The sequence below is a fragment of the Syzygium oleosum genome, unplaced genomic scaffold, assembly GCF_021117445.2.
Source record: "Syzygium oleosum isolate NSW1041296 unplaced genomic scaffold, Sole_v2.1 Sole_v2.17, whole genome shotgun sequence".
Taxonomy (NCBI): domain Eukaryota; kingdom Viridiplantae; phylum Streptophyta; class Magnoliopsida; order Myrtales; family Myrtaceae; genus Syzygium; species Syzygium oleosum.
In genome coordinates, this window is record NW_026607501.1 from 7,802,460 (window position 1) to 7,868,808 (window position 66,349).

Genomic DNA, 66,349 nt, shown 5'->3' on the forward strand with positions numbered 1-66,349 from the left:
TCGGTACGTTAAAAAATCGAAAGAAGCGACATCCATGCAATTTACCAGGGCGCATCCGAGAATCGAAGACTCCCCAAAACTACATTAGAAAAGATCACGGTACAATATCTCAGACATGCTCAGACACTGCAAATAATCCGGATAAATGAATAATCGAGCCCAACATATTCGGCACGACTAGCATCCAACGACACAGATGTTTGTCAGCTCCAAAGTCATCAACAAACAAAGCTATAAAACCAGAATCCACCACAAATCCCACATAGATGACGGCGCAGAAGGTGTCTCATGGCTGCAGTCTCTATCCCTATCCTTAAAGAGCAGCGAAGCTATCGACTATTCAAGTAAAAAACGTCAAGGAAACATGTGAAAAGATCCATTGAAGATAAGCCCATGACCAAATTAAATTGTTCAGAGCAATACATTTGTAAAAATAAGGTAAGGTAAGAAGCCCACCACAAATGTCAAAACCAACCCATATCAACTGAAGACTTCCAAGACGCATCTGGCTATGCTCTCAACCTGGACAACCATTGACATGACAACCCGTCACTTGAGCTGGCACATCAGCCCACCTTGTCCGCAGTAATCAGCAAACGTCAATACCTGAAGGCACGGGGGTATTACCAATCAAGACCAGAGGAGCCATCTACAACAGAACACATCTAGGACTCTACTCTCTCTACTAATTACAGTCAGCATCAGCTCGACCAGTGCCAACTTGCCGGTCTGTATAGTTCTCTCCACCACGCCTGGAACTGCCTTGACCACCCTTCTCCTTAAACTTCATGCCAGCACTTTGAGAACCATCTTTTGATCCTTCGACCTGGTTTGATCTGTTATCGCTGTATGTCCCCACAGGCTGATATCTGAAGTGTGAGTTGGGCCGCTGTCTTTCACGATGTCGGTTATTTTCCGGCCCACTTGAGTTCCAATCTCCATGAGGTCCACTGCCTCTTGCATTTCGACCGCCCTGGTTCTTGTGGAACCCCGAAGGAAATTGGGACTCATGACGCACATCACCAGTTGACCTGACTGGACCCTGTATTGAAGAGTGGCCACGGACTCCAAATGCTAGAGCCTTCGTTTCTATCTTACCCTCTACATGCCCTGCTTCATTCACATTATCTTTTCGGGAATTATATTTTCGATTGTCATTGGTCGACAAAGCTTCTTGATGTTCCATTTCATGCTGTGCTGAAGCGGGTAGACCACCGTGAGGGAGCTCTGCATCAATTCCACCACTGTCAGCCTGAATATTTTGACCTCCAGTCACCCTACTTCCTCGAGAAATATGAGCAGAAGATGAATGGGATTTGGGTTGCCAATGAGAAGTTGAACGTTCGGAGACAACATGGTTTTCCTTGGGAACAACTGGACTTCTTTGGATCACCTCAGGAGCCAAAGATTGGTTCCGACTTTCATCCATTTCCTCGATGCTTTTCTTCTGATCATGATCTACAGTAACCCCTGGGGCTTTCTGTGCCCGGAAAGCATGACGCTTTCCTCTTCCTGCAACTCCTTGATCTCTGGCAGGATGAATTGGGACCTCAGCAGTAGAGTTGGAATTACATGGAAGGTTTGAACCATCACCAGAACCCTGCTCATCAGAACGTTTTGGCTTCTCGTCCATTGATCTTAGTTCATGTTCCTCAGCTTGGTGATGCCCACTCAACTTTTGACCATCTTTACCTATGTCCGCAGTATAAGATTGTCCATCAGCCAATACATGCAAAGTTGATTCCTTTGGCCCACGCTGGCGCCATGATCCATGGGCTCTTCCTGGCTTATTTAACCTACCGTCTCCATTCCTAGATGATGGTTTGGCAGGTTGAGCATTTTCAATGCTTTGCGGACCTGAACCTCCTCCCGCCTCAACACTAACATCTCCGGAATTTATACTGCTTAAAGCAACCGTATGTTGATGAACACTTCCTTGCTGAGCCATTTCTTTGGCAGCAGGCTTTGGGACATACCTCTCAATCTCTGCCCTCTTATTTTTTGGATTATTCTGGACGGGATTGTCGATCTTGACAGTTGAATTAATGCCCTCAACTAGTGCCCTGTCACTAGCTTCATCAGAAACCTCAGCTTTGTTCTGTGATCGAACAGGCGCCCATACAACAGATTCACTACCGTGGAGCTTATTGGCATGTTGATTTTTTGGCATCCTGCGAGAATGCTGTGACTTCCGCTGATAATTTACTCTAGTATGGACTTCTTCACCAGCGGTAGCTGGATACCGCTCTGAAGGATGTTTGGCATCTCCAGAATCAGGTGGTGACATGACCTGCGTAGAATCCAAATTGGACTCAGGAGACTTTAGCTGACTGCTTTCTTCTATAGTGTTGGCCGCAATAATCTCTTTAGATGCAAGTACAGGTAAAGCAGATAAAGAGGATGACTCATCCACCTTATGCTTGTTCCTACTAATCTTGTTGCCTTTTCTTCTTTGCTGAACCATAGACTCAACCATACCATGTGGATTGACAGGAATCCTATCCTCACAGCTTGGAGTGCTCTCATAGGGAACATCAGCAGATTTTGTGACACTATCTGCCCCATCAGCAAGGACTTTGGACGGCTCAAGAGTGCCCTTCTCATTGAAGTTTTTCTCTAATGAAATGTGTGATTTATGTTTGGATCCCACACGCGTCTGCTTAATCATACGACCATCTTCAATAGGGTCAGAAGCACCACCAGTTTTAGTGTCCTGCTTCAAAGGCCGAGACTGGTTGCCGACCAATGCATGTTCCTTACAAGCACCATCAGGTGGTTCTTGCGAAAGATTGGACCGAACAGTGGATCTTCCAATACCATCGCTAACTTCAGAAACTGTGATGGCACTAGAAACAGACTGAGAGCTTAGCACTACAGACCTAGCAGAAGCTTTTGTCATTTCAACAATGGGCTGCAAGTTATGTTGCTTTTTCAAAGTAGCACCGGTTGACACATTTTCACCTTTTCCAATTGAACCATCCACAGCTTGTGCACGTCTGTTCAGTTCTTCCAATTTCATGTCTGCCTTTGCCTTCTGATCTCTAGCTCGTTCCTCCTCCTCAACCTGCCGCTGTTTCACCCGTTGCTTTGCCAACTCTTTCATCTTAGCACGCTGAGAAAACATTCAAATTGTATGTCATAGAAATTCGGGTGGAGTAGAAAGCAAACTTTTCAGAAAAAAAATATGTTACCTCTGCCTCACTCTCACTGGGATCGTAAGCAATGGACACAGTTGCTCCCTCATCCTTTCCTCGGTATAGTGGTGTGCAGATATCATTAGCTTTCCCAGACATACGATGGGGCGCATGAATGTTAGAAATCTCTAGAGATGCATCTGGTACAACGACTAATTGGTCAGGCTCCTTAGATCTCTTCCCCCGCTCGTCGACATCTTGAGTGCTTGATCTTCCTTTACCACGATGATGAGATTTTCCTTGCACTCCATGAAGATACCGCCTGCGAAATTGCAAAATAGCTTATCAACATTCTAAACAACCCAAGCCAAGGGGGTGAAAAATCTGAACTAGCATTAATTGAAGTCCGAGAGAATAGTAGCAAACCTAGAAATGGTTGACTCACTGACATCAGCTTGCTCAAGGCTCTTACCCCCACTAGGAGCATCCATTTCAGACAGGTTAGGTTTGGTCACCTTACCAACATGAATTCTTTCAACATGAAGAGCATCAGAGCCAATTTCTTTTGCAGAATGCCTAGACATGGTGTCCGGTCCTTGAAAGTTATTATCTTCCTCTGACCTATTGGAAACAAATGTATACTCATGGCGATCATCAGAAACCCGAGCTTTAGCATTTAATCCCTCAATTTTCTGGATCAAACTTGAATCCTTGGGGGCAGCGACAGAAGATTTTGGAGCTTCTGGGACAACAGAGTTCTTATATGGTCCTCTCGCTGAATCAGCATCATCAGCCCTTTGCACATTTTCAAGTGCCTTTACCCTGGTCGGACCAGGACCACCCCCTTTATAATCAATCTTCTGAGAAGCCTCCTCAACTGGTCCTGCATTTTCTAGATCTTTCTCTTCATTGTTGCGATCCGATCTCCAGTGGTTTTTCGACAATGCTTTCTTGCCAGGTTCGCCCTTGTCCAGAGATGACTCGTCCTTTGTAACACTTCCCTCCCGTTTATGTCCTTCATCCTTACCATCCCAACTCTCTTGTTGCTTCAAGAGAACTTTGTACTGCCCCCTCGTATTATGAGGATGACCCATATCCACTTCCTCACCATCTGATGCTTTATTAGTGGAACCATAGCCACCAGATCTATGTGGAATTTCAGGAGCATTTTGGCCAGGATACCGGGGAGGGCCAGCAGCCATCCCGGTATATGCTATATCTCGTTCATTTGAATTGTGATAGTTCATTGGAGGACCAAAATAACCATCGTAGGGCATAGGACCAGAGTAAAACCCAGGCCTAAGAGGCATACCTGGGCGAATAAAACCATCGGGCATTTGAGGTCTATACATATCTCCACTAGTTGAGTGGTGTCCCCTAGGTCCAGCACCTGGAGGCTGCAGAGTGGGAAGAGCAGGAGGTGGAATTTGAGGACGGTAGTAAGAAAATGGTTCCACAGGAAAGCCACCAGGTGCAACAGGAGCTCCATAAGGGGGGCCCCCAGGAGGCCCTCTAAACCAAACACCACCTGGAGGATTGTTAACTAGAGGACCATGCCAAGCACTAAACTGCTGAGGGAGGATGCCAGCATTTTGGTGAGGAGGATGATCCCCACGCCACTTGTCCGCACCAGGTCCACCATCTTCACCACAGGGAGCATTGTCTCTTCTCCATGAGTTCTCAACTCTATTCCTGGGATCAGCATTGACAGAGCTATCACCTGCAACACGGGAAAAATAGGCAGATTTGTCCGTCAATTAACTATGAACAACATCTAAGATCTCAGAACATAAGTAACCACTGCATGAAGAAAAGGTACCTTCTTTCACCGATACCACTGTATCGGAAGATAACTCTGAACCTTGAGGAGCATGCTCTGCAAAAAGGTAGTCAGGTCATCAATCAAATGAAATGCCTATAATTCATGACACATAGTATCCACAGGTCCTTAATATAATCAGAAACTCTATGGAATCAAGCAAGAAAACCTTTTTTTTTCAATTAAAGTGATTCATTAGAAGAAGCTGACAACACGGTTGATGTGAAACACAAGTTCTACACATTCTTCATACTAGTAGATAGACAAAAAATGATGGGTACTCATTCGCTTCAGAAAGACAAATAAGTTATCATTAGAACATGCAAGGAATAGCAACAAATAGTGGACAAAAAAAAGACAAAAATGTATTCAATCAAATTAACCACATAATCATCCCACACCGCTGTTATGGCAGCCATGTTGCCAATCTATTTAGGACTCAATAATATATAAAAATATCAGGACAATTCACCTTGTGAGCCCGCACTTCTCCCACAACCATTTTTCTCCGAACCAAGAACTGGGAAGTCCCCAGAACTTAAAGAAAACCTGTCGTTCTTGGAAGATGTCGGTCCCTACACATATAACAGCAAATGAGCTGGATTAGCCTGTGCTTTTGCACACACGTGGAAAGAAAACAGTTTGGGACAAGCAAAAGATTAGATACTAGCTATCAGCTAGCTAAAAGCAAACTTTAAAAGTCAGACTGTTTACGATGATTGGAAAAGGTTGCACAAGCCTCAATCACTACATATATCATCAGATCCTGCCTGAAAACCAATCTACACATTCTCTTAGACATTAGCTTGCGCTGAAAACAATGAGAGGCGAAATATTGGTAACATAACTTCGACAAACAGCCATAGTCTTGCTTAACATTATCATGGAAGGATCAACTATTCATGTCATAGCTATGTAGAAATACTTCTGTCACTGAATCAAAGAGAACTGCCAGTTCAAAACCTCGCTCAACCACCCCCCCCCCCCCCCTCTCTTCTCACAGAAGTGAGAGAGAACAAAAACTAAGGTGACATGGGAAAGGCAGAATATTTGATGGAACAACTAAACATTCTTTTTTCTGAAGTTCTTTCACTTCCCACTTAAAATATAAATATACAATTATTACGTAGATATGAATGCCCTCCTTTTCATTCATCAATAGACTTCTCTCAAAGCACAAATTCTTCACATGATAAAAGGAAATATATCTTTCTGTTTGTATATCTGATTCGTGCAAAAGATTGAGCTTCTCTCCCCATAATTTCGACTCCATGCATAATAGCTCCTATCATTACACATTATGGCAACAAGCTCTTACCAGTCTTTCAATACCCCCAGCCACTGAATTATCAAGCACAGATTCCGCAAAACGAGATAACTGTGAGCTACCAGGCCTTGTTTCTGCACTGCGAGGACGTAAAGATGCTAGTGATGTCTGACTGGATGACAATGCTCCAGAAGCTGAAGATGGCCGAGAATTTGATCCCCATGCATTAGTAGAATCAAGAGCCCTGTCACTTCCCGCAGTCGATGGTCGGGTGCCACTTTCACCCGATGAAGGCCGAGCACTGTGGTGGCTCGGTGAATTAGTACTACTGTCAGCACTGGGGGAGAGCATAGATGAACCCCATGCATTGGGCGTAGAGGCAGAGGACCTGCTGCCCCAACTAAGGGTACCCCTGAAATATACAGTGGCAAAATAGAGAGTGATAGAGAGAGAAATCTTTAAATCAATGCTGAGAACCCTCTGCTGTTTGAAAGTACCAAGGATAAAGCACAATGCACACATATTAAAAACCCCAATGTCAGAAACGTATACTTACTTTGGAACAATTTCCACATTTGGGTCCAAACCATGATTTTCAAGCCTTTAATAAGAAAGAAATGAAAAGGTTCAGCGGCAAAGAAAGTGTCAAGCAGATTTGGATAAAACGCGCGGATGAAATCCCATACCTCTGGCTCGGCAGGTTTATGGGTTTGGGAACGGCGACTTTCCCCAATACAGTCATGCTGCCTCTTCTTGCAGCACCCCACCTGGAGCAATATAACCATTTAGCCAACCTATATACTTCCTTGTGAATTCATAATTCCAAATGATGTTGACCTAGTGATGCAGAAGCATAGGAGAATATTTGTTAATTTATTTTCTCCAATTAATATTCACGTCTACTCTTGCTAAGATTTAATTTTGATTTTAAGGTCTTTGCTTATGTTTTAAGAGTCCTAGTAGTATTAGGTTTACTTCTTTGGGTAGGAGTCCTATGAATAATGGGTCTTATGCCATTTTATTACTCATTAAAGTCGTTTTCAGATTAGAGTACTTTCTTATTGAATAAAGTTTCTTTCACAAAATTGTCCCTTCTTTTCCCTGGCTTTGATGTACAGAAGACAATCTTTTAGATTTGGCGATTCATTGTGAATTGTTCCTATTTGCTTCTTCAATTCTGTTCTTGGTGTTGAACACCTTGTTACGGTTTTCTTCCCTACATCACCTAGGTAGCCACAAAACTAACAAGGGACTTTCCTTCATCAGGTACTAAAACATGACCAAATTGAAGTAAAACCATGGTGAAATCCCTTCGAAGATCAAAAAGAACCAAATATTGGATGATATTCTCAGTGATTATTCATAAGCACCTGACAGTGAAAGAGGAACAAAGCTTAAACTCACGTAAAATCAGATGATAAGCAGGTTATCTCACGGGTCATGTATTCCCAATCGATGATACTATTAATCAACTTCTTGTGCTCTAATACTTACCATAAAACATCTTTCCAGCAATTAAAAATCAAAATCAGTTATGCTAACCAAAAATGCCACATCAACTTTTTCTCTTAATATTTTACTCCAACCTTGCAAGTACAATTAATCTTGGCACCACCATGTCCAGAAAAAGAAAGCAGCCTCAATGAGATAAAATGTCATAAGACATATATACAAATTTTACAGTCAAAGTTTGCTAAAAAAGGGAGAAAAAACACCCGGGAACCCGTACTCCCATGTGGAATGATATCTGTTAGCCTCATTTGATTGACACTCTGGTTTTTTATGATGGAAGATACATGTCATGTACATAAGAAGCTGTGATGGATGTGTTGTCTACAAAGGAAAGAATCCTACACACATCAACAAAGGAAAAGGATGACGATTGGCAGATATTCAGAAGTTTTCCAAGGGCCCTTCAACTTCAAAAACTATAGTCATGAAACTTGGAATTTACTTAATATGCCATTAAATATACCAAAGGCTGACGAGATTCAAGTGGACTGGCAATTTGATAAGCTTAAAATTGCTTATTGAAGTTCTTATCTATCTCAACTAATTATCATAAATTCGAAAGACCTCCAGGAGGTAATGGGGTTGAAAATATCATACTTTCGATCTCCGGCTGTCCCTGATGCCATGCTTTAAAAGTTGCTCCAAGGTCATCCAAACAAATTGGACAAAACCTGAATACAAGCAAAAGAACATTATTCTCATCAGGTCATCAACCTCAACAGACCAAAAACAAAAGACAAGAAAAAGAATGAAGGGGAAAATGGACATTAAAACAACATCCATATGAAAGTATTTCCAAAGAGCAATGCTAGACTTACTAAGATTGGTATAGAAGATCAGTTTACTAGGTAGTACGTCAAACTGTGAGTACTAAACAAGTGGGCACAATCAATATCAACTGACATGTCAGTTAGTAAATTAATTGTGTAAGCTAGTTATAGTAAGTCTAGCATTTCTCATTTCCAGATTGCAAAAACTTTATTTGAAACAATTTTATGCAAATGAATTAGAAAATATGACATCAAGAAGTTCACCAAGATAAGTATATGCAGTCACAGTTTCAAAATGCTAAAACGGGTCCCTCGAATTATTGTTACTGCAATAAATACAATACAGACACCAGCTTTCTGATGTCAAATGACATGGCAACAAATGAGTGCTCAAAAGTTGATGGACACTACAGAATAAAAGTTAATGGACATTTACCAACCTCAAAAAACAACTTTGTGAGTTCATAACTGGGTAAACATGTTCTTCGTAGGATAAACAACTTAAAATCGCCCTAAAGACATTACCGTAATCATAGAGTTGCTACTATTCATCCCAAAATATAAACTAAGGTGGTTTGTCGCAAGATCATTCTATAAATTCGTTAAAGACAATACAATAACTAAGCAGCCATGTCTTGAGAAGACATTCTCAAATTTCATTCTACCGTAAGGAGCATTTCTTGCCCACATATATTAAAGAATTTAACCGGTCCAAAAACCCCGACCGTCTTTATGCACACTAAGCGAGGTTTCAATTCTTTTGTGAAAAAGCTTCAATATTCAACACTACTCACGGGCCAAAAAATAACAGTAGTCAAGATGCAGCCATGAACCACCATCTACTCTGCCACAATCAACCCTCTCAGCTATTTTAGGAAACTACCATAGAACTTCTGGTGGCAAGAACACCCCCACACATAAAGGCTCAATATTTCATAGCGGCGAGCGGCTCCCAAGAAACCTCCAACGTCTCGATCGCCTACACAATCTATCCATAAAAATCCAGAAGTCCCTCTCGCATGTCCGAAACTCCTATTCCGCGAAACCGGCCCGGCCAATCTAGAACGCCCGGTCCAGTACCTCTCGCGCGAGCCTGGAAACTAAATACTCACCACTAATCACAGTAGCTCCGAAACCTAAACCTTATAAAGCAAAAAAAAAAGAGGACCAAAATCATCAGCTGATCGCCATTGGCAGTGGCATCGCCCGCGGCCAACAGCTCGCGAAAACCACGCGCCGCGAGACGACGCCGGAAACGGCCCCCCCACCCCCACGGAGCGAGGGGAAAATCACTTGCCTCGACGGCGCGTCCCCCGATGCGGAATCGCCGAAAACCCTAGACGGCGCGAGGATCGCCGGGTAGCGCCTCCTCGGGCGCGGAAGGAAGAGAGACACCGCCGCGCGCGCGGGGGGGGCGCCGGAGCGATTGAGCGCGGAGATCGCCGGGAGGAGGAGGAGGAGGAGGAGGCGGAGGATTCGGTATTCACAGGTGTAGAGAGAGAGAGAGAGAGAGAGAGAGAGATGTAGAGAGAGAAAGCGACGGCCTCCTCGGATCGGACGTGAACCAGAGGAGAAAAGGCGAGAGAGGAAGGAAAGGAAGGAAGAGAGGTGAAGGAGGAGGAGGAGGAGGAGGAAGGAAGCAAGGTGAAAACGAAGAAAAAAGCCCGAAAATGGTCGATTTTTCCTCTGATCTTTATCACCCTAAAAACACGAGAGCTTTTTTAAGGTTTTCTTCTCTTTTCTTTTTCCCTCCTCCTATATATACATATATTAAATTAGGGTAGATCGGACGGCCCGATCGAGCCGACGGGTTCATCTCTGCCGTTGATCATCGAGAGGCGATGATTAGGACGCGGTTATCTTAATGGGAAAATAATTTATTTTTTCGGATATGGGTTGCCCATTTGATGAGATTCGATGCGTCCTTCCATTTTGCAGCGAGGATTCCTTACGAAGGATGTATGTTCCGAAATTGTCTGAATGGTTATTTGATTTTATGGGTTCGGCTTCCCGTTGTTTCGGGATCTCCCGTTTGGGGTAACCAGGGGTCATTATTGACGGGACAAGGTTTCGCCACGAGAGCATGATCTCGAGAACATCGAATGTGTTCGGGGACGGGTTCGCTTTTAATTATCTAGCAAAAGTGCACATGCGTCGGGTATGCGCCAAAAAAACTCGACATTTAAAAGATTTTAAAAATTTTTATTATTACACATTATTTGAATTATTAACACGACATGTAGAAAATGTGTGTGTGTATATTTAGAAAGAGAATAGTATTTTGTTATTTGAACTTTTTATAGTAACATTGTTTTTAAAATATGAAAGATTTAAATTGAAAATGTAAAAGATCAAATAGAATTATTAATTTATGTATATGTCTACATATATTATAAATTATATATAAAATAACCGATTTAGAAAATTTTAGAAAAGAGAAAGTGGATTGGGATCATTGAAAAGTATGAGCTCCTATTTATTTTAGAGTTAATACCACGAAAAATCTCAAAGTAGTACACATGTGATAAATTTATCCCAAACTAATTTTTTGATCACAAAAAACCTCAACCGGTACACTTGTGACAAATTTACCCTATGTTAATTTTTATTAATTTTTACTGTCAAATTGTTGAATTAAATGACACACGGCAGTTGACGGGTGTACCGGTTTAGGATTTTACCCTCCGTTTGTTACAGGTGTACCATTTTATGATTTTTCATGGTATTAATCCAATTTAATAAAAATTGACAGACGGTAAATTTATCACAAATGTATTAGTTTGGAGTGTACCAGTTTGGGGTTTTTAATAGTCAAAAAATTAATTTGTAATAAATTTATCACATGTATACAAGTTTGGGATTTTTGGTTGTCAAAACATTTAATTTTGAGTAAATTTATAACATCATTTGATTTTTCGTGATATTAAACCTTTACTTTATATATAAATTTCGATGTTCGGATGCATGTTCTCCAACATTATATATTATGGTATATTAAAACACACGACTCTATTCGTTGTGCGTTAATATTAGTAACAATTAAATCATCTATCGTCATCTTTAATATGTAATTTGATGCGAATTTCAATTATCAAATCAATCATTTTTTTTGAGGTTTAATGCATATGGACTTTATTGGGTCACCAATTACTTCGATCTATGTACTTAGTAATGTTTTATGTGCAGATGTCTTTCCAAAGCATCCAATAATAATCAAACATAATGGCATGATTACCACGAGGTAATGTTCACAAGTCGATTATTAAGACTTAAAATCGTGATATTCATTATTCTAATTGTATTTGTGCGTTTGCTTACATTTAAGCAAAAACAAATAGTATTTTTTTTAATATTTCTATCAAAATTTGAAATATTATTTGGAGGGCCAAATCCTATCTCAGGTGAGATTTGGTGGGTAGCCGAAAATTTACATGGCGGCGATTGGTTGAGGTCGTGCGACCTTGGGAGCCCATCGCCTTAGATTGCACGACTTCGACATCACCTTGCATGGTGGCCCTTTCTATGGACCGTGTGACCTTAGCCACTGGTCGAGCTAAGGTCACTTGTCACGTTTTTGTATTTTTTTTCTTATCTAAAGTCCTTTTGTAAGTATTTTGCACCAGATGCTATTTACATTTCGTGAAGACCAGTTCACTCGACATGATACGAGCCATATTTAGTAATTTGTGTGAATTTTACTTTTTTATTTCATTTTAACTTTTGAAAAATTGGATTAATTTTTACTTCGAAAGCGTAAATTTTTTTAATTAATATGATGAGTTGAGTGATTTAAAATTCTATAGGTTAATATCACGAAAAACCCCAAACTGGTACACTTGTGACAAATTTACCCCGAACTATTTTTTTGACCACAAAAAATCCCAAACTGGTATACTTGTGGCAATTTTACCCCAACTAATTTTTTAATGTTATTTTTTATTTTTTGAATTTTTTTTTTCTTTTTTTCCTTAATATTCATCATCTTCAACCTCTGGTCCGCGCGACCGGCCAAAGGCGGAAGCCGTCGAGGTCAGTCACGCTGGCCCCTGGCGAGTGCTCGCCGATGGGGCCAGCCCTCGCCAGATCTGGCGAGGCTCGACCTCGCCCAGCGGCCGGCGGGACCGAGCCCTCGCTAGATCCCCACCGGCTGCTGGCGAGGCTCGACCTCGCTGGCGCTGGGCGAGGCCGACCTCGTCAGCGGCCGGCGGGGCTCGAGCCTCGCCCAGCGCCGACGAGGTCGAGCCTCGCCGGCTTCCGCCTCTGGCCGGTCGCCGGTCCGGCGACCGGCCAGAGGTTGAAGATGAAGAATATTAAGGAAAAAAAGAAAAGAAAAAAAAAAAAAAAATTAATAAAAAAATTAGAAAAAATAAAAAAATATTAAAAAATTATTAGTTAGGGTAAAATTGTCACAAAGATACTGGTTGGGTTTTTGTGGTCAAAAAATAGTTGAGTAAATTTGTCACAAGTGTCTTAATTTGAGATTTTTGTGATAAAAAAATAATTTGGGATAAAATTATCATAACTGTACCAGTTTAGGGTTTTTCGTGGTATTAACCCAAATTCTATTTTGTAATTGATTGAGAAATTGAGATATAAAATCCTTTTCAACGACCGGACCGTTCCGTTTTCTTCCACCGCATTCCCTCCGATCTCTCGCCGGAGAGGAGGAGGAGGAAGGAGGAGGAGGGAACGAAATCACCCGCTTCGGGAGCTCGCGCAGGTAAACCGTCGTCCCGTTCATTCTCCGATCATCTCGTTCGTCGCGTGATCTGAGGTTGCCCGCTAGTTTCTTTGCTGCTAAATCCGGTTCACCTTCTGGGTACGGTCGAATTTGTCTCGCCGTCGATTCAGTACATCTAGACCTGCTGCGGTCGAGTTCATCGATGTTGTCGTGTTGAATTCAGGCTGCCCTTTTCGCATCATGTGTATTTGAGCTCGAATTGCGATTTGTCTGAGCGAAAGGGGTGGTTGTTTAACTTGTTATGATCCGGGGTCGGTTCGCTCCGGTGGGCGGTGGATGGATCCGAAGTCGCCTTCTAAGGCCAAAGCCTCTAATGCCAGATTTGCGCATTATAGGGTGGCACTGAAGATTGGTGTCGTGATTGTTCTTGCTGGGTTGTTGTTATTGAGTGGTTTGCTTTTGGGCTGGAAACGTGTTGAGTCTCGTGATCCCGGACGGTCCTACTTTACGGTTGTTGTGGACTGTGGAAGCACCGGCACTCGGGTGAATGTGTATGAGTGGATGCTGCGAGCTGCTAATGAATGGGAGCTGCCAATTCTGGTGAATTCTTACCCTGATAATTTGATCAAGAACCAGACTTCCAACAGCTCTTGTCAGTATCATTGTCTGCAAACTGAGCCCGGTTTAGATAGATTCATCGGCAATGCTAGCGGAGTGAGGGCTGCTCTGGAACCGTTGATAAACTGGGCAGACCAGTGGGTGCCTGAAGAAAGACATCCGGAGACTCCTATTTTTGTTCTTGCAACTGCTGGACTCAGGAGGTTGGCAGTTAAGAATGCAACGAGGGTCTTGGACGATGTCGAAGCTGTTGTCAAGGAACATGCGTTTGTTTATAAGAGAAGCTGGATAAGGGTACTGCATGGAAAAGAGGAGGCGTACTATGGTTGGGTAGCTCTGAATTACAAAATGGGGAGACTTGGAAATCAATCTAGGTTGCCCACGTTGGGGCTTCTCGACTTGGGAGGTTCCTCGTTGCAGGTAGCAATGGAAGTACATGATACAGTGAACCATGAACAGTTGGTAAGACTGAAGGTCGGTTCTATCGAACGTCGGGTATTATCCTACTCGTTTCCGGCATTTGGTTTGCGAGAGGCATTTGACCGGACCCTTGTCATGCTAACACAAAATGAAACACTAAGACAGAGTGATGGCAACTATATCCTTAGCCACCCTTGTCTGAATCCAAACTATAAGCAGAATTATACCTGCTATAATTGCCGCGCAATGAATACCACTGACGAAATATTTTTGGGCAGTACAAAGCAAAAGGCAGAATTTAGTATTATGAATGTCATTGGAGATCCGAATTGGGAAGAGTGCAGAATACTTGCGAGGGCTGCTGCTGCCAATTCAAGTTACTCGAAGCACTTTTCTGTAGCAGTTGGTAAAAACAGGAAAGAGGACGTCTTATACCACAAAGGTGAGTCGGCAACATCCCACTATCACTTCCATATCAAGTTCTTCTCTTCTAGCCAAACACATCCCAGTTCATCCTTGTTGAGCTTTGATTTCCACATGCTGTATCCTTTACTGAAATAGTTAAGATTTAGTGGTGAAATTCATGCTCCTTCCGTCCTTGCAGGTGGTGACTGGCAAAACATCACAGGGGTTGCCCTGCCTGACATGGCTTTTCATGCTTTATCGGGATTTTTTGCTGTTTACAGTAAGTTAAGATTCAGTGGTAGAGCTAATTTCACGCAGTTGTTGGAGAAAGGTCATCGACTGTGTTCAGAATCATGGATCAATTCAAGCCACATCACTGAACATGGAAACTATGGAGGACAATTTTGCTTTCAAGTACCTTATGTGGCGTCGCTCATTGACGAGGCGCTCCACGTCAGCGACAGAGATATTATAATTGGTCCAGGGGATATATCTTGGCCGTTGGGAGCTTCTTTGGTTGAGGGAAAATTCATACAGTTGCATCCCTTCAAAGCCGAGACGGCACTGTTATCTTTTAGGATTAGAACAGTGGGCTCCATCCCATCCCCTGTTTTCCTCTTTGTTCTGCTTATATGCTTGGGAGCTTTGGTTTACCGTCGTCAGATCAAGCTGCCTATGCCCCAAAAGAAGGGTGCTGCTGGGGTTTCACTGCCATTATGTAATCCTAGACGCCAAAGAAGCCAATTATTTTGACCGTGTTTGCATTGGTCTTTGTAGATACTAGATACTCCATTGAATTTTGTACCTTCAATCTAGCTTACGAATTTATAAAAGATTCATTCCATTGTAGTACAGAATTTACGTCCTTCTATTGCAAGTTCCCTTGTCCTTTATAGTAATGTATCAAATATTTTTGGCATCGGCTGAGTGGAATAGTTGAAAATCAACAGGAGTGCAGACTTTACAGGGCATGGTTTTTCCACTATGTGCCAGATTCGAAATAACCATGAAAAGAGCGAGAGGGGAGCAATGCCTTCATTGCATTGTCATATTTATTACATCTCTCAGCGTAACAACTTGCAAATTGTCTCGCTGCCTTTCCAGTGAGTATTAATAGCCATTTCCACCCAAGAGCTAAAACTCTCATACTTCATCGGTCAACAAGAGCATCACGAACTGCTTTAACTTTTCATCGTCGATCGCACTTCGGCCTGTCTATCATCGATCAGCGGGAAGATTCTACCCTGTTCACGCATTTCTCAGACAGGAACTTGACAAATTCATGAACTCATCAGTTGAATATGGAGGAGACAACAGTCATGTGAAACTGGATGATATAATTCACATGTAAGAGTTTTTACACAAGATCCAAGATATACAAAGAGATGTTGCAGAGACCCTCGATCATATTTACATGTAGGGGTCACACAGAGACCCAGACATTAAGTTCTTGACCTTAGTAGCAGGACCAGGAATCTATACTTGTCTAAACAAGTCAATCCCCATGCATCAATATGTAGCAACTCCACTGAACTCACAACCATTTGATCCAGGCGCATCGACATCGACCCAGACTTCATTAACACGACCAATCACTCGGAAAGGAGAATTATACTGAGCGATCGAATAGGCATAGCTACTCTCGGAAGAGGTCATGTTAGCCCATGGCGACCTGCTCAAGCTGGACGCGAGCTTCTCCGCTTCCTGGACGATGTTATCGTCCTTCGCGAACCCGGAGAACTTTCTGACTGCGACGCAGCGGCTCTCCCACGCCTGCGGCTTCAGGTCGAGCTCGGGAAGAGGGGTCGGGGGGTCAGCCTGGAACTTCGGCGGCAAGTACAACAGGACGGAGTAGGCCGACGAGTGGAGCGGTCCGGCTTCAGGGACTATGCTCGTCACGAACGGAAAGGTCATCGGAATCCTGGAGAAGTTCAGGTTGGCGCCTTGAATGAACTGGAACAACCTATGAATCAGAGAACAGGAACGCCTCAGCTCATCACCCGGATTCCAACTTGCAACCGACAAGCATCAGAGAAAACACAAGTACCATAACATAACCAAGGATTGGGGTGGACAAAACCCAGGTCAACGCAATCAAGTCCCGACAACAATCTACGAGAATTCGCAACTAGACTCGAACAAGAAGATGGTCTCCAAAATCAAGATTCAGGGACAAAACAAGATTAGGCCAACTGGGTCCTCGGTGAAAGATTGAACAAAGCCGCAGGTTCAACAACAATAGCACGAACACAACATGGACGAATCATTCGAGGGGTCGCTACGCAGCGCCGGGGGGAACCCGGACGAATTGATCAAGAAGAGGGAAACCTGTGGAAGCCATTGAGGGTGGCCTTCTGGAAGGAGATGTCGCGGACGGGGGCGGACATCCACGTGGACTCCCGGTAGCGCCTGACCTCGAAGTCCGATTCTCGATGGACCACCGTGTACGGCGGCGACTCCGCCGCGTTGCACAGGAACGAGACGCCGAGCAGGAGGAGGACGACGCACGGCGCCACCGCTGACCTCGGGGAGATCTTCATTTTTTTTTTGCTGAGCTTCCGAAGCTGGAGAAGAAGCTGGTTTGCCGGATGGAAAAGAAAGAGGGCATCGGTCCGATTTTACCGTTCTACCCCCAAATTGTTCTCCTTTCAGAGGTTCTAGTAGAGGGGTAAGCTCGTCCGCTGGTTTCTTTAACTTGTCACTCTCTTTCTTAGGAAAGACTAGAAATTATGATGTCATCTGAGTTCCATTCATATGCAAGAATGTCACCCTGTTCAGATCAAGTTGCTGCATTTGCTGGCTCTTCCTCAACAAAATCTCTTGAATGCAAGATTTGAGCCGCAGAGTGCTGAAAATTTTCTTGTACCCGAGGCCGATATGCCCTATGAAAATCATCGAAGTGCTGAAAATTCGCTTTTTATGGTCCGATACAGGACAGACTTAACAGAACCTTCCATTCTTCATCACAGATAAAGCAACATCTTTCATTACATCCAAGAAGCAACAATTCACATTGCCATGCCTCAACATTATTCCGGATACAAACCCTTTTGACCCGATACAATCAATGGCCTCACTTCAGTCGGAGGCGCTAAGTAGGAAAACAGAGAAAGCAAAAAATTTTGAGAGGTCTGGTCGCATTCTTTATGCGCTTCTCTTCAGGATCTTGTTTGCTTGGTGGCCGACGAGCATGCCGCAGGAAACAATAGTCAGTGTAGAAGTCAGGAACTTGAAAATCTTCGATGGCTTATCAGGCATGAAAGAAAGAGATTGTCCGTCTACAACTGCCGGCCAGAGAGCTAGAAAACATAAAGCAAGACAATTTATTTCACTGCTGCAAGTAAAAGAATGACAGTCCAACCATGACAAAATTGCTCATATTTTACCAGCCCTTTTTTGTACAATATCTATCAAAGTATAACTTTCATACCGGAGGGAGATGCACGATGATCAATGACGCCTCACTCCCTGAAGTTAGCTGGCACTGTTTCTTCCGTGAAATATTCAATACTGACCGTCTCCACAGAGCAAAATCTCACCTTTTGAAAGATAATTATGTTTTCAGTAGGAAAAATAATTATGTGTTCAGTAGGAATAATCATGAAGTTCGCAATGAGTAATGGTCTTAGATGACCAAATCATGCTTATTGCTCGGCCTTTCCTCGGAAGATTTATAAACACAATAAGAAAATGGTCAAACTAACATCACCGTCAAGTTTCCTATCTCATAGCATAGGTATATTACTGTGCAGAGAAACCTAAATTCAGTTGGTAAAGAAAAGAAGTGCATCTAATCGAACATGTTCCGACAAAAGGCATTCCTTTGCTTCATTTGATTCACCATAGTATAATCTGAAAGTATTACTAGCAAAAGCAGCCTGTGCTTAAAAGGAAAAACATAAATAGATTGTACATACCAGAGAAGCATATGATTTCAACAGCGGCTTTGCTAGTTGCCATATCGGCTTGAAGACAAATGGGGCATCCACAAAAAGCACTTGTCCTAACCGCTTGGGATAGTAATAGTAAAACACGTGAAACTGCACAAAACATCAATAAATCAGCTCAATGGGCCAAACAGATTCCTCAAGATGTTATTAACAATTCCTCAAAAAACTGTGCTACCACCTTACATCTTCAAATGGGCAGAAGTATATGACAAATGCTAACTTTTCCCCATCTTCTAAGAGTACTTAAGCGTCACACTACTTGATTCCAACAACAGTTAGAAGCAACCAGAGATATTTCAGATCATATCAAATTGAAGTTTTTGGCAGTATTGAACCACAAAAGCATCACCTCTACTAGAAAGTATTGCCAGAAGCAATAACCATACTGATACAACCAATGGAAAGAGCTCCTGTATTGTACCAGAAGACTATTATGCAAATGATTGCTCATTAAATGTCATACTGTCTTCCTTTCAGGAACATGCATCTGCCGCAAAAGCAACTGATGCATACGCCAAAGTGAGCGAACATGTACCTTTCCAAGCACCCAATAAGTTCTACCTCGAAGAGCTATAGGATATGATGTGGAATTCTGGATTAGCCTCGATTGCAATTTCAACCTAATCATTCTGCCGATCTTAGAGGTGCATTTATTTTTTCCCTCTTTTATGTTGAAACTGCGAAACAGCAGAAATTACCACAAAGGTCAAGAACTTGAGATCTGCATTCTCAGTACCAAATCCTCGAAGGTCAAATATCCCAAGAATTTCTTCTTTTCCATCTGGAAGCTTACTCAGTGCCTTTTCAATCAAAAACACGCACAGTTTCTCATTTTCAACAGGATCCTGAACCTGTGGCACCATGAGAAATGCAACCCTTAGAATTTGCTCCTAAAAGCAAATAAACAAATAAAAAGATCAGCGTCAATCATTGACAAAAGCAGCGGTCCTCCCAAAAAGGGTTACTCTCAATATATTTTAAGGAAGAATAAACCAAATGAGATTATAATGTCTACAATCAATCTCAAATACCCAAGAAAGGAATAGGATGGTCAGAATGTTATGTGAGCAATTGGAGCCATCAACTTAGTTACTAAGATACGATTTCACCGATATTTCTTCCAAATGAGGAACACAATTTGACATAGGTCAAACTCTTTTGTATAGTTATCATATATATTTAAGACACTAGGAATAATAATGAATCAGAAGAAGACAGATACTCTGTATTCGACAGTTTTCACTTATCTAGCAGTGACTAGGAGGCAATTGGGTTACTAAAGAAAGACAACAAAGGTTGGGGACTAAGTTCGTGCCAATTTCATATACTTACAGCAGGAAAGTGCTTCGACGCCACCACTACGAGCACAGGGCGGTCATTGACATCAAAAAAGTCATGCACATACGCCTTTCCAGTTTCTGCAATGCTTTTCACGGATTCTTCGGTCAACTCGGACACTTTGAACTCTTGTCGCCATTTCTACATGAGCATAAGGATAACTTATAGAACATCTATCCATCATGTGATCATTTTTCTTCCGGTAAGCATGACATCCGTTGAAGGTACTGGCCACATGAGAGAATAAGAAACCAAAATGTATCATGTCATCCCTCTTATCAAGCACAAGCATAACATCAATCGAAGGTACGGGTGGCACGTGAGAATGAGAAACCAAAATGCATCACATTGTCCATCTTATAAAGCAGGGTCATCCCAGTGTTCAGGTTTCTACTGCTAAATTTAATTGTCGCCAGAAGGAGTGAACAACGCATTCATAAACTTGGAAAGCACGGGATTCATGAGGATACAATGGCTTTAGTCAGCTTTGCAACCGCATCTTCGACGACAAACTTCCGGTCCTTCAAGAACCAGTAGATCATGTCTTCATCATCTCTTCCGTTCTTACCCACAGGAAGACTGCAGCAATCTTTTTCAAGCCTCTCCTTTACTTCCAAAACCAACTACAGATTCAAAATTGCCATGTCATGAGGACCACACTGAGAGCTACGTTGCCCGAAATGTCAACTCTGATTCAGCAACCAAATTCTTCTACCAAAATAACCCAGAAAACCCAGCATTGTAATCAACAGTGCCAAACCAAGAAAGGCAAGATTTTTGCCTTTACGAGGCAAACCAACCCCGACAATGAAATACCCAGATGAACGAAGGCCCTTCTTTGACCCTTCCTCGTTACCCCAGCTACATTACAGAAAAAGGAGAAGGAGAAGAAAGACAAGACAAGACAAGAAAAGCAGGGAAATGGCAAGAACCTTGCGAGCCTCGCGGGAGCCGATACCAGAGCAACGGACCGGGAATTTTCCGGTCCGAACGGAGGAGGGCCTGCTCGAAACGAGCGGCGACAAGAAAGAAGGACGGCGAAGCGCGTGGCTCGCTCGGAGAGCCATTGCGTTGAGAATTTGCTTTGAGCAGAGGAAAATGAGCGTGGACAATATGGTAAAACATCAACTACTGCGAACTCTTTTCTGTTGGTTCCGAGGTGAAACGGGTCAACGTTGACCGACCGAAACGGTGTGCCGTGTCGGGCTTCGGTAGCGTTTTGGGCCCCCGGGCTTTCCTGTCTGAGCTGCGGATGTCATGTCGTGTCGGTTTGGTTGCCCTATTTATTGGGCCATCAGGGCCCGTTTATCGTACCCGGTCCGATACCCACGGGCCCAAAATCAATGTTGGGCCGGGCTCGATTGGCAAGGAAGCCCTTCCCCCACCCATTTGAGCTAGAGCCAAAGCCGGAGCCAGAGCCGGAGCCGGAGCAGGCGCATAGGAAAATATACGAAATCTTTAAATTGCACGGGCTTGGGTAACGTAACAAGTCGGGTCTGACCTTAAGATTTGGCCTGATTGGGATACGCCCAATGATCATCTATGTTCGCAAATGGGGTTATGTCTTCCCTCCAATTGATACATCCGATCGACCGGTTCTGAACATGTTCATGGATCATGCTCAATTCCGGTCGAGTTCGAATGTCGGTGATGTACACGACTTGCAACCTCTGCCAATCCTCCAATTAAGAATGGAAGAGTGTCGATTACATTCTTTAAGCGTGTCGCGCACGAACTTTTGATAGTGGTCTTCTTCTTCTTTTCTTTTTGGCCCTTTTTATATGAGAAAAAACGATGCCCTCGGGTCGTTGCCGGCATCATCGCATCTATCATTTCATTGAGAATTTTCCCGGATCACAATCTTTGCTCCCCCATGAGGCAAAATCATGGAATTCTGTCGACTTTGGGGCTCCAATTTGGGCACCTTTTTTGACAATCGGGGCACCAAAAGGCACACATCAACTATACTTTCTTTTTGAAAGTCGAAAGATTGGATTAGACCATATGATACGTTTCGTTGACTGGCGTGTCTAATAAGATGCTATCGCAAAGTTATGTAGCCATTGCTTTCTATTCTTAACAAGCAAGGATAAATTCTACTTCGCGCATTGAATTTGGAACTACACATGAAGGGTTTTATTGATATTTCCCGGATGGCTTCAAGGTTAATCGGGAAAATTATCCAAAAAGTCATGAACTTATTATGTTGTGATGAATTTAGTCGTAGACTTTTTAATTTGACCAATTTAGTCCTAAACCTTTTGACGATTTGTCACCGTAGTCCTTTCGATGAACTTTGGCCGGAAATCGCTGATGTGGTGGTCCAGTCAGTGCTGCCCATCCTACGTGGCATGCTAGCGCTGACATGGTCGATGGGACTTGGCATGATCGGCGGAGGAAAATAAGAAAACAAAAAAAAGGAAAAAGGAGAGGAAAGAAAAGAAAATGTGAAAAAAGAAAAAAAATTCAAAAAATATATAAAATAATTACTCAAATCGTCCAAGTTAGCGCCGGCCATGTCATGTCGGACGGCCGGCGCCCACATTAGCGATTTCCGGCCGAAATAAGCCGGCGGAAGGACTTCGTTAGCAAATTGTCGAAAAGTTTATGACCGAAGTGATTGCCGGACAACAGGGTCACGACTCTTTGGACGATTATCCCCAACAAAATTAGTTGCTAAAGCATGTCTAATTACCAATACATTTGCTGGTGGCCGGTGGTTCTGATGTGTTTGCCATCGGCTTTCATGATTAGAGAGAAGACCGATAATTCTGGTGGAACTGCTGAAATTTTGGCAAATTGGAAGCGGATAATCAATGCACGAATCCCACCCTTTTTGCAATCAATCCGCTAAAGCTAGGTATGATTACGATTCTGTCTTCTTTTGCCTTTTCATCTATTTTACATGGAGCGATTTGCTAAATTCAAAGTCCTTTATTGACTCCTCCTCCTCCATTGGAATCATTTCACTGAAGAAACTAAGAGACACGAACATAAAGACAATACTAGCTATTGCATCACGAGTTAAATCAAATCCGACATCAAATCTCGTGTGAGAATGTGGAGGAGCCTTAACTTTTAATGACGGTAAATAAGTTTTCTTAGGGTATATAGATAGTAAATTACGCCTCGACCTAGCAGGGTTCGGCCGCTAATGGCGGCCTGGGAGGGCCGCGACCCCTCGCCCGGCGATGGCGGCAGCGGGCAAGGGCTTACAGCCCTCCCCGCCTGACTTCTCCTCCTCCTCCTCCTCCTTTTTTTTTAATTTAAATTATTTAGCTTATTTTTTAAATTTAATTTAAATAAAAATTAGTACTAAAAATCAAATTTGGGTCAAAACGACGTCGTTTTAATATTATGTTTCATAATTTAGCCACGTCATCGCCACGTTCGAAAGAGAAAATATTAGAATAAGCCACGTCAGCGCCTCGTCAGCGTTTTTGGTTAATAAGTTAGACGATGTTAATTTTAGGACTCGATCGAATCAATCTGACAATTTTTAATATTTGATTGCACTTTTTGCAAGTTTTAGAACTCAACTGTACTTTCACGATAAGTTTTAATATTTCTAGTGAACATATCCCTAAACATTTCCAGAACTTCAAATGATACGTTACAAATAGAGTCTATTAAAATCCCCATCATGGGTAAATCTCCTATATGTTATTTAAATTCCTTTTATAACGTGCGGTATCCACTGCACGCAAAAAGTTTGAAAAGCGAGCGAATCATCTGAGATGGGTCGTAAGTCATCTCGTTCCATCAGAACGATCGACGTGATTCAAACGCGTTCACATACCTCGTGCTCCAATTTTTTACCTTGTATTTTTATTTTGCTCGTAAAGAGAGAATGTTATCCGAAAGTTTTACGTTACGGCGCCCGTAAGTGGGGACGAAAACCTGCTCGAAGTCTTTGAAAGAGTGTTCTTGTCGCCCCTTTTTTTCTTTCTCCCTTCCGAAAGTCACACCACCTTTGAGCAATTTCTCCACACAAGAAAAGAGAGAGTGAGGAAGGAGATGACACTCGACAAAAACCCGTACCCAAAGCATTAATTTCACTATCTCGACACATCGTAATCACATCATACACACATATCAACTTCAGCGCCAGCCAAAAGTCGCTCTTCCACGATGCGTCGCCATCGATCCCTAGTCAAAACTCGTATGGTGGGTTCCCTTCCTTCATACGGGCGCATAGCCGTAGAATTTTCAACCTATGTTGCCGCGTGCTATTCATAGCTAGAGCTGCCATAATGTCTATGTTGGTTTGTGGCGGAGATAATCCATGTGAATGGTGGTGAAATTTTCGTAGAAGAGGATTGCTTCGTGGTATGTTTTTTGTTGTTTTATTTTAGGGTTTAAAATCAAATAGAGCGCCGTATAATCTCTGATTACGATATGAGATTTTACGGGACTCGAGCTTTTTAAAGAACGCGCGGTTTAATATTTTTATATTTTGACAAAATATACGGAAATCTCACCATTCTATTTTTCGCTTAGTTATTATCTTGGTATTAGAGCTACTTGATCTTGAGGAAATTTGTAGTGCACGGGGTGCACATTGCACACGATGCTCCCCACGCCCAGCTAGGTGCATATCTGGGAGCACATCCGAGTGCAATTCTCGTATTTTGTGTCATCTTCTCTTTTAATAACTACTAATAGCCCCTCACAGTGTCAATCCTTAACATTGGCCAATGTCGGAGTGTTTTGTTGTTGCGTAGTCTGAAGAGCCTTGTCAGATGAATAAGTGCCCATCAATTCTGTTTTGTAATAACGTTAGCCACATCGATTGCATTTCTTTACGGTATTAATAACAACGCTAGCCGCACTGACCGCATTTTTGTCCATAGATGAATACCACCACCAGATTCGCCACACTCAGATAAACCATAGGATAATTGTCCAAAAAGTCCTAAACATATTGCACTTTTGCCAATTCAGTCCTAAACCTTTTAATTTTACTAATTGGGTCCTAAACTTTTTCATATTTTGAAAATTGAGTCTATCCAGTTAATTTTGGCTGGAAATCGCTGATGTGGACCCCATTTGTCGTATGTGGTATGGCCGGCGCTGACGTGGATATTTTTAATAATATTTTAATATTTAATTTCTTTTTCTTTCTTTTCCTCCTTTTTTCTTCCTCCGACTGATTGCCGGGCCTGGGCGATGGCCGGTGACCAACCAAAGGCAATCATCGGTGAGGGTTGCCGTTGCCAACCTCAAGCGAGGTCGCCCTCGCTGACCTCATTAGGATCTGGCAAGGGTCGCCCTTGCCGGAGGCCAGCAAAGGCTGCCTCGCCAACATCGGGCAAGGCTCGCCCTCACCTGAGGTCGATGACTCTCGCCAAATCCTAGTGAGGGCGACCTCGGTTGAGGTCAGCGAGGGCAACCCTCGCTAGTTGTTTCCTTTGGTTGGTCGCCGACTATCGCCCTAACCTAGCAATCGGCTAGAGGAAGAAGAAGTATTATTAAAACTGTCCAAGTTATCGACGATTGTATCACATAGGACGGCCGACGTCCATGTCAGTAATTTCCAGCCAAAATTGACCGTATGGATTCACTCAGCAAAACATGAAATGGTTTAGGGCTTAATTGCCAAAATTAAAAAAAGTTTCGAACTTAATTGACAAAAATGCAAATAAGTTTAGGATTTTTTGAATAATTTTCTCGACGAACCACGACAGCCTCCTGCTGTGTAGCTTGCGCAGCAGCCATGACAACACACAATGACCACGTAAGCAGCTATGTCAACGGCGAGCCACTTAGGCGTTTTTCTGATCTTTTATCCAAATTCAAGTTGACATCTTCTATACACACCGTGTTTGAGGGGAGATGTTAAAAATATTTCTCTAAGATATTTCCCATTGTTAGAGATAATACAAATATTTCTCTTAATTCTCCACATCTTTCAGAATTGTGCATATATCTCCTTTCAATTATGCATATCTTTAATTGATATATTACCTTAGATAATTATCTAATAAAACTTAGTTATAGGCTCATGTACTCTTTATTGTTGAATACAAAAATACACATAAATTCCATATTTCTCTTTTCCGCATATTTCTTATCTATCCCGTCATGGATGGAATTAAAACCATGCATGCTTGTATTCACAAAAACCCCAAAACTATACGATGTGCCCATAATTTCTTCTCTCCAGCTTTAATATAATGAAAAATTTAATCTCCTTGTTCCCTAAAGATTAAGATATAACTTGATCATAAGTTCGAGTACGTGTCTTTCACGACACTTTGAATACCCATGGATGGGTTAATCGAATGCACACAAGACACCCCATACTTGTGTCACTATATAGCAGAGTCTCATTTGTCCTCGAACGTTGTCGTTGCAAGAACAGGGGAGGAAGTTTCCCATTCGAATGTACTATGGGAAAGCATGGTTTCGTTGTCAGCTTTTTCTTCAAGTCTAAGGCATGTGGGCAACTTTCATATACTTAAAGCCATAACCCAGCAACTCACTTAGGTTGCTAGGCTCAAATTTTCATGTGTTGGAGTCTCACTACCCGAAGAATATTGTCGGATGAGATAAACAAAGGGTTAAGGCAACAGTCACCTCTCATGCTGTTAAACGAGAAGAACGCAGGTGTATCATAGGATTATCTTGAGAACACTAATCGATATGAATCTAAGACAGTGACACACCAAGTGGGAGAGGTATGACAATGTTTAATGAGATTGCTGGAAGCAATAACATCCAGCTCTCTTCGAAAAGATGCTTTCAAAAGAAGCAAACTGTAATAAAGAAATTCAGCATTTTCATGGGGCCGCGGGGATGGAATCTATTCTCTCTTTGTGAAGGACCAACTTTATATGCAAAGGTGGGCACGGCTCCACTCTCTGCTCTTTGAGATGGGATGGGAGTGACTCCCAGTTGGACAAATAGCATTCATTTTTATATACTTTAAAATAACATTGATTCATTCATACTCAAAGTCTGCTTTTTTGTTCTCTCTGCATGAAAGAGAGAGGGAGAGAGTCTTAGTGGGGTGCTTGTGAAAAGAAGAGAGAACTGCAGAGGATAAAGAGAGCTTTTCCGAAGTGGCAGAAAGCGACCATTATTCATATAAGCACTAGAAATCCTAAAAGGATGGCCAAGGTTATGTGCCCCATAACTTTGTGTCTCCGGGCATGAACAATCTCAAGAAAATTCTTAATGCTGTTTATGATTATTTGATTTGTATGCACTAGTTCCTTTGCAGTGCTATACCTATGCCCGGCTCAAGATAGATTTGGGTAATTTTTAGCAGAGAATATCGATATGAATTTGAAAAATGAGAATACGTGTACCCCCATAAAAGGAGGTTTGTTAGGTAACAGCACGAAAGTATCGAATTTTAATTATGAATGATGTATAGCGTTCTCTTTACTGAATCTATATTGAGATGAGAGAATGGTACTTAGTTATATAAAAAGTGGATACCAAATATGAAAGTTGGCTTTAGACCTATAAATGCACATACATACAAATATCATTGAAACTTTCAAGTGTATGGACTTGCAATTGTCCAATAATTAGGCTCTCGTTAAAGTTATTGCTTTGCACGAGGCAATTGTTATTACATGCATGGAGAACAAAAAGAGGAGCAGGAGTAGGCGAAATCAACTAGGAATTAATGATGTCTCGCCAATTATTTCTCGGTCGAAGTATGGACACCCTCTTTACCACAGGTAAGATTTTCATTGGACAATCAATTGCCAAATTATGACACCGACTTTTCGGCTTGGTGGACCATGGCACATCATTTTAGGTGCTTGTGATGTCTTTAGGAGACATCCGAGGCAGATTATTCTTTAGCCCCAAACGAAATTATGAAATTTCGACAGAGTCTAATTAGGGGGTCCGGTTCTACGATTTCAAAAACTAGGAACTAGCCTTGAAAGGCTCGGTTCTCGGTTCTATATCATTAACCGGTTGGTTGTACTCAGGAACCTAAATTTGAAACCTGCAAGGCCGTTCCAGAGTAGAATTTGGAATCGAATCGGTTTATCTCTAACCCTAAGTAAGTTATTTTACACCTTTTTTCTAAGAACAGACAAATAATGGAATATGCTTGACATATTATCCTCAAGTAGAAAGAATTGTATGTATGTTTGACACCTGCATAACGTATATAATAAAGCGAAACAGAAAAAGGAAAACAAAAATTCCTCGGCATGTTCGTAAATTGACTTTGGAATTGGCTAGTTCGACTCTAGATTGTTTCCATGGTTAGCTCGGTTGGTTCCCTATTCCAAAAATTGGGAACTGACCCTGATAGGGTAGGTTCTAAGTTCTAGGTCTGGAACCTATTCACTTTGAAACCGATCAACCCTATTTCACTAGGGTAACGTGAAAAGAATTATATACATTCTAAGTATATAGCACAACTTATTATAGCCTGAAATAACAAAGCTTAGACCACATGATTATGACATGCTGGCACTCTACATATAATTTACCATCAATTAATATTCTAAGGATGCGTTTGGTAACCATTTTGTTTCCAGAAACAATTTCTGTTCAGAAATGATTTTTTTTTATTATGTTCCCGCAAACAGTTTCTAAACATTTGAAGGCGTTTAGTAACAGCCCAAAATTTCCATTCCTGGAATAGAAAAAGAAGAGAAATGCATTTGGTAACTATACAAAATTTATTTTTATTAATAATATTTTAATATTTATTTATTTATTTTTTCTTCTTCTCCTTCTTGGTCGTGGCCGGCGAGGGCGTCGGGTCCCTCGCTAGCGAGGACGAGGGCTGGACCCTCGCGGCCTGGGTGAGGGCCGCCCTCACTAGATCTGGCGAGGGCAGCGGCGAGGGTCCAACCCTCACCCAGGCCACGAGGGGCGAGGGTGGCCCTCGCCGACCTTTTCCAGCCCTCACCGGGGAGGGCAAGGGCCGTCCTCGCCGGATCTAGCGAGGGTTGCACCCTTGCCGCCGCCCTCGCCAAATCCCTCGCCTAGGCCACGAGCCTCGAGGGTGGCCTCGCCGGCTTGGGCAAGGGTTGGAAAAGGCCGGCGAGGGCGATCCTCTCCTAGGCCGCGAGGGCGGCCCTCGCCCAGGCCACGAGAGTCCAGCCCTCGCCCTCGCCGACCGCAACCAGGAAGGAAAGAAGAAAAAGAAAAAAAAAATTTCTCTTCTATTTCTGGTTCTTGTTCCCGGAATCAAGAAGCAATTTTTGTTTCTTGATTTTGTTCCAAAACTGATTCTGAGAACAAATTTGGACCCGGGAACAAAAAATTTACTAAATGAATTTTTGTTCTTTTTTTGTTTCCGGGAACAAAAGAGTAGAATCAATCACTGTTTGGCAAGTTACCAAACACACTCTAATATTTAGAAACTCATATGTGTCGAAGATTTTAGGTTCGAAGAATGTCCTTTTTCTTGTTATTTTAATCTATCATCACTTATTCTCTGCATCATCGAGACAATAGGTAGATTTTTGGTCAACTAGGGCGTATCTTGCATCTTTTAGTAGATCTCATGGGGAGGTGGGGAGTTCGAATCCCCACCTTCGCAGGGGGATAGGGGTGGGCCGCGTAATTTAAGATGTGGGTTTCGACATCCACGCCCTACACAAGGTGGGACGCAAGTCTGAGTGTGTATCGTGAGTGAGAGATAGAGTAGGACCGACCAAAAAAAAAAAAAAACTAAGGATTATAGGACATAGTTGCCCATCTGATGTGTGCCACTTTATACTAGCGTGTACAGGATGAGTCTTTTAGGGCATGCTGTGGTGGAAGAAGGTATGGCCTGGGCTTGGCCCTTGACCACCTAATAAAAGGACAAGAGATAGTGACTTTCACTTTCAGGCCTCCCAACGCAAACTTTCTTTTAAGGCATTAAAAAAGCCAGAGGCACGTGATGCGCAATTACCCCACAACCCCCCTTTTGATTAAACAAAATAGAAATAGAGTTGGGAGAAATTGGGGGCCTGGTAGCTAGTATTTGAAAGAGATCATGTGCGTGGAAGTATCATTCGATACACAACCTACCAAGTAATTTTTATTGTCACTATCAATGTATTCACTTTCAAGCAAAAAGAAGGGGGGAAAAGCAGACACAAATGAAGACAATGAATAGGCAGCTTCATTTCATACAATCTCTTGTTATTATGACATTGAACATATCTAAAAGGAAAAGAAGAGAAAGGGAAATGAAATAATAATATGAAGAACCTTCCAATTCTTCTTCCACAATGTGAAAGCAGAGGCCGACAAGTAAGAACCGAATTGGCCACCTGCCGGTTTCAACTCCAACTTGACTCCAACTTGGAGGCCAATCCCAAGTTTCTTTAATTGTAAACAGTTGTTAACAATAAAGTTGCTGCATTCGGTGGCTATTCTATTTAGTCTTCGAGCTGAAGCATTGTAGATTTTACGAAATACCCCTTTAATCTCATGGATTAAAAAAAATAGCAGGTTGCAACTCGAGCAAATGACTCTTGGGGGCAAAACTATCTGGGCTCATTTAGTCTGGGAAACATAGTATGTCCCGATCATTTCTTGAACCACTAAATCGATTTCGCAGGTCGTGTCCGAGTAATTAAGAAGATGAAAGATAAGATAAAGGTATTTATGTCATTTGGAATAATTTCTCAAGAAGAAAACTTTTCTTCTTTTGACCCCAACGCTTACGTGGGGTAAGACTCCTAAAAGTACAGTTTAGCCCATCCTGGTCTATTTTAATACGCTCGTGCTTGAAGTTTCTCATGTGTCGGAGACCACAAAAACCAAGTGAAGCAAAAGCAGAGAGCCCAAGAATCTCTCTGTCTCAGGGGAGAGTTTTGAGTAGTTTATACGTTGGAAATGATGAGGCAGAGGCAGTGTAACTGCTAAAAAAAACTCGCCACCACTTGGTTTTTTCTTTGTTTGCTGCTTTCGACTGGGGGGGCTTCTGTTTTGTAGGGATCTGAAGATAGATTCACTTCCGTTTACAAAACACACAACAAACCAACCCTGCCCTTCTTACCAAAACACAACAGGACAACCTCAATGCATACAAACACAAAACACCCCATCACAACAAACAACATCAAGAAGACAACATTCCTCAGAGATGGCCTCTTCCTCTTCCTCTTCTTCTTCTGCTGCTGCTGCAATTTCCACATTTGTTGTTTTCCTCACTGTTGCCTCTATACTTGGCACTTCCCTCTCAGCACACACCCCAACGGGTTCAGTCCATGACCACCGGGTCAACCAAACGTTTCAGCCGGGCAAACATTCACAGAGGCTGAAGAGAGGCGGCACCAATGCTTATCTCAGAAAGATCAACAAACCAGCAGTCAAGACTATTCAGGCACTCCCAGTTCTCTCTGTTTTTGGCTTTGGACTGTTTCTCATACATTATTGTGGAAGCGTTTAGTGATCTAGGTTTGTTCTTTTTTTTCCTTTTTTTGACAGAGTCCTGATGGTGATTTGATAGACTGCGTTCTCACCCATCTTCAACCAGCTTTTGACCACCCTGAGCTCAAAAGGCAGAAGCCATTGGTAACTATTTCTAATGCTTTCCTCAGACGGGAAAAATTTGAAGAGTCTCCGCAAAAAAAAAGACCGACCTTTCAGATTCAGCTTCGGGGTTACTATCCAATTTGTGTTACTGATTTGTGAGCTTAAAATTTCGAATGCCCAGGATCCACCAGAGAGGCCTAGAGGAAATGAATCAGCAGAAGCAGCGGCAAATACCTTTCAGCTATGGACACACAGTGGTGACTCATGCCCAGAAGGAACCATTCCGATCAGAAGAACCACAGAAAAGGACATTTCGAGAGCCAGTTCCATCCAAAGATTTGGAAGAAAAATGAGAAGGAATGTGAGGAGAGACTCAACAGGCAGTGGCCATGAGGTTGGTATTTGGAATACTTGAGCATACGTGCAGTTAGAATTTGAGTCGCTCCAAGCTGAACATGCAAGACAGCCAGGAGTAAATAGTTTATACTGTTCTCTCGACCTTATTATTGAGTTCAGCAATAAAAGGGAATATCTGCTAGAGTAGCAAACAAATGATCATCTTCTTGGTTACAGCATGCAGTTCTTTTTGTGAATGGTCAACAATATTTTGGGGCGAAGGCAAGCATAAATGTGTGGTCGCCTAGCGTCACGGACATGTACGAGTTCAGTTTATCGCAAGTCTGGGTCATCTCTGGTTCTTTTGGCAACGACCTTAATACCATTGAAGCCGGATGGCAGGTAAGTCCGAGGGTTATCTTGTCACAGTTCATTTCGTGGTAGATGTTAGCATCGAGTTCTCAGCAATTGCATCACAACTCGGCTTCATAATATGTTGTAACTTGATAAAGCTGAGTGTGCAACATAACTTAAGCACGAAAAAAAGAACAAAAGGCAGCACTGCAAAATTTCCATTAACAAACCTTACAATCCGGCTTTTGGTTACCTTAACAATTAGACAGTTTCTTTTGCATTTTGGTTGCTGAGTTTGTGGCATCTCTCTATTCAGGTCAGTCCAGAATTATATGGAGACAACTATCCAAGGTTTTTCACTTATTGGACAGTAAGTAATATGCAGTTATTTCATACTTGGAAGCTTTCGATGTTAACTCTACCATATAGAGGAGAAACCAATGAGATGTATGAAAATTCGACTCATACAAATTGCAGACTGATGCATACCAGGCAACTGGATGCTACAACTTGCTCTGCTCGGGCTTTGTCCAGACTAACAACAAAATTGCTATTGGTGCTGCAATTTCCCCGAGATCATCCTACACTGGAAGACAATTTGATATTGGTGTAATGGTCTGGAAGGTGAGTTTTAGTTGATATTATGTGGTTTTTAAAACTCATTCATTAGTATTAAAACAAAGTGGCCTTCATGAGTCATTCTCACTTGAGCTTTCCTTCAGTTCATAGCATTACTTACAAACTAAAAACGTTGCCCCTCCGAAGAAAAGCCTTCAGAATTAAGCATTGAACCTCCATATAATAATGCAGAAGATTACTGTAGTCAAATGTGCACAAGGATCCATTAATTGGCAACGCTATTTGTTAAATAAGCTGTTGACTACAACAATCTCATTGACATCGAAGTTCCAGCTGCTGTTCAACTGTTCTTACTAATATATTCTGAGATTCTCTTTGATTTTCTTCGAGATGCGTTTCTTGTTTTGCTTAGTTTTTTTCTTGTTTTTCTTTGAATTTATAAAAGTAATCCATCCAAATTGACTCTGCTCTGCCTGGTTTTGGGGCTTCGTAGAGCAAAACCAATCTAGTCATCTTTCCATTCCCCCGCAAGTGGCTATTTTCTTATGCAAGTTTGCAACAAGTCTATCCAAACGACCAAAAGTTTAAACTTATTATGCTTGCCACTATTGACTTATCTAGGGTAGCACATCAAACAACAGGCGATGTCGGTAACATTGAATACTGTTTGGATGATTATTTACAATCATTCGCCTTTCCAATACTAGGATCCAAAGCATGGACACTGGTGGCTGGAATTTGGTTCAGGGCTATTAGTTGGGTATTGGCCGGTATTTTTGTTCAGTCACTTGAGGAGCCACGCCGACATGGTGCAGTTTGGAGGAGAAATCGTTAATACCAGATCGAGGGGGTTTCACACATCCACACAGATGGGTAGTGGCCATTTTGCAGAAGAAGGATTCGGGAAAGCATCCTACTTCCGAAACTTACAAGTCGTGGACTGGGATAATAATTTACTTCCTCTTTCGAATCTCCATCTTTTGGCAGATCATCCAAACTGCTATGATATCAAACAAGGGCGAAACAATGTCTGGGGGACTTACTTTTACTATGGAGGTCCTGGAAGGAATGTAAGATGTCCATGAACAGTGAACAGAATGAACTAGGTTAGAGTGTCATTTATTCTTCTTTTTCCACCCAATTTTTCAGGGAGTTAGCTCATCATCATCCCAGTTTTTACATGTTTTTTGGGTCAATTTTCCGTTTTTGATATTTCATTATTACTTTTAACTGGTCACCGATCAATTGTCCCACTTTGGGACTATGTATATGGGAAATGATTGAGGTGTTAATAATACTGGTTTGTGGCTTGTGTCATGGTTCTTAAAACTTTTGTCTTTCCACATCATATGGTTGGCAATTTCAATGGAAACAAGTGACAGAAAGAGATTAGACAGATGGGTCTAGACAGTAAAATATCATAAGCAACTAAACTATGCAGTGACCCACAGTACAGACCCTGTCTTGGTATTGACAATTGAGAAAACCTGTACTCCTGCATTATCTATCTGTTTGTTTATTGGAAATCCCCATTAAGTTAGTGTTTTTATTTGAAATCAACAACAGTCTCTCTCTCTCTCTCTCTCTCTCTCTCTCGCTCTCTCCCTCTCTCTCTGAGGCTTTGCATGTGGGAAGCAGCTACAAACAAATTTTTAAATATATCGGCCAGGCATAGGCGTAATAGCCACAGCTCAAAAATAGGGCAGTGGTGTATCTCAGTGCCATTTTCTTATAATTATATTCCAAAGCTGGTACGCTCGCTTCTAATTATGTTCTGCAAAGCTAATAAGAACATATAACAGAGTCAATCTGAGCCAAGCTTGGGTGTTTCCAACATGTATTCATGTGGAGATGAATAAAGTATAACATATGCTAAAGGACATATTTTGGAGGTCTATTTTCAGGTCCTTGAAAGTCTCCTCTCTTTGCTTGATGTCATAGTAATACTGTATTCATCCAGGTCAATCGGTGAATATCTTAACAGGAATGGAAAAAATAAGTACATAAGTCACTGGTCTTAGTCTATGAGTGAGGCGAGGCGAGGCGAGGCTCAAGATAAGAAACGAATTGAAACTAGAAGCTTGAGGAAGTTATTGAAGAACCCGTGTACTCATAGACAGAATTTTTCACCAGGGAATTCGAAGTGGGCAAGTTGCGGGTGGTGACCGGAATGGAAAAGCCATAGAAAGATTCTTCTGCATAAAAAGCAACTAAACCTACCTTTTTAGTGGGACTACTCAAATAAAAGCAAGAGGAAAGAGTCATCTGCATCTCATGCTTGTCGTCATGGCTGCTTTTGTTTTAGAAAAGAAGCCGGCCTGACATTTCCATGGTTTCCATTAGGTGGTGTCCCATCCGGATGCTTAGTGTTCACATAATTTATTAGGGGTAACTTTCCTATCTCGCACGCGCGCACCTGTGTGGTGTCCGCGGTTGCTCCATTCCTTCGAAATTCACATGCTGAGGGGCCTATACATCTGCACACATCTAGGCATTCAGGTGTATCGACGGCATTAACAAGTAGATGCCAACACTTCTTTTCTACCAAAACAAGAGACTCTTGATGGCTAAAGTATTTCAGATTCCCGGGAGGTACTTCATTCGTTACATTACAAGAATTTTTAGGAGAAAGTAACCTCAAAGGTTCAAAGTGGGGGATGAATCTTCGCAAGGGAACATAACCTCATACTAATTCCCCCAAATGAATGCTGTTTTTGCTGCCTATCCTATTCAGGTTTTCAACAGCATCGTCTATAAAACTCACTAGATCACCCGGAGTGCAAACCAGCGACCAATTTTGGAGAAAGTCAAAGTCCCCTAGAACATCAACGCGGGCTTTGGCTGTGCAACAACTCCGAGGTTGTGGTTCAAGCATCATTCTGTATGTGTTGCCAACTTTAATGCTCAATTCAGAGAACTTGGGATTGCTCAAAGTTTCCACCGTATCCAGGATATCTCGATGTTTTTCGAAGCCCTCTGCATCTTTCATTTTCATTGCAATCTTTTTTATGGAAGCAAGGTTCAAAGCTAATTGCTGCACTGTTAAGGATGAGTGCTGGATGGTATCATCATCGCCTCTCAGAAGATAGTACAGTTGGCCCAAGTATGCGAAGGCAAAACGTGTTATGAAAATAAGGAAGTCGTAGAAGTTCATGCCTGTGAAAGAATAGCTTCATATCAGTGCACAACACAGAATAACCACAACCAGAGTTCAATATTGTCAATTTAGCATACTTCATATGGATTGAGGCACAAATTCAACCTCACAATAGAGACTACCTTGAAGATGAAAATCAGAGCTGACTCCGTGAAGTCTACAGCAAAATCCAACAGAAGCATAATAGACAGTAACTTGAACTAAAGAAGAAAAGAGAAAGAATGATACCTGTATTTGCAGCAAGATTGCGCTGACAAAGACCTTCAAAGTCATCACATATATCCCGAATGTCCTCTATGTACTCCTTTGCATCATTGTAGTCCCTTGAGAGCAAATCCCACTGTGAGAATGACAAGTAAAATGCATCATTAGCTTCACCACATCTCTCATTTCTATCTTGAATGCCACTATTTGGCTGAATTGGCGATACTTACTATCCAGAATAAGTTATGTGCATTGAACCAGTTATGGTTTATGGATATTGTATCCTCCTGAAGTATTAGGAATACATATTAGACAAAACGTGAAGCATCAAGTGTACATTCATGCAATCTAAAGGCATGTGACAACCTTTAAGAGAACTTCAGTGAAAATTAACATTCTATCAGCAAAAAAACTTTCATCCTATCGGCCACTAGTTGGAATGCATATAGTCATTAGTTGAAATTAAATATCGAAGAAGTGGGAACTAAAGCCCTAGCATTAACAGAAACACATGAGAGAGAGAGAGAGAGAGAGAGAGAGAGAGAGAGAGAGAGAGAGAGATACTAAATTTTGAACTTGATGGTACCATCCACTCGGAACAAAGATAATCTCATTCTCCTCTTGGATGCACTCCGTCCAGACTGTCTGCAGTTATTATTACAATTTCGCATATAAAATTAAGCACAAATAATGAGAAAATCAATCAACTGGTATATCTCTAGACATTTGCTACCTCCTTAAAACCAGGAAAGGTCATTTCGCTCACATCGCTGAAGATATCATACACAGAGTTTTTCATATTCCTACAAGTGGAATGAAAAGGGATGGTGAGCCAAATAAAACCATAATTCATGAAGGTAGCAAAGAGAATACACAGTACCTAACCGTACATGTCTTGTATCTGAATGAGTACATTACAACAAAGAAACAGAAAACAGAGAGAGAAAGGAGTGGAATGGTAGACAATGGCCAAAAGGTCACAACAGTTAATTGATTACAATCCCATTTCTCAATCTGTAACAAAAAGCTTTCGGGAAGTCAAGCTAATTACTAGCTAAAAGGGTAAAATCCTGCTATAAACCTGTCGAACACAAGGTGACGCTGCAAGGGAGACAGGAAAAGCCACTGTTTCTTCCCACATACGTTCGCAGACCAGCTATATGACCTGAACACATCAGCATGAAGAGGAGTCCAAGATCCTGAGAACAAAGCCAAAGAAAAGTCTGACTGATCTGTGAATAATCAACTTCCTTCACCTCCCCCCTTCTTTCTTCTTTGATAATGAGGTAAATTCATGCAAAAAGGTACTTGTAACATCCATGCTCGAACCTTTTGCTCCCATGTAAACAAAACGGTAATCAGAGCAACCTATATCATCAGTCTCTTGGTACATTTCAGGATCCGTATGCATACGATAACAATCAAGGTACAGGTTGAGCCAATCATCATGAAAGAATACCGGTGTTGTGTATGCTACATAGTCGGGATAGTCCTGAGATTTACATTAATGATCAATGAAAATGTCAGAGAGGAAAAAAATGGTCCAAAATTCTTTCTGCAAGTGAACAATACTTTGAGATCTCTATTGAAGGAACGACAAAAAAGAAGCAAAGCCCTAAATTATGTCATATACAAGAACCCGAAGTGCAATATGCAACGAATAATCCACTATGCAAAATGAACAAAAACAACACCCCAGAGTTCATGTATGGTAATGCCTCAAGAGCTTAAGGAGGAGGGTCACTTCCTTTTAAATAGAACTCTTTGTTCCCTTCATGAATAGATACCGTGCCAAGATCTAGTATATCATTCAAAACTTAACTTTTTATAATTCTTAATAAGTTTTATTCCATTACATCATACCTTCACTCAAATCTTCAAATTTTAGTAGGGTACAATTCATGCAAAGATACACCTATTATTCCTAAATCATCATTTCGGTGACAAACCAAACAGGTAATGGAGGAGCCCGAACCAGCCTTTTGGTGCCCCTAATAAGAATATACTTTCATCCAACAGCTGTTAATGAGTTGAATCTGGCAGGTAATACTTACTTTCACAAAATGCCAATCCTTCAAATAAAGCAGAGGCGGTCTATCACTGGTCGAAATGTCGCTTTCCTCCGGCTTGCATCCCATAAGCCAATGCTCAGCAAACTCCGAGACCGACATCTCTACTCTCTTCTGGTCTGTAAATTCTCTCGTGCCACAATCAGCTACCTTTCATGAAACAACGGCTCAATTAAATAAAAACAAAATGGCAGGGGTGAACCTCCAAGCATGAGTCTCATCTCCAAAATACCAAATTGTCATGACACCACCCTTTCGAAATGATCAAGAATAGACATTTAGTTAGCACGCAATCGATATCATGACATGGGTTTGTCTCCCTCACCACCTTAAACCACCGAACATCGTTGCAATTGCAGATGGGTCTTTCGCATACCGCGGACCCAACAAACGGGTCAATGACTCGAGAACAAACAGCCCAGATCAAAAATGCGAGGAATTCGTCGAAGCCGATACCTGAACTCTGGATTTGCCGAAATGGGTAGCAAAGAATGGGAGGTTGGGGCGTCCATCGCGGGTGACCCAGTCCTTGCAAGCTCTCCAATCGTCCATGAGACCCGTGAGCACCACCGGTTGATTCTTGCGCAGGTACCTCTCCACGAACTCCTGATAAGTCAGCTCTTTGCCGTTCAACCTCTCTATGTGCCCCGCGATTCGAAGACCCATCTCGGAATTAACGCGGGAACTCGAAGCGAACTGCCATGGTGTTGTCTTGTTTCTTCTTCTTGGCGCTCCGATGGAGGAGGAGGAGCTCAAGATGTAGCAGAAGCTGAAGGGGCGGGAGCAAAGCGGTCGTCAAAGCGTGAGAACTTGCGGGATTTTATGTTTCTCTCCTATTCATGTTAATTCATTTTCACTTTTTTTTTTATCAAAATGCATTAGCTTATTTTTTCATATTCTTGTTTTCTAGTTTATTAGGAAAAATTTCAAATAATGCCATGAATTGAATTTTGTTTTAAATAAGGACTCGAAATGATTATGTCTGTTCCAAAGAAGGATTTGACTTTCTAGATGATAAGGATATTTTCGTCCTTTTAACTTTTTTTGAATTTTTTCCCTTTTCATTTTTCCTTTCTTTTCTTATTTCCTTTTTTCTTTCTTTTTTTTTCCTTTTTCTGATTTTTTCCTTCTTTGCCGATTGCCAACCGGCAAAACAACCGGCAAAACTTGAAAAGGGCTGGGTGAGGGTCGCCCTTGCTTGATCTAGCGAGGGCCACCCTCACCGACAATAGGCGAGGGATGCTCCTAGGCGAGCCCCTCGTTTGTGGCTTTCGAGAGCGACCTTGCCTAGGGTGAGGGTCGCCTTGCCAGCTGCCGACAAGGAGGCCCTCGCCTAGCCCTTTCCGGGCTTTGTCAGCAGTCGGTGATCAAAGAAGAAGAAAGAGAAAACCATAAAAAGGAACAAAAAAAAGAAAGAGGAAAAAAGAAAAGAAAATTTAAATTTAAATATTTTCGGACGAAAATACCTTTCACTAGTTGGAATGTTTCGCCGGTCAGCGACAGGAGGTCAGACCTTTATTTGAAATCGCCATGACCATTTCAGATCCTTATTTAATACAAAGTTCACTTTATATCTTTGTTCGAAAAAAACGAAAGTATTTTAGGTTTTTATTTGAAATTTTCAAACTTTATTACTATTTATGTTTACTTTTTTTTTTGGCAAAAAAATTCCATATTCCCCGTTTTGAACGATACGTCTTTTTCCTCTGTTCATCCGATAAAGATCAGTAAATTTCCAAGTGTCCACCTTTTACTCAGACCCGACCACGGAGGCTACGTGCCCGTGTGGAATTTGCAGAGCTACGAAGGTGGACACCAACCATTGGTCGGACCTTCGCACGCTCGGCAACGATGGGCTCCCTCACCGCAGCTCGTCCTCATCTGCAACAAGTCGAAGTCGAACGCCTCCCACAGAGAGTAGAGAGCAGCTGTTCGGCAGCAGAGGCATGGCGGATCCTACACCAAGCCTTCCCTCTTCTTCTTCTCTTGATGCGTATTCATCTCTCTTCACCTCTCTCCGTTTTTTTATTTTTATTTTTTAACTCGTTACTCTTGAATCATTGCATGCTCTCTAGTTCTTGTTGGTGTTCTGATAGTCTTTTTTTCCTCTTTATTCTTTGTCCGTTCTTGACGCAAAATTAGTGTCTTCTCTTGATGGGTATGATGTATCTGGGGTGGGGTTGTATATCTTGATCTTGGGTTTGGTCGGGGCATGTGCTTATCATATAAATAAGTGGATTTTTTTTTGTCAGTTCTCAGTATAGGCTCAAGAGTGTTTTAAGGGGGCTCATCTTGCCGTGCTTGCTTTTGTGCTTTCTGTTCTGTTCCACTGATCATGAAATATGGAGATAGTAATTTTAGTACAGTGAGAACTTTCCCACTGTGTAGTAGAAGCATGGTCATGGATTGAAGCCCTCAGGAAGGCTCTTTATCTTGGAATCACCTGGTTTGGTGGGACAAAGGTGGGATTGGTCAGTGCTCCAAGAGGTTCAAACATCTAACATCATATAAAAAATTTGACAAAAAGAGTCATAAAAAGATGGAGGAGCGGCCCCAAGACATGCTCATGGTCTGCCTACCAATGAGCTCCTTTGCATCCTAAATTCTCAAAAGTTGATTTAACAGGGGTTGGGCGAACTTTAATGTAGGCAAAACAAAAACTCGAAAATGATTACATGTTTGATTGAGCTTTTGCATTGGTTTGCATGTGAGTGTCTTCTACTTGTTGCCGTTGCCTTCCTCAGTGAATGTGTTATTATCTGATGACATTGTGTCTGCTAGTCATTTCTACTTAGTTTCTTTTTGACTTACTATGTTGACCTTGATGCTGGAGAAGTGGTAAGAAAGACTACTCCACCGCAATTCTGGAGCGTAAGAAGTCTCCTAATCGTCTGATTGTGGACGAAGCGATCAATGACGACAATTCTGTGGTTTCCATGCACCCTTCCACAATGGAGAAGCTTCAGTTGTTCAGAGGAGATACAGTTTTGCTTAAGGTGGGTTTTTTTCCTTCTCTCTAGCTGCTTGGAGATGATTAAATAATCTCTTACTCTCGCTTTCTTTGTAAAAGGGCAAGAAGCGAAGAGACACCGTTTGTGTCGTGCTTGCTGAAGAACAATGCGAAGAACCGAAAATTAGGATCAACAAAGTTGTTCGAGCTAACCTCAGAGTACGCCTTGGAGACGTCATATCTGTCCATCAATGTCCTGATTTAAAGTATGGAAGGAGGGTTCATATTCTTCCGATTGATGATACCATTGAGGGAGTGACTGGCAACTTGTTTGATGCATATTTGAAGCGTAGGTCTCAAATTCTCTCTCTCTAAGTCACTATTCTCTCACCTCTGCAGTTTTTACTCACTGCAATTTTGGGTCAGATAAGATATGTAGCTTGTCTTTTATTGTTTTGCAGCTTATTTCTTGGAATCATACCGCCCTGTGAGGAAAGGTGATCTTTTCCTTGTTAGAGGTGGCATGAGAAGTGTTGAATTTAAAGTAATAGAGACGGACCCGGGTGAATACTGCATTGTCGCACCAGATACTGAGATCTTCTGTGAAGGAGATCCCATCAAACGTGAGGAAGAGGAGAGACTGACTGAAGTGGGCTACGACGATGTTGGTGGAGTGAGGAAACAAATGGCTCAGATACGTGAGCTTGTAGAACTTCCTCTTAGGCATCCACAGCTGTTCAAGTCCATTGGTGTGAAACCCCCCAAGGGCATCTTGCTTTATGGGCCGCCAGGATCTGGAAAAACATTGATCGCGAGAGCTGTAGCTAATGAAACTGGTGCATTCTTCTTTTTAATCAACGGACCTGAAATTATGTCGAAATTAGCTGGCGAGAGTGAAAGCAATTTGAGGAAGGCTTTTGAGGAAGCCGAAAAGAATGCTCCAGCAATCATTTTTATTGATGAGCTAGACTCTATTGCGCCAAAGAGGGAAAAAACACATGGTGAAGTGGAGAGGCGGATTGTTTCTCAACTTCTGACCCTGATGGATGGTCTTAAAAGCAGGGCACATGTGATTGTCATTGGAGCTACCAATCGACCCAACAGCATTGACCCTGCTTTGAGAAGATTCGGAAGATTTGATCGGGAAATTGATATTGGTGTACCGGATGAGGTTGGGAGGTTGGAAATTCTGAGAATCCATACGAAGAATATGAAGCTCGCAGATGATGTGAGATTCTTTCATTGCCTTTGATGAATAAGTAACAGAATTTTTTTTTCCTTTCATGAGAGTGACAGTCCCTGATGTCTACTATTGTTGTGTCCCAGGTTGATCTAGAAAGAGTGGCAAAAGATACCCATGGTTATGTTGGTGCCGATCTTGCTGCTCTTTGCACTGAAGCTGCTCTTCAATGTATCCGTGAGAAAATGGATGTGATTGATCTGGAGGATGAAACCATTGATGCTGAAGTTCTGAATTCAATGGCCGTGACAAATGAACACTTCAAAACTGCTCTGGGAGCTTCCAATCCTTCGGCGTTACGGGAGACGGTGAGTTCATTTTATAACCATTTTAGGTTTTAGGGTCATGTTTGTTCTGTTTGCGGCACATCACGGTGAAGGGGATAAAGTTCTTTGCCTGTCTACTTGTTCGGCACTTTGGATTAGTTTTGTAATGAACTGGAGGGCAGAATTAAGTAAACATGCCTGGATATTTTGTTGGTAGGTTGTGGAAGTTCCAAATGTCTCCTGGGATGATATTGGTGGGCTGGATAATGTCAAAAGAGAACTTCAAGAGGTTTGTAGATGGTCAATAATTATTCTAATCTATTCCTTTATTTTTTTCTGATATTGAACTTTGATTTGGTGACAGACTGTCCAATACCCAGTGGAGCATCCTGAGAAATTTGAGAAATTTGGCATGTCCCCTTCGAAGGGTGTTCTCTTTTATGGTCCTCCTGGTTGTGGGAAAACTCTTCTAGCAAAAGCAATTGCTAATGAATGCCAGGCAAATTTCATAAGTGTTAAAGGTCCCGAGCTGCTGACAATGTGGTTTGGAGAAAGTGAAGCAAATGTGAGAGAGATTTTTGACAAGGCGAGGCAATCTGCTCCTTGTGTTCTTTTCTTTGATGAACTTGATTCCATTGCAACTCAGGTACATCCTTTGTCCCCCCCTCGATTTCTAGAACCATATATGATACGCTTGTGCTTTTGGTCTCTTTAAATACATGACAAAGTGGGTCTCTAATTGCAGATTGCCATGTTTTCACTTTTGACATAACAGAAAACTTTCTTCTCTTGTTCGTTGCATTAGTGGAGATGCTTACATTTGTTTATGTTGCTGAATGCTTTCAGCGTGGAAGTTCTGTGGGTGATGCTGGTGGTGCTGCAGATAGGGTTCTGAATCAGCTTCTAACAGAAATGGATGGAATGACGGCGAAAAAAACTGTTTTCATAATAGGGGCAACAAATAGGCCAGATATCATTGACCCAGCATTGCTCAGGCCTGGACGATTGGACCAACTAATATATATTCCTCTGCCTGATGAGGCTTCTCGTCTCCAGATTTTCAAAGCATGCCTGAGGAAGTCCCCTGTCTCTAGAGATGTCGACTTGGCAGCTCTTGCACGTTATACTCACGGTTTCAGTGGTGCTGATATCACTGAAATATGTCAGCGTGCTTGCAAGTATGCTATCAGAGAAAATATCGAGAAGGTAATGGGAGTTGTTCCCTTTAACTCAAATTTGAAGCTTTCATCACTATGCAATCAGAAAACTAATTGAAATTTCATTCTCTGACTTCTCTGACTTAAATGTGGAAGCTTTTACAGGCTTCCAATATGGGCCTGTATGTACATGAACGTCTTAGTAACTGATGCATTCAATGGTGGATGTGTTATGTGTAGCAATTATGGCAGGTGGCATCACCATTTTTTATACTGTTTGCCATACAGCGATAGAAAATTGAACTTAGAGGTCTTGGTGCCAGAAGTTGATAATTGAATGCACGTATGTTTTGGTGTGTGGGGTGTTGCTCCCATTATGCTTCTTAATGTTTTTTAGAATCCATTAGTGGAGGTTGTTTTTTGTGAATTCTGAACCAACAAAATAATGGTTCATAGATGTTCTTAACTATACTCCATGGGGTTGGAGTTAGGCTCAGTGACTTCTTTCCCTTTACTTCTGAACTTGCTTGATTTGTGTGCTTGCAGGATATTGAAAGAGAGAAACGGAAGAGAGAGAACCCGGAAGCAATGGAGGAGGATGTTGCTGATGACATCTCTGAAATTAAGGCAGCGCACTTCGAGGAGTCGATGAAATACGCGCGTCGAAGTGTCAGTGATGCGGACATACGGAAATACCAACTCTTCGCTCAGACTCTGCAGCAATCCCGTGGTTTTGGATCTGAGTTCCGGTTCCCTGACCGTCCCGAGAATGCCGCTGCAGGAGGAGCTTCCGACCCATTTGCTTCTGCCCATGCTGCTGGAGATGATGATGATCTGTACAGCTGAGCTTTAGACAAATTTAAAACTTGCAGGTTTTTTCTTCTTCCTGGTAGAAATTCACGAGATGTCGTAGCTTATCTGATACATGTTCAGAAATGATCAAATTCAAACCGTTATGATTTGAATATTCAGTATACTGGTTTTAGTAAGCGCAAGTCTTCCTATTTAGGATCGTTTGAAGAGGATAATCTGACCACATTGATTTACTGATTTAACAGGTATGTGGGGAGAGCTGCTTCCTCTGCGCTATGTTAGTTTGAACCCCGTTTCATAATAAACCAGCAGCACAGAAATGCGATGCTGTCTTCCTGGCATCTATAACAGTGAGTAATACCTACTTTTTCACCTTCTTTCAGAACTGGAGTTGCTAATCTGTGTCGAGGATTGCAACTCTTGGTGAGTTTTATATTTTTCTCGAATGTAAATAGTAAGTGCATGGGAAGTCTTTCCTTCCCTTAACCATGTGGCCTGTGACCCACACTTGGCAAAGGCGTGAATTTTCTTTCTCTCCGTATAATAAATAAAGTGGCCCTTTTGTCAAAAGCAATGCAGCGAGAAACAGGGCTTTATGGTACATACAACTCTTTCTGCTAAGATCCTTTGAAGCATTCACGTGGGATACAATGTAAATATAAGTTGCAATCCATGCATGTGTTAAGAGAACCAAACATGAGACCCCTCCATGTTCTCGAGTGGGATTGAGTAATTTCCCCACAGATTCTTCAATTCTTTAGGACCAACACTATAAGATTGTGGATCTCCCTGGTAGGGGTCCATCCAGTCTCTAGAGTAAGCCTGTACTTTGTTTTTAACTCACACATGCACGTCACGTGAGAGCCGAGAAAGAGCCAGAGAGGCATCTTGGGCTTTTTTAGGCTGATTGTCCTTGGCGTTTAACTTCTTGCGGTATCCAGAAGATGCTGCAACACTTCCATGAGCAAGTTCTCAGTTTAAAACCTTTCACACTCTTCATCCATGTTTTAACTTGAAAGATAAAAACCAAAGTCATAGTCACTAGATTATTAAGTGTCCAAAGGAGCACATATTCAGTTGAAAGATGAAGCTAGCAGTGTCATCATTATACCACTTTAAAGAGTTATGATGGCTTGTTATTGTTAATGAGTTTGATCTAGAATGGTCTCTCCTTTGAAGCATATTGCATTCTAATCTCCATCACCTCCCTTTGCACATGGTGGGGGCCTGAACTTTTGCATGAAATGAAGGGGAGCTAGCTTCATGTTGTTTTATTCATTGGTGAGACGTGGGTTTTCCTTGTTTTTTTCGTTTCTGCACAACCCAATCACAATCCCCTCAAATTCCCCACCACCACACAACCTTCCATACCCTCTATCCATCATCAAATCACCAATTATTAAAAAGAGAAAAGAAGATAAGGAAAATCAGATGCGAAGCCAATAGTGCATGCACAATTCCGCCAGCACCACCATCCTCATAGCCGCTTTCACAAGATATGATAGAAAATGACTTGACGGTTGGGGCAATATTTTGTTGCCTCTATCTCTCTCAAACGCCCCACCACTCATCTTGGGGAAAGACAAAAGAAAGTGAGGGCCAATATTTGCCAAGGAAAGTAATGTCAGCGTCTTTCTGTGTCAACACTTTTGCTCATCTACTTATATTGAAAAGAACACTTTTGCTCATCTTGGTGTCGAATCAGCTAAAATATCAGACGCTGTTACTCCTAACTGATCTTTACAATGACCTCTCATCTACTTCTAGCTAGTTATGAAAGCTTAAGAATTGGATTTATTTCAACTAAACTAGACTAAAATTGTCATTGGTTTCCTGAGCCATAATGGGCTGAAGAGGATGAATAAGCCAGTGAGCTGTGTGAAGACCCCTGGAGGATCAGTAGTTGAGCTGGAGTCACCGACGACGACGAGTAGGATGGGACCTCCGTGCTTTTCGCGACTTGGCAACTGTTTGGCTTGTGGGCCTCGACCCCCGTGGTCGGATCTTGTCGGATCTCTCTCAATAATGCCACGACATCTTTCATTGTGGGTCGATCCTCGAAGCGATTGCTCGTGCATAGCAGCGCGATCCCGAGTGCTTGGAGCATTTCCTGTACCTGCGTGTCCGGATGGCCTTGGAGCTTCGGATCCAGGATCTCCACCGGGTCCTTCTTGCTCTTCAAATAGTCCCGGACCCATTGGATGACGTGTTGGCCATCGGGGAATGACGGGTCCACCGGCCTCTTCCCGGATATGATCTCTAGCAGGACCACTCCGAAGCTGTACACATCGCTTTTCTCGGTAATCTTCAGCATGCAAGCATACTCTGCAGATACAATAATTGAGGATTTCATTACTCTTCGGAATGGTAATTGGATGTCATCGATTGCAGCTGAAAAAGACAGTGTACATGCTTTTACTTTTACGCCTGAACGTGCACAATCCAGAAGGAGCCAAACGGGTGACATCTTTGGCCTAATACATGCAAATTTGCAATGTCACATCGTGCTTACAAGTGAACAGATACCGTGCATGCAAAAGGCATATATGGTCACGCCAACGTATGATTTCCATGTAATACTGCCAATTATGCGTTTAAAGGTCACTTCTCACGATACAAAAGCAAACGATAAAGCAGCAACACTCGATGATCTGAGTGACCAATCCTTGTTCTTGAGACCCCATTTACCGTTTTGTCATTTATGACCCAAAAGCGATTATAGATTAGATGTTCATGCTAAAGGGTTTCTAATCCTCTCCTTAACCCTTCTCGTTCTGGACAAAAAAGTCGAACTGAAATTGTCAAACTATCACGAACTTAATGAAATGACATGGAAAATGATTAGGGAATGAACATGTACCGGGTGCAATGTAGCCGTAGGAGCCAGCGAACTGCGGGCTTGTTGAGAGAGAGGCATTGCCGTTCTCGACCAGCTTGGCAAGCCCGAAGTCGGCCAGGCACGCCTCGTATCGATCCCCTAACAGTATGTTATGAGCCTTCACGTCACGGTGCAAGATTGGTGGGACGCAGTCTTGGTGCAAGTAGGCCAATCCCTCGGCCACTCCTAATGCTATCTTGAACCTCGTCTCCCACCCGACTGATCCCGCGGAATTGCCCTCGTGTAATAGAGCACCTAATGTGCCATTAGGCATGTAGTCGTAGAATAGCAATTTTGCTCTCTTGTTCGCGCCCCATCCTAATAATCGGACAATGTTCCGGTGCCGGATTCGCGCCAACGTGGCGATCTCGGCCGAGAAGGCAGCCACGGAGAACTTCTCCAACACTTGGAACTTCTTCACCGCGACAGTCAGCCCGGACGGGATGGTCACCCGGTAGACCACGCCGGACCGGCCACGGCCGATCACGTTGGCAGCCGTCAAGCACCTCGCCACGTCAGCGACCGACAGGTCGAGCTTCTGGTAGAGCGTCACTTCCCAAGGTGGGCCCATCTCCACGTCACGGTCCCCTTCGCCGGGCCCACCACGGAAGCCCATTGGGCCCCTCCTCTTCGATCCGAGGATGATGTAGAGCGCCGCCAGGAGCAAGGCGCAAGCCGCGCAGAGCAGGACCACCATCGCCACGCGCGCGCCGGAGACGAGCCTGGAGCCGCCGCGCTCGCCGGCGCCGCAGCCGACGTTACCGGAGAAGCAGAGGGAGGGGTTCCCGGAGAGGACGCTCAGGGGGAGCCTCGCGAAGAAGGGGGTGTCCGGCACGCGCCCGGAGAAGTTGTTGTGGGAGATGTTGAGGACCACGAGGTTCTGCATGTCGGCGATGAACCGGAGGTCCCCGGAGAGCTGGTTGTGGGAGACGTCCAGCACGCCGAGCCGGTCGAGGTCGGCGAACTCCGCCGGGACGTCGCCGGAGAGCTGGTTGCAGCTCAGGTTCAGCGCGATCTCCAGCGCCGGGATGCCGCCGAGGCTCGCCGGGATGTCCCCGGTGAGCTGGTTGCTGCTGAGGTCGAGCAGCTGGAGCTTCGCGCACGAACCGAGTTGGGTCGGGATCGGGCCGGAGACCCGGTTCTTCGCGAGGACGAGCTTGGTGAGCGAGCTCAGCGAGCCGAGGTTCGGGCTCAGCGGGCCCTCGATCAAGTTGTCGGAGAAGTCGACGAGCTGCAACGAAGCCAGCCGGTTCAGGCTGCTCGGCAAGTTCCCGGATATTGAATTCGAGTGCAAATCCAAGAACGTCAGGTTCCGGCAGCCGGAAATCTCGTCGGGGATCGGACCGGTGATCCGGTTCGACCCGAGGTCCAGGAAATTGATGCTGCTCAGGTTCCCTACCTGGCGGGGGACCGGCCCGGTGAGCCGGTTGCCGTTCGCCCTGAACCGGACCAGCGACCCGCATTGCCCGATCTCCGGCGGGATCTCGCCGGAGATGTTGTTGGACAAGAGCAAGAGCTTGTTGAGCTTCTTCAGTTGGAATATTCCCCTGGGGATGGGACCGGTCAGGCCATTCTGGGACAAATCCAGGGCCTCCAGGTTTTGACAGTTGGAAATGGACGGTGGGATCATGCCCTGGAGCTTGTTCTGCCACAGGAACAGCAGCGTCAGGTTCGTTAGATTGCCCAGCTCGGAAGGGATGGTGCCCGTGATTTGATTGTTGTCGAGCTCGATGTAAGTCATCTCGCGGCAGTTCCCGAGCTGCCTCGGGATCTGGCCGGAGATCTGGTTGACGCTGAGCTGCAGCTCCTCGAGGCCGGTCAGGTTCCCGACGCTCGCCGGGATGCTCCCCGTCAACGAATTCATCGATATGTCGATCAGGACGAGGCTCTCGCAGTTGCCAATCTCGGGCGGGATGATGCCCACCAGTTCGTTCTGCCACAACAGCAGGCTCTGCAGGTTCTGCAGGTTTCCCAGCTGGCTCGGGATAAATCCCGACAGCGAATTCTCATACAAGTAGATGTTTTGAAGATTGGTGCACTGGCCAAGCTCGGGCGGGATCGGCCCCGATAGGAGCGCGGTGTATATGGCAAGGGTCTCGAGCTTCTTGAGCTCACCGAGGCTCGAGGGGAGGAACCCGGAGATGCTGGTTTCGGCCAGGCCTATCATGACCAGGTTCGTGCAATTGCCGATTTCTTGGGGCAATGGCCCTCCGAGGTTCTTGTTCCCGCCGGCCCTCACAACTTCGAGGTTGCTAAGCTTCCCTATCCCGGATGGTATTTCGCCACTGAGTTGATTGTCGTATAGCATCAGCGACATCAAGCTTGTGAGGTTCCCTATCAGGGCAGGTATCGAGCCTTCGAGCCGGTTCGAGTTCAAGTAGAGTTGCTCGAGCTGGGGCAAGCCGCAGAGCTCGCTCGGGATCTCCCCCGTCAGGGCATTGTCGCTCAAGTCCAAGTACGTCAACTCGGGGAGCGAGCCAATCTCTTTTGGGATCGACCCAGTGAGGTTTGTCCCCGACAGGACGAGCTTCTGCAAAGAATGCAGCGAGCTCAGATTGAAGGGGACGTACCCGAGCAAATCGATGTATCTCAGGCTCAGCTCAACCACCTCACTGTTGGAGTTGCAAGTGACTCCGAACCACCAGCACGGAGTTTCATCGGCCGGGTTCCAATCGCTCAATGCCTCAAGCGATCCGTTTAGGCTCGTCTTCCATGAGAGAAGGGCTTGGCCTTGCGGGTTGACGGCAGAGGCCGAGCAAAGGAAAGGCATGACAAGAAGCAGAAAAGAGAAGAAGCATAGGGAGGTGGGGAGAGTCCATGGATTTACAGGCATTAGAACAAGCAACAATTAAAACTATAATGCTACGAACTCCGAGGTGAGGGGAACAGAAAGGAGGGTTGTTTGTGCTTGAGCAGCCTAGGGAGCGGCAATGGTTGGAGAACTCAAATCATGTCTTGGTGGGCTAAGTGTCCTTTTTTTCTCTCTTTTTTCTTTATGAATGTATAACCACATGCATATGTAAGAAGCAAATTAAATGTTCCCAGAATCTCCGGATCCAAGAAACAGCTAGGCCATGATGTTTGTGCAGAGAGGAGTGGAATTTTAAGATTGGTTGCTTCTTCTTTTTGCATTAGTTTACTGAGGTGGGGAGGTGGGAAAGGAGAAAGAGAGAACACTTGCTGACTTTTTTAATTTGAATTGGGGAGGAGGAGGAGGAGAAAAGAGTAGAGAAGAGAGATGGGCTAACTGGCAAAAGTAAGAGTCTCTGTCTGTAATTTTGTTCTAAACTATTCATTAAGTTTATCTTACAGTGGCCTTGTGGCACAGAATCAATTTGGCATTGCCTCTTTTCTCACTCAGTTCGGAGACCCCTTTTCACATCCGAAAACTGCGGGAATGGTTCTTCTCATTGAGTGAAATGGAAGATAAAGCCTTGTGTTTCAGTTTTTCGATTGCCTTGCTTACCTTTTGATATGCCTCAGGTTGATGTTTCATTTTCACTCGAAAAGTTGCCATTTCGATGACATAGTAAAACGTCACTACGTCTCTGTCTCTCCACCAGTTCATGTCCAAAACCCGGAGAGCTTGGCTTGAGGCCAAAAGGTTTTTGTCTTAGGGAACTAAAACGTGATTCAGAGCAGCATTAGAGGTCAGATTTAGATCTGAAATCAATGGATAGAAATATGCAGACAGGGACTGAGTCTGCAGCTAGAAAACTGTTTCTGCTAAATTTCTTTTTCTCCATGATGGGATCTATGACACGCTCAATACTTCCATTAGTACCATTTCCTAATTCTGTAATTACATGAATTAGGAAAACAATTATAAATGTGAGTTGTCAGAAGAAAAACGAAAAACAAAAGGGGGTGTGAAAACTCCCTCCTCTAGCATTATCAGAGTTCTATATGACAGAGAATTACGCAGCAAAGTTTTCCACACAATAAAAAATCAAATGGAGATCCCATCATGTGACTCCATTGTCCACCCACCACAAAATCCATAACCTCTTTTCTAATTTAAAAGCTAAGCAAGGAAGGAGAAAAGAAAGGTGCGGTCACGTGATGTCGTGTGACGAGCAGCCATGTTCTACAGACACTGCCTTCCTCGTGACTTAATCTGTGGAGTGCTTATGTTATTGTAGGAACCTTTTGCATTGTTATACAAGTGTCCACTGGGGAATCTTGGCACGAGGTGGGGAGGTCGCACATGATGAGCTGAGAAAGAGGGAGAGATGATGAGTTTTCTGAGTTGTTTATCTGATTCTTCATTATTTTCTTTATCTTGGGTTTTATAAATTTGATATTGAAAGATGGCAAAGAGGAAGAGACAACAACCACCCATCAAAAGTAGAGAAGCCCCCCTAACCTACACCACCACCAGCTTCCATTCGCCATAATCTCTGTATTGATGTCGACATTAAGCTTTGCCCTTATCATGAGCTCGTGCACATTCTTGAATGATTGCAGTGTTGCATCTAACGTCTTCTGTAATACCAGTTGGTCTTCAATCCACCTGTTTGAAAGCGATTCCAATCGAATGTATGTGTGTCACCACGCACATAGGAATATCTTCTGTAATACCAGTTGGCCTTCATGTCCATCCCATGATGTTTATCAGCCACACACTATCCTTGGACAAGACGGCATGCATGGCATTATCCACAGTGATGTGGAATCTGTTCTATAGTATTCGAGAAGTTACAGGCCATGTAGGTATAATTGGATTGGACTTTAATCGCCTTTTTAAGATCGAAAGGGGTGTCACTTGTTAGGTGTTTTGCTTCTCCATCTTTGCTTAGTCCGCATAAAAAAAGGTGATGTCAAACTATAATTAGAGGTTCTTGTGGTTACAAACTTTAAAGTTCGAATTTCGGTTCTAGTGTATTTTAATCACAAAAGATAAAAAGGATGCGTCAAGTTAAGCTTTTCCAATGAACAATAGACCTCTAAAGTCTCTTGACAAAAAGTTAGGGTGCTTGGTAAAAAATTTTTTTGAATCACTTTAAAAAAATGTTAGCATCCACAGCATTTTCAGAATGCAACTTTCAGGGGTAATGGACTTTTTTCTCTTCCAAAATTACCCTAACAAATATTTTCATTTTTCAGTCATGCCCACCTAAGAAACTATTCATTTTCTTCGATGTTGCAAATCTAGGTCGCCAATAAAGCTTCGCCGAGGGTTGCGCGAGGCTAGCACACTGTCGCCAATGGTCACCGAGGGTGGCTGAGGTTCGCTGAGCCTCGTCGACTGTCTTAGGTCTATTAGGCGAGATCTAAAGGGGTCGTAGCTCATGCAAGATCTAACGAGTAGAGGGGTTGACAAGGCTAATTGAGGGTTGCCGGTAGACCTGTTAAACGGGTGGGTCGGGTCGGGTTTGGGTCGGGTCATAAATGGTCCGACCCAAATTGACCAATTAACCCGTTTATGACCAATTTATTCATAGTGTAAATATTTCGATTCATACCCGACCCGACCCATATTGCTAAAACACTTTTATATTTAACCTAATATAGGAATACTTGTTTCTTATGATTTTTTTTTTTAAATTATACTGCTAAAACATTTTATGCAATACAAAGCTAGTGAAAATTTTTTATAATTTTTTTTTAAATTGAGGTTCTGTTTGTTTTATAAAAAATGCGACATTTCTAGAAAATATTTTCCATAAAGTCATTATCTAAGAAAAGAAAAAAAAATTAATATTTTTTTTATTTTTTAAATCGAATTTTAATTATTTTTTTATTTTTTTTTTTTCCTTTATTTTTGGCCGATAGAAGGTCGCCGGCCAGCGAGGACGAGCTCGCCGGAGGCCGGCGAAGCTCGTTCTCGCCGGCCTCCGGCGAGGTTGTCCCGCCCTGGTGGCCGGTGGCCGTGGCGACCACCGCGAAATAAAAAAAAAAAGAAAAAGAAAGAAGAAAAATAAAAGAAAAAGAGAAAAATAAAAATAATTAAATTTCGATTTTTTAAAATATTTTTGTAAAGAGAGAGAGAGTGTGGAAATCTAGGTCGCCAATAAAGATTCGCCGAGGGTTGCGCAAGGCTAGCACACTGTCGCCAATGGTCACCGAGGGTGGCTAAAATTTAAAGCCCATTTAAGGTCTGGATTCTTTAAAATTAAAGTGACCATATATGACCATTTATTTTTAAAGGTCATATATGGGTTTAAGACCCATTTTGACACCTGAGGGTTGCCGGTTGCGAGGCTTGCCAAAGCTCTAGATCTATTTGTCACATCACGGGATTGCAGATTTTTTCATTGAGTATCGCTTGGATTTATTCTGCTCGCCAAGGTGGTGCGACCTCGCCTGGGCTTACGGTGATCGTCACTCAGATCTATTCTGATCAGATTTGTTTGTCGTGAGGTTCGCCGAGGTTAGCGTTACATGAGGTTGCGGGACCTTGTAGGCCTCACCTGAGCTCGCGGCCGCACACCCTCTCCTGAAACTTCTAGCTACTGTTGCTTCTTTGTTGCCGAAGCTTCCGGTTCCAACTCTTGTCGCTTCAATCTCTATGATCTTCTTTTTTTTCACTTCAAAGCTGCTTTACAATAAGATGTCAAAACTCAATTATCCAAATGCTCTTTGTTTCCACTAAATACATATTACGTGAAACATCTTTGGAAAAATGACTTTGCATTTTCCCAAAATCTAATCAAACGCATCATGAGCACTATTAACTTGGGCTTATACCCCTCCTTTTACCCGAATAAATATGAATTTTTATTATAGGCAAAACGTCCAACTTTCAAGTGAATTTTACATAACTTCGATGGAATGATAGAAATTAATCCTTAAGTCTTTCATAGATTAAATTAAACACAATGATTCTTCGTTCCATGCTGGCAAAACAAAACTATATACCAAAATAAGAATTGCTCCATGAAGTCTAAACTTCAAGACCACCATGCCTGAGATGATGTGGAAGAACAAACATTATATATGCACAAGGTGAATTATACCTATAGCGATATTAAAATAAGATGGTCTTGATGCATTTGACAGACGTATTAAATGCAGCATTTAAGCTTTTAAATTTATTCATTGTGGAATTATTACGTTTGATTTGCCAAAGAAAAAGTCATTATGGACCTAACACAGAACCTGTACTTTTGACTTACTTTCAATTAGTCAAATTTAGCAGCTCTAGCTTAATTTGATTGCTCAAAAGCGAAAGCTTTTGGACCCTCTTGTGAATAATTGAAAGTATATTGAAGCCGAATTAAAGCCACGTTGAAAGTTTTATTAAATGCACTAATTAATTAAAATCATACGAATCGCGGGTCTTCTTTTTCGGTTTTTTTTTTGTTTTTCAACTAACGAGGTATAGAGGTCTTATATATATTCCAATAAAATATTTTTTCTATGTCACATACATAGAGTGATTGACACGTGCTATTAACTTTTCGGAAAAAAATAATTAAATCATACCGAATATGAATTTAGATTTCATGCATATATCACGGATCGGAAGATAATGTTTGGAAAAAGTTGGGATAATATATATAGTGCATTTCGGCTGCTTTAGAGAAATCATTGATAACAATAATCGGAAATAGTGTTAGGGAAAAGTTGATGTAGCCAATGATCGGTCAATTGCTGTATGATTTTGACCAAAGAAAAGTTTATAATGTGGGCCCTAACCGCACGACTGGATGGTATATACTAAATAATCCAAATCGATTCAAATCGAGGGTCCGTTTATCTAACAAAAAATATATGATTTAAAAAATATTTTTTTAAAATAATCTTTTATATTGCTTAAAATAATTAGTCGATGAAAATATTTTTATTGTTACCAAACATTTTCATGGACGATAAAAATATTTTTCATTCATTTATTTTTTAAGTAATACAACAATTAATTTTTCGCGAAAGATCACTTTTAAGGCAAACCCTTTCTGCAGGCAATTCTTTCCTTGATGTTCCTCCAACCCCTTCTTTTGTTTATCTCTAGGCATTATTATCTTCTTTAATTATAACGTGGATGATGATCTAATCTTCCCGTCTTTTTAGGTTAATGGCCTCTATAACTTTTCTTCTTTCGGCTCCAAAAGAGGGGTGCCCACCAGTGTGTATATATATAATTGAGGGGAAAACGACAGAATATGCCATAGTTAATTTGTCACTTTATTATAAAAATAAGGAAAGAAACCACAAACACTCTAAATTATGCCAAATGCAACACATCTATCCTAAAAAAAATTTTGTGATATTAAAAATTTCAAACTATACCCACTATGACACATTTACCATCCGTCAATGTTCTCTTAGATGATTTTTCAGTCAAAACATCGTCATTTTTATTTCACTTAAGTCAAATGGGCACTATATCAACACTGTTTACTTTATGGCGTCTATGTAGGCAGATTTTTAATGGTTCTCATTGATAGAGCTTTGATGGAGGGTAAATATGTCGCACGTGTAATTTTTGGGGCAAATATGTTACAAAGGACATAGTTTAAGGTTTTTAGTAACTTTTGCCTTAAAAATAATTCACTTTTTCTCATTTTTTGCATGGACCGCAGCTATTGAAAGCTAAAGCATGCAAATCAAAATGAAGCAAATGGAGGAGTAACTCTCTTCCCCTAATCAAGGAATTTTTTTCAATAGGTCTTACATATTTATTTTCTCTAGTTTGCCATGTCATCGTGCACGACCATTGATCAAAACCGATGTTCAACTCTAAATGATTCATTTTTCGCAAAACAAACGTACCCGAAGTCGATCTATGAATTGTGATGCACAGATCACTGCAAGGCAAATCCTTTGTGCAAGCAATTCTTTCCTTCATGCTCCTCCAACCCCTTCTTTTGTTTTTTGACTTCTTTCGTTTATAATGTGGATGATGATCTAATTTTCCCGTCCTTTGAGGTTAATGGCCTCATTAGCTTTTCTTCTTTGGACACCAAAAGAGGGGTTCCCACAGGTGTGTATATATAATTAAGGTGAAAAGACAGATTATCCTATAGTTCACTTGTTACTTTACTATAAAAATAGTCTTCACTATTCTCATTTTTGCATGGACCACACCTATTGAAAGCTGAAGCCATGCAAATCGAAATGAAGCAAATGGAGAAGTAACTCTCTTCCTTTGATCAAGGAAATATTTTAATAGGTCTTACATATATTTTTCTTGAATTTGCCATGTCATCGTTCACGGCCATTGATCATAACCGATGTTCAACTCTAGATCTGAGCTTACACACTTAAGGCTCGCCATATGCAACCCCGACATCTAACTCATCAGACCGACTTCGATTATCACATTTATATTATGTTTGGTCATCTTAGTGAGAATTCTTGTATCATGATAAATATAATACCGTCGTCGCATGGTGCCGAAAATTAGCAATTTCACGACATGTAGGCTTGGTTAATAATGAACAAGCAGAATTAGCAACAACAAAAAAAGACTAATGAAAGACTAAATTACCCAAAAAAAGAATAATGAAAATACCAAAAGTCCCTTTTTTTTCTTTAAAAACAAAAAATAAAGAACTAAAGAGAAAAGTCGCGGTTGACTTTCGAGCAGGCAAGCTTGGGGGTGGACCTCGGTATTCCAAGCGAATATAACAATATTAATGGTCACAAATATAATCCAAAAAAATACAGGTTATCGCATGCATGTGGAAAGAGCATCTAACGTTAACTTGCAGCAGCTGTTCAACTTGAGTTTGAAGATATGGTAGGAATCAAACCTCGGTCTGCAGCTAATTAAATCTCTTATTGTCTTGAGAATCTTGTCTAATGAGGGGATGATCTAAGCTGTTAATCCGGTGGTGATTGGGTTTTGAATCTGTCTTAAAGTAAGCACATGTAGAGCACCTTGGAATTTGCGAAACCCTCGTTCGTTGAACATGCAAGAAGAGTTGTTAATCGAGGATCGATCTTATCTTTCATGGTTTCCTAGATTATCTCCCACAATGATTGTCCGGGGGGGCTTGTGTCTTCTTGAACTTTCCAACCCCTCTTGTTCTCTACGCCTTTCTACACCAGTTTAAGTTTCACGAGAAGGAACCATCTCTAGAACTTTTCTTCTTTTATTAGTTAATGAAGTGGGGAGAGGCGAGTAGTCCGGGTGAAACCTTTTAATGTTGCTACAAATGTCTCGCACTCTGTTACAGGATGTTCGGTTTGAGCCATAGTTATTCCGTGCCACTGGCGCCCGAAGAATTGAGGTTGGCGAACCCATTATCCACGGTCTCACCAAGATGCTACCAATCAAGATGTCTCTCGACACGAGATATGACGTAGTTATAAACGCAGCATGGGTCCTTCAAACATTCACTCATGTCGTGAATCAAATTCGGGACTTCATGGAAGACATGAGATCCCTTTATGACTAGGCTAGCCATCAATAGAACACATTGTCATATACGGTAGTATAATTAAATGAGTACCCGTAAGACTTGTTAGAAACTTAGATATATCTTATTAGGAATAATAGATTCAATTTTCAAGACACCGATTATGCATAACACGAGGGCAGTCAGTGCATTGGAAACCGTTAGATTTCCTTAATTAGTTGCTTAACAAGTATCTCTAGGGTATTCATTGACATAATCCTAATTAAATACCTTATGTTTCAATCATTGGTTTGCTTTTGTTGCTCTCCTCCGGTGGAAACTTAGAATTAATAAATTTTTCCCACTAGTGGAGTTATAAAGATGAATGCACAAGTATACCTCATGTTTTTGTTGTTAAATAACTGCATTCATTCCATAGGATAAGAAGAGATATAATAAAAGATGAATACAATTTCTTATATTTAATATATTATTTGGTAACATAGTTGTAAAGAGAAAAATCCAAATATGACACGACATGATACTGTCAAATCTCATTATAACACGAAAAAATGCGTATTAACCGACACTTTTTCATCATCATTAGATTACTTAACATGTGGAATCAAAGTTACGATGTTTTATGCTAACTCCAATTAAAACAAATGATGAATATAATTTAAGTAGACCTATCAAAATAGATCATAAATCCATTTCTTAAGTCATATTTGATGGTTTGGTTGTTATATGGGTTAATCATATTCGGTAAATTGATCATAAATGGGTTTAATATGGATGTTAAATAAGTTCATAACTTACTTAGATCCAACCCACCTCTATGGCTCTCTCGCCCGCACTTGATCTTGAGCTCGCTCACTTTGTGCTTTCACCTTAGTTTAGGTATGAGTTTTTCTAGATTTGGTTATTACAAAAGTATTTTAGCAATATTGGTTGAGTTGGGTATGAGCCACTAAATTTATATTGCATGAAAATGAGTTAATTTGGGTCGGACCATTTTTTACCCGACCCGACCCGCCCATTTGACAGGTCCGGATCGGAGCGATATTTCGTGTGGAGCGATGTTAGAGTAGAGAACTTTCTATCTCACTTTTTCCTCTGAACTCGCGGGTGACTCGTGTACTGAGGCGAAGTAGCTGGGCTTACTCAGCTTCACGCAGTCGGCCCGAGTTTTAACTGGCCGAGTCCATCTACAGGAGCCGGACCGATCCACTAGGTATATATATACATATTTATAATGTTCAAAATAACAAAAAGTGAAATGAACTCTATGTGAATAAGAAAATGTACCTAAATTTTTTTTTATTGAAATATATTTTAATAGTCATAAATCTCCATATGTAATATCATAAATTTGTAATCCATTGTTAAATGAGTCTATGTTTATCAATTATAGTAGTTATTATCAATACATATATTCGGAATTGGCTACAACTCAACTTTCCCCAGTATGAATTCCTTGTTCAACCAGCTAACGGCTCCACACACTCGGCATGCCACGAAACAAGAAAACCTCCGCGGAGGTGGATTTTTGGGATCCTCCGATGCTTAAGTCAATACGAGCCTTACAGAATGTACTTGACAAAGTAACGGCCACCGTCTGCAAAAATCTCTTACTTCAAATAGGTTCATTTTGAGTTATCTACACTTACTTTGATATCTCGGGCTCTCCGAAAATTGGGGTACCGCGGGGTAATCTTTCTCGAACGCGGGTGTGAACTACTGGCTTGCTGCTGCTCAAGTTTTACCCCCTATTTGCTAAAGAATCGAAGGCGTGTTTGTTCTAGTCCGAACCTTTGCTTTCACCTCCTTCTGGATTTTCCATCTCGTTCTTCTTCGATTGCAAGGCCTTCAGGTTTTGAAGCGGCCTTCCTAACCTCATGTCATTTCAAATCGACCGAGCACGGATCTTTTACCCGTGTCTGGCTTAGATTTCTTTAAATTCGAAAGACACGTGCATCTTAGATGTCTCCAACTCTTTAAATTCGAAAGTTCAATATCTTTTTTGGTAAAGATAAGAGCCCAAAGTAAAATCGTTATTAAAAAAGGGTTCAGAGTAAACCTTGTCTCAGATAAGTTATGGAGTGACAACTTTTAGTCTCAAGTAAGGTGCGGCCGGCATTTTTCAAGCTATGACAGAGAGCATTTTCGTCTGGGGCATTTCATCCAGAGCAGTTTTTTTTCTTGTCTCTCTTCCTTTCCTTTCTTTTCTTTCTTCTGTTCATCTTCATCTACTTCTTTCTTTTCTCTCACTTCCGGTGCCCGATCTTGCTCGACGTTTGCTCCTCCATCCAGCGTTGGCTTGACATTGCCGATGACTGTTCTCTCTCTTCTCACTCACGGCCATGGCCACCTTATCTCTGAGCTCTCAACCCTGGAAACGGTCGCCAGATCTTCAAGTTGGTGACCATGGCCAGTCTAGGTTTGATCACTCGCGACAACGGCTGCTCTCTCTCTCTCTCTTTTCTCCTCTATTATAGAAAGCGAGTTAAGTGTTTAATGGTGAAACTAAAATGCAAAATGCAATTTAGATATCCTCAAATTTTCGGATGCTTCTGGCCTTCAATCAGTAATACTGAAGTTCAGATCATGTTAATTGAGTTCATAAGGGACTCCAAATTAAGTTCTAGCCAAAATAAAAAGCGACTCCAAATTAAAAAATTATACAAATTAAATCAATATCTCCCGCTTGGACCAAAAAAAAAAATCAATATCTCCTGTGTGCATCACGTGAATCCAAGGTTTTCTCATATAAGTCCTACGAACATTTCCTGCCATGACTTCACGTATAAACATCGGAGATTACCATAAGAGAGAGAGAGCAATCATAGCCACGAGCTCGAAGCTAAAATGGACATGGCCGCTGGCTCGGTCAAGAGCTCAAAGCTTAAGCAACCATTGTCATAGTTGAGAGCTCAAAGATATGGCGGTCATGGCCGTGAGTAAAAAGAGAGGGAATGACTATTAGCATCGTCGAGCCAATGCTAGATTGAGGAGCAGTCATAGGTTACGCCGGTACAGAGGCTCACTGGCAACTTCATGACGCCGAGAAAGTCTAACAACGCAACGAAATTAGGGTTGAAGAAGAGGGGATTTGGTTGATTTGGCCAAATTAGGGTTTTAAATTGAGGCAAACCATTTGAAACCACGTCGGTTGGGGCACAAATGTTGAGTCAAGTCGTCGGTGAGCCATGTTGGATTGAAAAACTGATGAAATATTGCCATGTTGGATTTCAACGTCCTAAATCGGAGTTGTCACTTAAATGATCACGTTTCTTCAAAAAAAGTTTTGGCATCAAAGTGAGTGCCGTACAAAAGTTATAACACCTATAGTGTCCTTTTTCTTGTCAACATTTATCAATTTAATCTTAACGCATTGCACTGTGGCGATTAAGATCACAGAAAAATCATCCTTCGCACCTTCCGTATCTCGCAAGGTTAATGACCCACCTGAGATTCCATACCATCCAAAATTCCAAACTAATTAATACATAACTTTATATCCCAAATATTATTATCGAACATAGAAATTTCTGGATGTTACAGCGTCGGTCTCGGTCCAACACCGGAACCGGACCGGATTGAACCGGCCGGTTCAAGGTGGTTCCCAAGGGACCGGTCCGGTTCCCAATTCCACACCTAATTAGTAAATTATTTTTTTATTTTAACATTGGGAAACTCCCGCTTGTAGGGAGTAGAAGAAACAAAAAAAAAATTAATTAATTCCGCTTCGGTCCGGTTTCTAGTTCCTCAAACCGAGAACATACCTTACCTGGTCCAGTTCCAAGTTCTAGGACGGAAATCGACCCACCCTGGAACCGATCACCCCTACACATAATAGTCTCCTCGTTGGGCCCGCCATGGAAGCCCATTAGGCCCCTCCTCTTCGGTCCTAGGATGATGTAGAGCGCTGCGAGGAGTAAAGCGCCCGCTGCGCAAAGCAGGACCACCATCGCCACGTGCACCCCGGAGACGTGCCTGGAGCCACCGCGCCCGCCGGAGTCACAACCGTCATTTCCCGAGAAGCAGAGAGAGGGGTTCCCTGAGAGGACGCTCAAGGGGAGCTTCGCGAAGAAGGGCGTGTCCGGCATGCGCCCGGAGAAGTTGTTATGGGAGATGTTGAGAGTCACGAGGTTTTGCATGTCGGCGATGAACCGGAGGTCCCCGGAGAGCTGGTTGTAGGAGATGTCCAACACGTTAAGCCGGTCGAGGTCGGCGAATTCCGCCGGGACATCGCCAGAGAGCTGGTTGCAGCTCAGGTTCAATGCGATCTCCAGCGCCGGGATCCTGCCGAGGCTCGCCGGGATATTCCCTGTGAGCTGGTTGCTGCTGAGGTCGAGCAACTGGAGCTTCGCGCACGAAACAAGTTGGGTCGGGATTGGACCGGAGACCTGGTTCTTCGCAAGGACAAGCTTGGAGAGCGAGGTCAGCGACCCGAGATTCGGACTGAGTGGACCTTCGATCAAGTTGTCAGAGAAGTCGATGAATTGCAACGAAGCCAGCCGATTCAAGCTGCTTGGCAAATTCCCTGAAATTGAATTCGAGTGCAAATCCAAGAACGTCAGGTTCCGGCAGCCGGAAATCTCGTCGGGGATTGAACCGGTGATCCGGTTCAACCCGAGGTCGAAGAAATTCAAGCTGCTCAAGTTCCCTATCTGAGAGGGGACCGACCCGGTCAGCTGGTTGTTGCTCGCTCTGAACCGGGTTAGCAACCCGCATTGCCCGATCTCTGGCGGGATTTCGCCGGAGATGTTGTTGGACAAGAGCAAGAGCTTGTTGAGCTTCTTCAATTGGAATATTCCCTTGGGGATGGGACCGGTCAGGCCATTCTGGGACAAATCCAGGGCCTCCAGGTTTTGACAGTTGGAAATGGACGGTGGGATCATGCCCTGGAGCTTGTTCTGCCACAGGAACAGCAGCGTCAGGTTCGTTAGATTGCCCAGCTCGGAAGGGATCGTGCCTGTGATTTGATTGTTGTCGAGCTCGATGTGGGTCATCTCGCGACAGTTGCCGAGCTGCCTTGGGATCTGGCCCGAGATCTCGTTGACGCTGAGCTGCAGCAACTCGAGGTTGGTCAGGTTCCCAACGCTCGCGGGGATGCTTCCGGTGAGCGAATTCATCGATATGTCGATCAAGACCAGGCTCTCACAATTGCCAATCTCGGGCGGGATGACGCCCACCAATTCGTTCTGCCACAGCAGCAGGCTCTGCAGGTTCTGCAGGTTCCCCAGCTGACTCGGGATCAATCCCGACAGCGAAGTCTTGTACAAGTAGATGTTTTGCAGATTGGTGCACCGGGCAAGCTCAGGTGGGATTGGGCCCGATAGGAGCGAGGCGTATATGGCAAGGGTCTCGAGCTTCTTGAGCTCGCCGAGGCTCGAGGGGAGGAACCCGGAGATGCTGGTCACAGCCAGGCCTAACATGACCAGGTTGGTGCAATTGCCGATTTCTTGGGGCAATGGCCCTCTGAGGTTCTTGTTCCCGCCGGCCCTCACAACTTCGAGGTTGCTAAGCTTCCCTATCCCGGTCGGTATTTTGCCACTGAGTTGATTGTCGTATAGCATCAGCGACATCAAGCTTGTGAGGTTCCCTATCAGGGCAGGTATCGAGCCTTCGAACCGGTTCGAGTTCAAGTAGAGTTGCTCGAGCTTGGGCAAGCCGCAGAGCTCGCTCGGGATCTCCCCCATCAGGGCATTGCCACTCAAGTCCAAGTACGTCAACTCGGGGAGCGAGCCAATCTCTTTCGGGATCGATCCAGTGAGGTTTGTCCCCGACAGGACGAGCTTCTGCAAAGAATGCAGCGAGCTCAGATTGTTGGGGACGTACCCGAGCAAATCGACATATCTCAGGCTCAACTCAACGACCTCATCATTGGAGTTGCAAGTGACTCCGAACCACCGGCATGGAATTTCGTCGGCCCAGTTCCAATCGCTCAATGCCTCAAGCGATCCGTTTAGGCTAGTCTTCCATGAGAGAAGGGCTTGGCCTTGGGAGTTGACGGCAGAGGCCAAGCGAAGGAAAGGCATGACAAGAAGCAGAAAAGAGAAGAAGCATAGGGAGGTGAAGAGAGTCCATGGATTTACAGGCATTAGAACAAGCAGCAATTAAAACTGCAACGCTACGAACTCCGAGGCGAGGGGAACAGAAAGGAGGGTTGTTTGCGCTTGATCAGCCTAGGGGGAGGCAATGGTTGGAGAAATCAAATCATGTCTTGGTGGGCTTAAATGTCGTTTCTTTGTCTCTCCTCTTTATGAATTTATAACCACATGCACATGCAAGAAGCAATTTAAATGTTCCCAGAATCTCCGGATCGAAGAAACAGCTAGGCATGATGTTTGTGCAGAGACAGAAGTGGAATTTCAAGATTGGTGTTTAGTTTCTTCTTCATGCATTTATTTACTGAGGTGGGATAGGAGAAAGAGAGAGCACTTGCATTTGACTACAGACACTGCCTTCCGCTGTGAAGTGCTTATGTCACTGTAGGAACCTTTTGTATCGTCATGCGAGTGTGTTCATTGGGGAATCTTGGCACGAGATGTTGCCAATTCTCACGTTGGAGTCCGAAGTTGAACATTGACCACAAAAGACAGAAAAAGAAAAGTCCATTGTTGACTTTGTTGCCAATTGTGTCAGCGAGAAAGAAGATTCTGAAATCCACTTTCCTAAAAAAATGTCGAAGTCATGGTCAAGATTTGGAAAGTCCAACATGGACTTGAACCGTGAGCAATATATATATACACGCGCGCGGGGTTGTGGGAGTTTTGCGCGCCGTGGTTGATGTGCAAAGGCGACTTTCTCATGGGTTTTGAAGTTTCGTTGATTACATCCTCTTGAAAATTTGTTAGTGCTTAATATTCGATTATATTTTGTGGTAAAATTTATTAATTCCTATGTGAGATTGAGAGATTATTTCATGAAAAATTATGTGGTTAAATGTTGTGTAAGTTATTTGATGTAATTGGGGTTGGGAAACACTCTAGTGTTTAAACACTTTGTGCTTAGTCTGGTCTTTTTTGCCTGATACTAAGGTTGGAAATATTTTAGGGAGGAAAATTTGAGTATGGAAATATTCGAACTCATGATTTCCTACTCTGCTACCAAGTGAGATTTTGGTGGGACTACCGCCAATTGTTCTAAAAGTTTAAGCTATTAAATGAACATGTGGTTTAATATTTAATATTCTATCACTCCCCCTCACTCTTAGTCCAATTTTTTGGCTTGGAAGTAAGCGTGGAAATATTTTATTGAAAAGGTAAATAGGGGTCTGGACTCTGGAAATATTCGAATTTAGGACTTCCGACTCTGATATTATATGAGATTTTGGTAGAATCACTGCTAATTATTCTAAATGAATGTGTGATGTATTATTTAATATTCTATCATATGTACTGACATTGATATTAAGCCTTGCCCTTATCATGAGCTCGTGCTCATTCTTGAATAATTGCACGGTGCTGTATCAAACGTCTCGTGCAATACCAGTAGGTTCTTGAATAGGACTGTTTTTGAAAGAGATTCCAGTCAAATGTACGTGCGTTCACCGCACGCGCAAGGGAAAGTCCCACGTTTCATGTCCTTCTCACGATGTTAACATTGGCACAATATCCCTGGACAAGACGACATGCATAGCATTGTCCACAGGGACGTGGGATCTGTCCTATAGCATTCGAAAGGTATAGGCTATGTAGATATAAATTATATCATATAATTGGACTAGACTTTAATCGCTTTTTTGAGATCCAAAGGGGTGTCACTTATTAGGTGTTTTGCTTCTCCATCTTTGCTTAGTCCGCATAAAAAAAATGTGATGTCATGTTGTGGATACTAACTTTAAAATTCGAATTGGTACTAGTGTATTTTAATTATAAAAGGTGAGAAGGGCAGTTTGATGCATTTGGTTTAGTTTTTCAGAGGAACATGAGCCTCTGAAGTTCGTTGGGAAAAGGTAGGGCGCTTAGTAAACATTTTCACCTATTATTCGGATTCACTTCTTGAATATATTCATTTGTGTTCAGATTTACTTTCAGAGTCTGAATATGTTCATTTGTGTGACCGGACTCACTTCTTGAATATATTCATTTGATTGTTCAGATTCACGTTCAGACTCACTTTTTGAATATATACATTTGTTTGTTCATATTCACTTCCTGAATATATTGATTAGTTTGACTCACTTCCTAAATATATTCATTCATTGTTTAGATTCACTTTCAGACTCACTTCTTGAATATATCCATTTTATTGTTCAGACTCACTTCATGAATATATCCATTTGTTTTCTTTTGTTTATTTAGATTCTCTTCCTAAATTTACACTCTTACCAAGCATAGTCAATTGTCGATTTTCACTTTGCCGATTCTTTGAGTATGTTTATCATTGTTTGCATGAGTAATGAAGGGAGGTCAATATGCCATTAACTGCATAGACAAGATAAAACTGTAAGGTTCGGTATGGGACAAGTCAAAGAGGATTTTACCTCAAATAATACTAAAGCGGGACCCCCTTTGGAAGGTGTGTGGTTTGGAGACAAACCAGGCGAAAGCTGGTGGGCTTGTAACGATTCGGTGCGATGAGGATGGGGAGTGATTGTCTAAAGAGGGCCCGAACAAGGAGCGGTTCCTAGCAGGCTTCTAAGATGACTAAAGGGGCAGGAATAAATCGAATTGCACAC

At 42.5% G+C, this 66,349-nt stretch overlaps 9 protein-coding genes across 14 annotated transcripts; 3 read left to right on the top strand and 6 right to left on the bottom strand.

The window, feature by feature from the left end:
• Positions 1 to 365: 365 nt before the first annotated feature.
• Positions 366 to 9,963, bottom strand: LOC115678987 (protein MODIFIER OF SNC1 1). 2 transcript variants are annotated; one of them, XM_030602498.2, is made up of 9 exons: positions 8,330 to 9,962; positions 6,907 to 6,987; positions 6,777 to 6,821; positions 6,272 to 6,632; positions 5,426 to 5,528; positions 4,954 to 5,010; positions 3,561 to 4,854; positions 3,192 to 3,456; positions 366 to 3,112 (listed from the first exon to the last, which is right to left on the bottom strand). In XM_030602498.2, exons 1-9 carry the CDS (start codon positions 8,356 to 8,358, stop codon positions 686 to 688), a joined length of 4,662 nt encoding a protein of 1,553 aa, XP_030458358.2. In that variant the 5' UTR covers positions 8,359 to 9,962; the 3' UTR covers positions 366 to 685. The 2 variants fall into 2 exon arrangements, with proteins under 2 accessions (XP_030458358.2, XP_056175401.1); XM_056319426.1 differs by lacking the exon at positions 6,777 to 6,821 and having other exon boundaries at positions 8,330 to 9,963.
• Positions 9,964 to 13,092: 3,129 nt separating this feature from the next.
• Positions 13,093 to 15,590, top strand: LOC115678989 (probable apyrase 7). Of its 2 annotated transcripts, XM_056319106.1 has the most exons (3): positions 13,112 to 13,222; positions 13,407 to 14,663; positions 14,826 to 15,590. In XM_056319106.1, exons 2-3 carry the CDS (start codon positions 13,520 to 13,522, stop codon positions 15,377 to 15,379), a joined length of 1,698 nt encoding a protein of 565 aa, XP_056175081.1. In that variant the 5' UTR covers positions 13,112 to 13,222; positions 13,407 to 13,519; the 3' UTR covers positions 15,380 to 15,590. The 2 variants fall into 2 exon arrangements, with proteins under 2 accessions (XP_030458360.2, XP_056175081.1); XM_030602500.2 differs by having other exon boundaries at positions 13,093 to 14,663.
• Positions 15,591 to 15,946: 356 nt separating this feature from the next.
• Positions 15,947 to 17,465, bottom strand: LOC115678994 (uncharacterized). The gene is made up of 2 exons (XM_030602512.2): positions 16,955 to 17,465; positions 15,947 to 16,589 (listed from the first exon to the last, which is right to left on the bottom strand). Exons 1-2 carry the CDS (start codon positions 17,164 to 17,166, stop codon positions 16,136 to 16,138), a joined length of 666 nt encoding a protein of 221 aa, XP_030458372.2. The 5' UTR covers positions 17,167 to 17,465; the 3' UTR covers positions 15,947 to 16,135.
• A 143-nt stretch (positions 17,466 to 17,608) lies between these two features.
• On the bottom strand, positions 17,609 to 21,022 carry LOC115678993 (phosphatidylinositol transfer protein CSR1). Its single transcript, XM_030602510.2, has 7 exons — positions 20,847 to 21,022; positions 20,385 to 20,537; positions 19,909 to 20,055; positions 19,275 to 19,427; positions 18,544 to 18,666; positions 18,057 to 18,165; positions 17,609 to 17,925 (listed from the first exon to the last, which is right to left on the bottom strand). Exons 1-6 carry the CDS (start codon positions 20,979 to 20,981, stop codon positions 18,088 to 18,090), a joined length of 789 nt encoding a protein of 262 aa, XP_030458370.1. The 5' UTR covers positions 20,982 to 21,022; the 3' UTR covers positions 17,609 to 17,925; positions 18,057 to 18,087.
• A 9,595-nt stretch (positions 21,023 to 30,617) lies between these two features.
• Positions 30,618 to 33,969, top strand: LOC115678991 (uncharacterized). The gene is made up of 7 exons (XM_030602503.2): positions 30,618 to 31,219; positions 31,324 to 31,410; positions 31,553 to 31,765; positions 31,945 to 32,109; positions 32,378 to 32,431; positions 32,539 to 32,685; positions 33,348 to 33,969. The coding sequence occupies exons 1-7, from the start codon at positions 30,980 to 30,982 to the stop codon at positions 33,723 to 33,725; spliced, it is 1,284 nt and encodes a 427-aa protein (XP_030458363.1). The 5' UTR covers positions 30,618 to 30,979; the 3' UTR covers positions 33,726 to 33,969.
• Positions 33,970 to 35,200: 1,231 nt separating this feature from the next.
• On the bottom strand, positions 35,201 to 38,876 carry LOC115678990 (arginine-specific demethylase JMJ20). 2 transcript variants are annotated; one of them, XM_030602501.2, is made up of 9 exons: positions 38,527 to 38,876; positions 38,056 to 38,220; positions 37,331 to 37,493; positions 37,083 to 37,200; positions 36,735 to 36,804; positions 36,566 to 36,646; positions 36,232 to 36,288; positions 36,026 to 36,137; positions 35,201 to 35,796 (listed from the first exon to the last, which is right to left on the bottom strand). In XM_030602501.2, the coding sequence occupies exons 1-9, from the start codon at positions 38,734 to 38,736 to the stop codon at positions 35,324 to 35,326; spliced, it is 1,449 nt and encodes a 482-aa protein (XP_030458361.2). In that variant the 5' UTR covers positions 38,737 to 38,876; the 3' UTR covers positions 35,201 to 35,323. The 2 variants fall into 2 exon arrangements, with proteins under 2 accessions (XP_030458361.2, XP_056175427.1); XM_056319452.1 differs by lacking the exon at positions 36,232 to 36,288.
• A 974-nt stretch (positions 38,877 to 39,850) lies between these two features.
• Positions 39,851 to 45,066, top strand: LOC115678820 (cell division cycle protein 48 homolog). Of its 3 annotated transcripts, none has more exons than XM_056319079.1 (10): positions 39,851 to 40,063; positions 40,866 to 41,066; positions 41,141 to 41,369; positions 41,482 to 42,248; positions 42,347 to 42,568; positions 42,744 to 42,815; positions 42,891 to 43,172; positions 43,373 to 43,732; positions 44,230 to 44,555; positions 44,742 to 45,066. In XM_056319079.1, exons 2-9 carry the CDS (start codon positions 41,007 to 41,009, stop codon positions 44,527 to 44,529), a joined length of 2,292 nt encoding a protein of 763 aa, XP_056175054.1. In that variant the 5' UTR covers positions 39,851 to 40,063; positions 40,866 to 41,006; the 3' UTR covers positions 44,530 to 44,555; positions 44,742 to 45,066. The 3 variants fall into 3 exon arrangements, with proteins under 3 accessions (XP_056175054.1, XP_030458133.1, XP_030458132.1); XM_030602273.2 differs by having other exon boundaries at positions 40,907 to 41,066; XM_030602272.2 differs by having other exon boundaries at positions 40,907 to 41,066; positions 44,230 to 44,542.
• An 876-nt stretch (positions 45,067 to 45,942) lies between these two features.
• Positions 45,943 to 50,238, bottom strand: LOC115678819 (leucine-rich repeat receptor-like serine/threonine-protein kinase RGI4). The gene is made up of 2 exons (XM_030602271.2): positions 47,357 to 50,238; positions 45,943 to 46,821 (listed from the first exon to the last, which is right to left on the bottom strand). The coding sequence occupies exons 1-2, from the start codon at positions 50,205 to 50,207 to the stop codon at positions 46,319 to 46,321; spliced, it is 3,354 nt and encodes a 1,117-aa protein (XP_030458131.2). The 5' UTR covers positions 50,208 to 50,238; the 3' UTR covers positions 45,943 to 46,318.
• An 11,159-nt stretch (positions 50,239 to 61,397) lies between these two features.
• LOC115678963 (LRR receptor-like serine/threonine-protein kinase RGI3) lies at positions 61,398 to 64,258 on the bottom strand. Its single transcript, XM_030602476.2, has one exon. It carries the CDS (start codon positions 63,765 to 63,767, stop codon positions 61,398 to 61,400), a length of 2,370 nt encoding a protein of 789 aa, XP_030458336.2. The 5' UTR covers positions 63,768 to 64,258.
• Positions 64,259 to 66,349: the final 2,091 nt, after the last annotated feature.

Bases quoted from the DNA above. Each gene is read 5' to 3' on its own strand.
- LOC115678987 (XM_030602498.2), bottom strand. From the start codon at position 8,358: ATGGCATCAGGGACAGCCGGAGATCGAAA. The intron at 6,633-6,776 runs GTAAGTATACGT...TGTATATTTCAG, and splicing joins AATGTGGAAATTGTTCCAAA to GGGTACCCTTAGTTGGGGCA. The intron at 3,457-3,560 runs GTTTGCTACTAT...GCAATTTCGCAG, and splicing joins AGTGAGTCAACCATTTCTAG to GCGGTATCTTCATGGAGTGC.
- LOC115678989 (XM_030602500.2), top strand. From the start codon at position 13,520: ATGGATCCGAAGTCGCCTTCTAAGGCCAAAGCCTCTAATGCCAGATTT. The intron at 14,664-14,825 runs GTGAGTCGGCAA...CCGTCCTTGCAG, and splicing joins GGACGTCTTATACCACAAAG to GTGGTGACTGGCAAAACATC.
- LOC115678994 (XM_030602512.2), bottom strand. From the start codon at position 17,166: ATGAAGATCTCCCCGAGGTCAGCGGTGGCGCCGTGCGTCGTCCTCCTC. The intron at 16,590-16,954 runs GTTTCCCTCTTC...TCTGATTCATAG, and splicing joins ACCCTCAATGGCTTCCACAG to GTTGTTCCAGTTCATTCAAG.
- LOC115678993 (XM_030602510.2), bottom strand. From the start codon at position 20,981: ATGGCTCTCCGAGCGAGCCACGCGCTTCGCCGTCCTTCTTTCTTGTCG. The intron at 20,538-20,846 runs GTTCTTGCCATT...TTGAATCTGTAG, and splicing joins GCTCCCGCGAGGCTCGCAAG to TTGGTTTTGGAAGTAAAGGA. The intron at 18,166-18,543 runs GTATGTACAATC...ATCTTTCAAAAG, and splicing joins TGAAATCATATGCTTCTCTG to GTGAGATTTTGCTCTGTGGA.
- LOC115678991 (XM_030602503.2), top strand. From the start codon at position 30,980: ATGGCCTCTTCCTCTTCCTCTTCTTCTTCTGCTGCTGCTGCAATTTCC. The intron at 31,766-31,944 runs GTTGGTATTTGG...TCTTGGTTACAG, and splicing joins CAACAGGCAGTGGCCATGAG to CATGCAGTTCTTTTTGTGAA. The intron at 32,686-33,347 runs GTGAGTTTTAGT...TTCCAATACTAG, and splicing joins TTGGTGTAATGGTCTGGAAG to GATCCAAAGCATGGACACTG.
- LOC115678990 (XM_030602501.2), bottom strand. From the start codon at position 38,736: ATGGGTCTTCGAATCGCGGGGCACATAGAGAGGTTGAACGGCAAAGAG. The intron at 36,805-37,082 runs GTTTATAGCAGG...TTCCACTTGTAG, and splicing joins CGTCACCTTGTGTTCGACAG to GAATATGAAAAACTCTGTGT. The intron at 36,289-36,565 runs GTATCTCTCTCT...CTAATACTTCAG, and splicing joins ACCATCAAGTTCAAAATTTA to GAGGATACAATATCCATAAA.
- LOC115678820 (XM_030602273.2), top strand. From the start codon at position 40,017: ATGGCGGATCCTACACCAAGCCTTCCCTCTTCTTCTTCTCTTGATGC. The intron at 40,064-40,906 runs GTATTCATCTCT...ATGCTGGAGAAG, and splicing joins TCTTCTTCTTCTCTTGATGC to TGGTAAGAAAGACTACTCCA. The intron at 41,370-41,481 runs GTAGGTCTCAAA...ATTGTTTTGCAG, and splicing joins GTTTGATGCATATTTGAAGC to CTTATTTCTTGGAATCATAC.
- LOC115678819 (XM_030602271.2), bottom strand. From the start codon at position 50,207: ATGCCTGTAAATCCATGGACTCTCCCCACCTCCCTATGCTTCTTCTCT. The intron at 46,822-47,356 runs GTACATGTTCAT...TTGTATCTGCAG, and splicing joins CTACGGCTACATTGCACCCG to AGTATGCTTGCATGCTGAAG.
- LOC115678963 (XM_030602476.2), bottom strand. From the start codon at position 63,767: ATGCCTGTAAATCCATGGACTCTCTTCACCTCCCTATGCTTCTTCTCT.